Source organism: Vicia villosa, unplaced genomic scaffold (assembly GCF_029867415.1).
Source record: "Vicia villosa cultivar HV-30 ecotype Madison, WI unplaced genomic scaffold, Vvil1.0 ctg.001420F_1_1, whole genome shotgun sequence".
Lineage (NCBI taxonomy): Eukaryota > Viridiplantae > Streptophyta > Magnoliopsida > Fabales > Fabaceae > Vicia > Vicia villosa.
The window spans coordinates 231,875-303,963 of NW_026705612.1; the positions used below are offsets into that span (position 1 = coordinate 231,875).

A 72,089-nucleotide genomic window follows, 5' to 3' on the forward strand; every position below is an offset into this window, starting at 1 on the left:
CTGAAGCATGGTTAGTTCGAAAGCATACCGTTACCAAAAGGTATCCCGACTCCTTAAGGTCTACTATAACTCTTGAGTTGATATCACTTTCTTACAAAAAAAACTTTGTTTTACTCAAAAATGTTTTTAAACTTTCAAGACAGACGTATGCATTCGCATCTTATGAATTTCATTATAAAGCGCATTTGTCTACATAGATTCAAATGTTTTAACATCAGGGAGAAGTTGCCTGGGGCATGGCTAATGGCTAAAAATCCCACCGACGGGCGAAGTAGCTTTAGAAGCACGTCAAAAAAGAAGAAACATCTCTTACGCCTGACTTGGCTGGCTAAAAGTTAATGGGTACATGAGGCATAACCCACTTATCTGGGGCCATCTAATCAAGATCCATGGAATCTCTCAAAGATGCTGAATAGCCCATGGGGCAAGTCCGTTACCGGGGGCACATTGCAAAGGTCACTCAGTATTAGATGATGTCAATACCACTCTCACATCCTTTCCAGGAACCTTTATAGGACATCTCTTAATCTGCCCATGTGGTCTTCTTTAAGACATGTTCAAATATCTATTATCCTTTCTAGGAACCTTTTTAAGATAGTCTTCTTTAAGACACGTCTTTTAGTCCTTTCTACGAGCCTTTCCAGGTGTCTCTCGTCATTTTCAGAAATCTTTCCAGATAGTCTTCTATAAGACGTGCCCCTTTTCTAAAAACCTCTTTAGGTAGCCTTATTTAAGACGCTCCTCGCCCTTTCTAAAAACCTCTTCAGGTAATTTGCTCTTAAATATCCCTCATCCTTTCCAGGAACCTTTCTAGGTAATCTTCTTTAAGACACCCGTCAATCTTTTCAGACATGTTCAAATTTCTCTTATAAACCTTGTCAAACTTTGTTTAAGTACAGTCTTCTTCAGGGCATTATCCCATCCTTTCTAGGGTAGTCTTCTTCGAAATGTCTTTTCCTGAGTTTTGTTTAAAACACTACATTCCTTAAAAGAGTCTTTGTCCTCTATGGGAATCTGTTGACCTTTTTTACAAACGTGCCTCCCCGAGCTTTGTTTAAAGCACAGTCTTGTTTAAGACTATCTCCTATCCTTTCCAAGAACCTCTTCAGGTAATCTTCTAGAAGACATCATCTCATTCTGAGTATTCAGCGAATTTTTGTCCATCGGATACGACCAAAACGCATGACTAATTCTGAAAAGCATCTGCTTCACATTCGAATCAATACTTAGCATCAGGGAGATTGGGTTAATCAAAGGCGATCATTGCTAATAAAGATCCCTGAACCGGGGGAACCACATCTAGGGGGTTCTCCTAAACAGGGGCAAAATTTCGAGGATCACAGGGGCATACAATCAATGATCCTATTGACTGGGGCATATCTTTCAAGAATTCAAATACTGGGGCAGTGCATGTCAGGCTCTTGGCATGACATGGTAATATTCGAGTTCCCTCTAAGGATATTTCCTTCAGGGTAAATGGTGCGTCTCTCAGAATTTCTGATATCGGGGAAATCACGCTAGTATCACACAAGGGGCATTGCTGCGTAATTGGCCCTCCCACGCCTGTATTATTCACAACCTACAATGTGGGATCGTCGTACATACATAATTCTCATTTATTTTGAGAATCTCATTACATGACACATGCATCATAACATTGCATGAAATCAACATTTGCCTTTTTAGGTCACCCCAGAGCCAAAAGGATATTATCATCCAAATACGGTGCAAATACGATCGTTTCAACGATTTAATCTTAACAATTTCGATGCTTCATTCCGAGCCTTTCTTCAAAGGCAATTCAGAAACAATCAAAGAATTTCTTACCTTTCAAGGTAGTCTTGTCCAAGACGCTTATCAACTTTTCTAGGTAGTGTTCGCTAAGACCTTTCTTGTTTAAGACATTATCTAGGTTAACCTTGTAGTCTTGTTTAAGACATTTCGTATCCTTTCTAGGAACCTCTCTAGGTTAGTTTTGTTTAAGACATTTCATATCATTTCAAGGAACCTCTCTAGGTTAGTCTTATTTAAGACATGTCATCTCCCGTCTAAGAGCCTTTCCAAGTCAGTCTTGTTTAAGACGTTTCATATCTTTTTTAGGAGCCTTTATAGGTAATCTTGTTTAAGACGTTTCATATCTTTTTTAGGAGCCTTTCTAGGTAATCTTGTTTAAGACGTTTCATATCTTTTTTAGGAGCCTTTCTAGGTAATCTTGTTTAAGACGTTTCATATCTTTTTAGGAGCCTCTCTAGGTAATCTTGCTTAAAGCACTTCATATCCCTTTTAGGAGCCTTTCTAGGTAATCTTGTTTAGAACATATCTCAACTTCTTTAGGTAAGATTCTTCCAATCTTTTCTAAAAGACATATCTTGCACTTTCAAAGAGTTTCCTCAGTCAAGTCTTCTCTAAGACAATTCTTCCCGAGCTTTGTTTGAAGCCTAATCTCCGTCACATCTGTCAATGATCCACCTAGTTCAGGAAACCTCTTCAGGTAGTCTTATGTAAGACATTACTTCATCTCTCCTCAAATGCAATCCGAACTAGGGGCGTTAAAAAATTAGGAGCCATAGGGTTTAATATACCTATTATTAAACTCGATCTCTTATAGAACGCCCTTATAAATTGGTTGAAATAAAATGGAGGGGTAAAAAGCAAATATTTGAGAACCAATTTGTTTTGGGCCCACTTGTTTCTCATCTTTTAACCATTTTGTTACCATGTTTTTACCAAATATTATTATTATTTATTATTAGAATTATTTAAATGTTACTAACTAGAATTAATAGTAGAATTGTAAATTAATAATTTATTATTGTTAATATCATTTTAATAAAAATTTTCTCAACAGGTTATTAGGATTAATAATAGCAGAATTAGGGGTGATTAATGTTTTTATATTAGTATTATTTGGTTAAGGGTTAAGTGAGTTAATTGGCTAAGTAGGTAATGGTGATTAGTGAAGCAAAGTGGGCCAGGTTATGCATTCGTTATTGGATCAGAGCAGACTTGGGCCTCGGATCTAACTATGGGCCAAACGAACCAGGGTATGGACCGGGTCAGTTTGACCCGGATCCTGTTCATCATCCCTCTCACGAGCCCTTCCTTCCTCGGCGCCGCTGTAACCACCAAGGGAAACCCTAATCCCCAATCTTTGCCCAGCCCCACGAATTGAATTGCACAAAATCTTCAATCAATCATATAACAAAAACTCAATCAAATTTTAACATAAAAATAAAATCAAAACAAGATTGAATCGAAATCAAATCTGGAGAACATATGAACAAAATTAAATCCGATTTCATTAATAGATTGAATCAATTACAAACGAATCTGAACTGAATCAAATCTCTAATTGAATCCTAAAACTCTAATCTAATCTTTCCTAAGCTAAGTCTAAACCCTAACTATTTAATCCTAAGACTAATTCAGAGAGAGGGGGGACGGAAAAATTAGAAAAAAAGGTCTGAGAGCTACTCTTCAATTGCTGCGAATCCTAGATCTTCAAGCTGGGCCGCCACACCTGCAAGGAGAGAAAAGAGGACGGATCAGAGAAGGCGATTCAAATATTGGAAGGGGATTAAAGCGCACAGAGGTAAATCGAGATCCCTTAGCTTAGGTTTCTTCGATTGATTCGTGATTGAATGTTGTTGTTGGTTTAATTTCTGGAAATGTTAGGGTCATGTTCATGAGATTAGGGTTCTCAAATTAGGGATTAGGATTTTTTTTTTGGGTTTCTGGGTTCGATTTGGTTGAATATTTGAAGTTTCCGGATGAATATCAACCGGAAAACTGGAGAAGACGGTGGTTGTTGCGGCGGAGAAGGGTGTGGTTTCTGGGTTGCTTGAAGGGAACACAACGAGAGAGGATAAGAGAATGGAGAGAGAGAGAGAGAGACAGATGAAAAATAGGGGAATGGATCGTAACCACCCCTTCATTATTTTATTAAATGGTGAGTTATTAAAAGAAATAATCGCATGCATACTCGTTACCATGTGCCATAATTATTTCTTCTATCTAAATCAATCTGAGTCGTGCATCTCCGTTGATCCACCGTAACGCCGTGAACGCATGCACACTGGATCCAACGGATCCAAAATACAATGGGGCCTAACTCTTTACTATTCACACCTTCCCAAATTGCTATCCCTTAACAAATTACACCCCCTGCGCAAAAGAAAAAAAACTCAATAAAAACTAATTAATTTTTATTTGATAGTTTTAATAATTGTTAGTTGTTCTTTTTATGATTTTAATATAATTTCTCCCCGAACCGACTATACCTATTGGTCGTATTAGGCGAGAAATAATTTTTGATCAATTTAATCTATTAATAATCCGACTAATTCCGGTTTAATTCTCTCCTCAACCCGACTAAATCTATTAGTCGCATTAGACGAGAGGTAAAAAAAAATATAAAACTTAAAATACATTTAATTTGCTGCCCGCGACCATCGAATCTATCGATCTGAGTAACCAGCAATGCCCCATTAATCCGTTAGCTATACTAATCAAATCTATTGATCATCGCATCTAACAGTGACATATTAAATCAGGGTTGTACGCCCAAACATTTAAAACGCACTAAACCATGACACTACGGATTTTCATCCTTTCCAAACGGGCAACTCAAAATGCCTTTCAAATCAATTTCAAAACTACGACAGGCCATTCAAAAAGTCTTCAAACCATGTCCAATCAATTCAAAGGCGTACAATCCTGTGCCCGAACTACGTTGACTCTGATTCTCCATAAGGAGATATATAGGTACTTGGATAACCAAGGCGAGTCCCCTTCCCCAAAATCTCATTTTTTCCCCTATTCACTTCCTTAGCTATTAAACCTGAATATTCTAGCCATAAACTTTAACCTTAGATTCAAAGCCATAGGAAAGGGTTGAGGGTGCCTAACACCTTCCCTCGACCTGATTATAATAACTTAACCCGAATCTCTTAACTGCGTAGGGTTTCCTATTCGCCCTTCAGAATAGGTGGCGACTCTAAAACTTTAATTTTTAGGGCAGGTTGCTACAATATGGAGTATCTGAGTTCTATAGGTTATGAGGAGTGTTTTGACGTAAGAACTTGTGATTTCATGGAGGTTTCGGTAGGTTAGGGTTTACAAGATCGTGTTCAGTTAGGGAGTTAGAGTGAATGTCAATGAAAATTAATCGCAGATTCAGATTCAGCGGCGAAAACTGAGTCAGGCGATGGTCACGTCTTAATTTTCTAGGCATTTTTGTTTGCTCCGGTGAGGTGCGCAACCGGAAGAGACGACTGGAGCTCAGCTCCGGCATCTGCGTTGTATTTTCTGATTCCTCCCTCCGATTAGCTGACGTGGAACGCATGTGTTGGCTCACTCTCCTATTTTCCTTTAGTTTTGTCTTCATGCATATGATTGGGCTATGAGGTGTTGAATTCTGATTGGCCCTGGCTATTTGTTTTGTCCTTTTGCAACTTAAATGAATATTGCCCCATTGATGCAGGTTCATGTCACATAGTATTTTTATAATAACCATAGTCTGATATTAATTACATGCTGAAATAGTGAAAATGGAATAATGAAATAAAGTGGAATATAAAAAGATGGTTGTGATAACATTGGGCCACGCTCTTGTGCCTGTCACGTTTCAGAATTACACCCCAGCTTGCTTGCACACTCTCTTGTAATGTGGGATGGGCCTGATCGCTTTACTCCTCACACCCCTGATTACAGGCCCAGTTTGCTTCAAGACATAGATTTAGTTCATTTCACTTTTACTAATACACCTTCTGGCTAGTAGTTAATAAAAAGACAAATAAAAATAGTTCTTCTTTATTCCATTGCTTGTTATTTGAATTTTGCCTACATATAAAATGATAAAAATAGTTTTTTTGACTAATTAGAATTTTTAGAAATAATTGTTTTCAATAGAATTTTAATTGTTGATTTCCTTAAGTTTTGATTGGTTCACTAATAAAAATACATAGTTTTCTGGTCTTAATTCTTTTAAATAGCTTTTAGGTTAAATAAAAATATGATTCGCTTTTGAATATTTTCCTCTTTAGTTTAGATTTTAATTCTTTCTTTTTGTGAATATTTTCATATTTTGAGAAATGTCTAAAATACCCCTAGTTGTTAAAGTTGACTTTAGTCAACTTAAACAACTTTCTTCTTAGTTAATTCCCTTTAGAATTAGAATTAGAATAACACTTAGATTAGGATATTAGATTTAGTTCCCCTATTTCATTCTTTTTCTTTTCAACATTAAAACACTAACAAATAAGAGATGCGAATCACACCTTACTAAAAGTGAGAGAGAAATGAGTGGGATTTATTCCCTAATCTGTTTCTCAATCACTTAGTGGGAGATAAATGAGTGGGATTCATTCCCTAATCTGTTTCTCGATCACTATATAATGGGAGAGAAATGAGTGGGATTCATTCCCTAATCTGTTTCTCGATCATTATACAATTTTATGTGATTCAAATCGCAAAGTAATTCCCTTAAAAAATACCCAACCAAAAACATTCAAAACACCTAATAAAGGCTCGAATTAAAACAAAGTGATGAAGTGGTGCGAAACCTTGTATTGGGTTTTGTTCATCATGTAGTTACATAAAAAATACAAACCCAAGTTCATTATGTTGCTAAGAATAAGTTAAGTCCAGTCCAGAATTAGGCGTATAAGTCTCCAAAGGCCGAGCATCGTGGATTGCGACCTTAACCTCTGTTCAACTAAAAAACACAAAACAAATGGAAACTATTGAGCCGAACTACGGTAGCTCTGATTCCTTGTAAGGGATACGTAGGCATTGGGTCGCGGGGCCTAAGCGAGCACAATTGTAAATAATTCCTTCTTTTCCCCGTATTTCTTTTGCATTCATTCGCATTTAGTTTAGACATAGATACACCCTTTAGATAGAAACAAACATAGGTGGATACCATCGAGTACGATGGGCGTGAGGGGTGCTAGCACCTTCCCCTTGCGTAACCGACTCCCGTACCCTGTTCTCTGGTCGCAAGACCTTGTTTCTTATTCGAGTTAGGTTTCCTGGTATTCCTTTCCCTCGATGGGATAAATATATTAGTGGCGACTCTGATCCATTTTTCGCGGTAGCGACAGTTCCCCATACAAATCTTGATTCCATGAATGTCTCCTTTGTCAACTGATCTTCTGATAAGGGTTGTAAGACCTTCGACAATGAGAATGAAGAGATAAGGAGAAAGTGGATCTCCTTGTCTCAATCCCCTTCCTGGCTGAATGGGTCCGACACAATCTTAATTAACCAAAACAAAATAATGAATTGAAGTAACACACATCATCATCATCCACTGAACCCACCTTTCTGCAAAACTCAATCTAATTAACACCCCTCTCAATAAACTCCAATCAATACAGTCGTATGCTTTACTAATATCAATATTAAGAGCTAACTCCGCATTGTTACCTCTTGTCTTGCATTTTAGATTATGAATTATCGGCACAATATCAAGAATAGATCTCCCCTCCACAAACGTCAATTACTCTTCTGACACACACTTAGAGAGACAATCCTTCAACCTGTTTGAAAAATTTCCTAACATCAATTCAAATCACAAAGCATCTTAAAACATGGACAATATTGAACAATCAAGAAATACATCATGACATAAAATATAACAAAGATCAGGATCACCCACTTATACTACATTTAGCGGGTCAAGCTTTTTTTCAAATAGGATATTATGGTGGCAACGATTTTGGAGTACAAGACATTAATCCAGTATCTTCTCAGGCTGAATTATCATAGCTTCATAGTAGATATGATATATCTTCCACCATAACATTCACTCGTTTGATATTACGCTAACATCTATTAGCATTTCATTGTCGAAATTAGCTGAAGTCTAGCAACTTTCTTTATTTTTTTTATTGTATCGATTTAAAAAATTTCATCACATTATGTATTATTTTACTATTTTTTTTATGTTTTATTATAAAGAAATTAAAGGTGGACTTTACAACTATATTAAGAGATTAGGGTTATCACTTTCTTCTACTCAGTGGAGAAAATGTTTGGTTTATAAGAGAGGTGACTCATACCTTATTACTTTAAGAGTGTGTTTGGATGAAACATTTTAATGAGGTAGTGTAACGTTTTGAGGGAATTTAAAATGATTTGCACAAAATTTATAGTTTAGATACAAAAATGAAGAAAATTTATGGAGTATTTTATCTAAGTTAAATTTAATCATTTTAAAATAACACAAAAAAACTAAATAATTTGAAATTTCGTTCATACTCCACAAAATATATTTGTTACTATTATTTTTCAAATTTTACAAATTGGTTCTCATATTTTTCAAAATTACAAAATTAATCTAAAAAATTTTCAAAAAATTACAAATTGGTCCTTAATAATTTTTAAAATTTATAATTTGGTCCTTTAAATTTTTAAAATTGCAAATTGGTCCATACTATTCAATTTTTAATTTGGTCCAAAAAAATTAAATTTGAAACAAAAGATAACCCCAAAAATCTAACAATGAATTATCTTAATACTCCATACAAGCAAAATAATTTTAAAAATAAATGAATTTCAATTGAATCATTTGAATTTAAAATTTCTAATTACATCATTCAAACACATTCTAAAGTTTTGGGTGAGTATATGATGTGTCTCTCACAAAGTGTAATGCTCCTAGAAAAAATGCCCCAAATATAAATGCTTGTATTGACCTTCCGAATTGTCCCATCATGTTTATGGCCAATTTTTTTAATTAAATCTTTTACTATTAAAATGAACTTTATTAAATATTCAACAACCAATAACAAGTGGAAACGCACGAGGCCGTGCGGATGTTAAAATGACGAATCAAACATTTTTATTTATAACTATACATGTAACATTGAATCAACTACTTACCTAAGATTAGATGCTTAAGAACTCCCTAATTTTCCCTTCCCTTCATTTTCAATTTACACTACAAAGTATCCTTAATGATAATAGACTAATTCATTTTCAATAGACCAATCAAGTATTCCCTTTGTACAAGTGGAAACAAAATTTCAAATGTTAGAGTCCCCATTTTTTATTCAAGCCTTTAACCGTGTAATCCTCTTCTCTATAACTTAGTTACCTACCTTTCTTTCACCATTCATCACTTATTCTCCCTTCTAACTGCTCTCCATATCTTTATTCTATCAAGATTATTGTCTTCTCATTAAAATTTTATGGATCCTGAAGGTACGCTTCCGCTTTATACTTTATCTTAAATTGAGTATGATTAACAAAGTTTTGATTAATTAGAAAATTTTCCCAACACTAATCAGTTAAATAAGAGGACCAAATGAAAATAATCCCAAAATTAAAATGCATACACAGTTCAAGAAATTGTGAACATTTTCAATAACATTGTCGATGTTAGGGTTTGAATAGGGTAAAATACGCATAGATCTAAAAGGTTAATAAGCTTAATCATCAGACAAAAGGACTTAGAAATTTTTTTTTTCTCTTGTCATCGTCCAACTTAAATAATGCATTTAAAATGCAATTGAATTTGTGCTCTTTCAGTGAAAATGTGAGAAAGAAAGTGGAATGATCTTAAATTGAGATTGTGGCATTTTTGCAGAAGGGTACACTAAACAGATAAATAAATGGTTCAAAAGAACGAGAAACAAGGCGATATAGTTCTATATTTTTTATTATTTTTAATTATTTATTTTTCTTAAGTATGTTATTTAATTGTATGACTTAATTTTTTTAATTAACTAAAAAATTAAATTGAAAGACTAAAAATTACTTATTTCAATAATATATGAAGAATAAATTTAAGAGATTATAAAAAGTTATATTGAAAATTTACATAATATGTATTATATATGTGCTTCACATGATATGATATTTATTTTGCATTTTTATTATAATTTAAAATATTAGTTTCGACAATCAATAACATAAATATTTATTGTATTAAATTTAAACATAGTTTTTTTTTCAAATTAAATATTTGAAAATAAATTTTATTCAAAAATAAATGAAATATATTTTTCAAATTACTTTAATAAAAAATTAATTAATTTATATCTTTAAAAAATTCTAGTAATTAAATTTAAAGATTTTATCATGACATTCTACTCATGGTACAATGTAAAATCATACAAGGAGGTGTGTCTCATTGTTCTTTATATAGTTGCGTTCATTTTTATTGACACCTTTTGTGTTATTTCTTCTTATCATTTGTTTGCAAGTTTTTCTATTTAATGTATATTTAAAAAAAAGAAGATGAGGTAAATTTAATGTTAAAATAAAATATTTTATATAAATTAAATAAATTTGTTTTTGCAAATAATATTTGGGACTTTTTTTTAATATCACTGATTAACTATAAGTATTAAATAATTTAAAATGATTTGTTTATATTTTTGAATAAATTAAATAAATAAAATACTAATATAATATGTATTGGAAAAAAACATGATTGAAATTTAATTTAATTTGTTTTTATTTATCTTCATGTTTAGGCATAGATTACTTATTTATCTTAAAACAAAATAATAATACACTTGAATGTTTAAGGCTATGTTTTCGAAAGTTGATATATATTTTTTAAATATAGAAAAAAATTAAAATATTTTTTGAAAAAAAAATTATTTAAAATGATAAAATAATGTTTATCATAAACATTTTGTTTAAGCCCTCAAAAATCCTCCTTTAATATAAATTTTGAGTTTCCCAAATTAGAGGGTTTTTGATGTTATGAAGAAAATCAAATCCTCCAAAATCCTCCAAATTAAAATCTTTCTATTATTTTTTCTCAATGCTTCCTATTTTTCAAAACGCTCCCCTACCTTTTTCTCCAAACTTCCGAATATAACATAACAGAATAAAAATGTCTCATGAAAAAAAGACGAGGTTATTCTATTTTAGACTAGTGTGAATGAAGAATCATAAATTAAAATTAATTCACTCCAACAGAAAATCAACTAAAACTAAAGAAAAAATAGAGAGAAATGAGAATATCAATTTTTCTTGTAAAATACTTAATATCTAACTACACTTTCTATTTCTAACCTACAAACAAATATAATAAAATAATAATAAAAGAGAATTTAAATAGAAAGTAAGATGTTTATAGAGTTATTTTGTAAAATAAAAGTTAACAAAGAAAGTCTATTATAAAATATTAAATATAACAAAATATTTAAATAGTACAAATTGCTCAGTCATATTCTACTAGTATGCAATACTTCATAATTTTATATATTTTTTACACAACCTCATAACAAATATATGTGATCAGTTCACGCATGAATTTTGTAATGCTATTTGAAATGACATTTTCATTTTCAAGTGGTTATATCACAAAGTTTTAAAGTTAATTCTTGTCATAATCAATTTATGTAAAATAAAATAAAGCACAATACATTAAAGTATAAGTTAAATACGAAGAAGTTTAAACGCTATGTGAATCCAACCACTAAAAAACATAATCGAAAAAAAAAAATATACTAAGGATTTTCCATAAAAAATTATGATGGACTTAAATTCAATATTAAAAAAAAACATTATATTTATAATTAAAATGAGTGTGTTCATGTCATCATTAAAGATCACAAAAGATATTCACTTTAAAATTTATTTTAAACTTATTATATCTACCATATAAGGAAATTTATATGTCTGGAAAACACTTTTGTAACCCTTGTCCTTCTTGCAACACCTCACCAAAATGAGAGTATTTTGTGTCAAAAAAAACTTTTTCCAACTATTGATGTCATATAATTCTATTTCAATTGCATGATTGGAGCTTTTTGCCTTTGATAATTAAGTTGGAATGGGTTGATGATGTCACTTGGCCCAAATTCAATTTCTTTTCAAACTTTCTCTTCTTTCAATGTTACTTTAATTTGAATTTCATCTGTCTTTCTCTTTCTTCCGTATCTTCTCTTTCTTCCTCTTTATTCTTTTTCTCTTTGTCTCTCATCTTCTTTCTCTCTCTTTATTCTGTTTCTTCATATGCTCTTCCGTCTTCCTCATGTCTCCCGTCCTCTAACTCTCTCTTCCTCTTCTTTCTTCTTTCTTCCGTATCTTCCTCTTCCTTATTCTCTCTATAGTTGAAGGAACATATGCAATACTGTGTTGATGATCCCGCTGCCGGTGTTGATTTCAGATTTTAGGGTTTTCGTGTTAGTTACAGGTTATTTAATGGTTTCAACCAGTTTTCACAAATGGTGAATAATAGAGAGTATATATATATTAGGGATTTTGAGTCTATTATTGTTGTGTTAATTTTTTAACCTATTTACCTAGATGTTGTTTTCATTTGCTTACAAAATGTTTTTCAGGTGAGATTTATCAAACTTGATTTGATGGTAAGAATTTGATTTTTAAAGAATAAAAAAAATGGTGTTTTGTAGGTGAAGGTTGGACGGTTTGTCCTCTGTACCATCGAACCGGTTTGCCCTCTTTTTATGTCACTTTTGTATGTGTAGGTCTGGGGGTACTATTCTTTGGGTTTGAGAAAACAATTGAAAAAGAGAAAACTAGAAAAGCAAAAGAAAGAGGCGAGTAATGGAGCACGCGGAGAAAGATAACACATTAAAGTTGGCTTTTGTTTCTGTTTTGAGTTAGGTTAAATATTTTAGGTTATGATTCCATGTATTAAGTATTAATCGTTCTATTTTTGTTTTGTTTTTGTTCAGGTGACAGGGTGTATAGTGTGAGTATAGGCACCATGAGAATGCGAGGTTTAACAATAGGGATTGTTTGTACTGCTTATCGGGGAAAATTCACGGGATTGCGAGTCTTAACCTATAGGTATTTCAAAACATATTAGTTTTAGATGATTTTGGTGTTGTCTATATGATTTTGGTGAATTGATTAAGCCATACGAATGTTTGTAGAATGATTTGATGCAATGGTTATGTTAGCATCTGCTCCCGACGTTGAATCTGGTGCAGGTGAATGTTTTGGAAAAATGATACTTTTCTGCATACTTTCAGGTGCATCATTATTATTATGTAGTTTTTAATGCACATCATGAGGCAGCATTTTCCTGTGAAGAGGTGTCGAACTATTGCAGCACTGGTGATAACTCAACGAAAGTTTGTACCGGTACTACTATAAAAAAATTATAGGTTTCTTACGGTGTCAATGCAGCTCCTGCATTGAAAAAAAGCTGATATTGGAATTGCTGTAGCTGATGCCACTGATGTTGCAAGAGGCGTTTCTGGTATAGTCTTGACGGAACCTGGTTTGAGTGTTATTAGCAGTGTAGTCTTGACAAGTAGATCTATTTTCCAAATAATGAAGAACTACACGGGTTTGTTATATTGCATGATCTTTTTACCACTCACCATGTTGAATTAATTTTGTTATCATTTGAAACCATTTTCTTTGTATTTCAGATCTATGCATATTAGAATTGGTTATTGGCATGGTAAGCATATTAGCATTGGTTATTGTTCAACACCATCAATTCAATATCCGTTATTTTTTTGTTATGCATATTAGCATCCGTCTGGCTACTTCGTCGATTTACTTGACTATCGCGACGCTAATTTCGAAAATTTCAGGACCAGTTTCTTCTGGGTTTCTTCGATTTGCTTTGACGGATATTAGGTTTAATCTTATTGTTAGGTTTAATTACTTTAGCAATGCACTTGATGTTGAGAGATGTGTTAATGGGACTTGAAAATTGGGGGATGTTCTATTATTAACTATCTGTTTCTGTGCATATCTATGGGATTGTTACAATTTCAGAATGTGGTGAAGCATACGACCATTGCGGTAAGTTCACTATTGTTAATTCTCAAAGTAGGATTTATTGTGAAAGTTTGTTCACTAATTTTACTGCTATTTTATGTGATGGAAACTTTGATATATTAGATAAATAGCTACAGAAGCGAGTGGTGAAATAGTATATGGATTAGGCAGGCAGCTAGCTGTTTTGCGCATTCAGCCAAAGTTTGAGCAGGTAGCCACATTAAATAGTCTTACTTTTTTACATTTCTGGAATATTGATTGATACAATATCGACTTCGAATCATATTGATACTCCAAGGCTATTGCATCCGTATTTATTGTTAATGAGTTTAAAACGGGAAGAATAAAATATGGTTGAGATGTCAACGATGTACAACAGTTGTGGATGATCAAGGTAAGCATAAAGTGTAATTAAGGTAAGCAAAGGATGAATGCCTTAGAATTTGACAACCAGCAGCTCCATCAAAAATATTCAGATTTGACAGGGTTTATACACCAAAAGATGATCAAGGTAAGCACAAAGTATAATAGAACAACTGTATTTATTTGACCACTCAATCACTGGTGTCATAATTAGTTCACAATTCATATTATTATTAATTACACAATTGGAAGCTTTGTTTAACAATTGATGTTTTTGCTGATGCATCTTCGATGGTAATCTCTGTATTGGACTCCTATAATGTTTGCATCTTTGCTTACGGACAAACAGGAACAGGAAAAAGTTCACTATGGAAGGAATAAAGGATTCAGGAATCTTGAGAATTTGTTTAGAATTAGCAAGGAAAGGAGCGAATCATTTTTCGTACGACATATGTGTTAGTGTCAAATGAGGCAGATGTTGCTATTGATATTGCTCTTAATAAGCTAAGAGAGAATGAAGTCTCTTCTTTAATATAGAATGATTTCTTTAATATGTTATGAATGTCTCAGACAATTGTTTCTGTTTCTGTTACGACGCTGACTGCGATTGTCGCTGTTGGGTTGAGTGTTTGCTAATGGATTTGATGTTATATTTTCTTGGTTGTATTAATGTTATGGGTGAAGGGAATTTGCTAATGCTAAGACTTTTGTTGCAGCAGATAAGTAACATGAAATGAAAGCTGATTGTAAAATGATTGAATTACAGGTGAATTTGCATGAAATATAATATAATGTTTATGTCGAAATCTATTTTTTTACGCATTTGTTATGACATCTCTCTTAAGGCAGCAATTGCAATTGCACAGAGACTTAGTACCACGAGCGTTTTCTTGCAAGTATCCTTACCAAGTAAGTCTATATTCATATATCATTCAATTCAAATTAATATTTATAGCTCTAGCTTCTGATGAAAAACTAATATATTTTAATGTGATGTGTTCATGTTTTATTTGATATGGTAGAAAAGTACTGAGAGGATTATAATGGTTTTAGAGAGAATGCATTATTTCAAGACTATGCATTTATCTTTCTTCAAGCCGTGGATAGATTCAAGTGTTCAGAGGTAGCCTGCTTTTGTTTCGTCTCAGTATTGGACCAAAGCTGAAAGAATATAGTATTATGTTTCTAGGGTTGATATTTTTTGCTTGTCTGTACAAATGAATGGACCATTATTTCATGCAATACATTGTGTTAAGAAAATTTTCAATTGATTTACACCTAAACATGCTATGATTTTCTTTGGTATAGTTAATAATGTTGTTCTTTAAATTATTTTATCATGGGAAGCACTAAAATCTTAACTTCTTCCAAGCTACAACTAACAACATATTGTATTACTTTGTTTTAGTATATGAAGTGTGATATAGTTAATCGCAGTGAATGAAGTGTGCAATTTATTTAGTAAATATATTAAGTATAATATATTATATGCAGATAAGAGTTTAATTTTGAATTCTTGATTATAGAAAAATTCAGTTGAGTTTTTTTTTTTGGTAAAAAAGAGGGCCAGAAGCCCAAGAAACAAAAAAAAACTACACAGACACGAGTCTGGCGGTCGAAAGACCCTTACTGTCGCCATCTAACTGACTCAATAAGTTATCTGGAGCCGAAGAGAAAAAGGTAAAGAAAGGTCTGATACTACAACCCATATTTGCAAGCAAGTGTGCACATCTGTTCGCCTCCCTGTAGGAGTGGCATAGACTGACATCCTCAAAGTCTTGCATTAAAATTCGTATTTGACTAATGATCGTCAAACTTTCTCGAAAATTGGAACTCCCTCTCTCAATAGCCTGAACCACCAGCATGGAATCCACATGAATTTCTACTTTTCGAAAATCCAAACGACGGAGAAGCTTGATACCTTCAAAAAGACCCCAAAGTTCTGCCATAAAACAATTACACTCTCCAAGGAATTTGGCAAAACCACCAAGCCATTCGCTGTTCGCATTTCTAATTACTCCACCACAACCTGCTATGTTGTTACGTTTACTAGCTCCATCAACATTTAACTTAACCCAATCTCTCTTAGGAGGAGCCCAAGCGATCAAGTTAATATCTTTTTCTCTTCCCATCACACTATGATGCATACTGATAGCTTCAACATACTCCTGCACCTTTCGACACACGCAAGCTCCCGGATCAAACGGTCGCTTAAAAGAATCTACATGCTCTTCCTTATTTCTCCACGACCAAAGGAAATAACACCCCATAGCCCAAATACTCTTCCAATCATAGACATCTCTACTTCTCTTATTAATATTGTAAGAAACCCACGCATCGAAATCTAACTGATAGAAAACACTATGAGTTTTAAATAAATTAATTTGTCTAACCAACATCCTGTTCAACAAAAATTATCACAATTAATTATAACTAATAGAGGTTGATATTTCATATCTACAGTATGATTATTTAAAGAAAAACAGACATTAAAGCAAAGCATCCCAGACCATACCATACGAATGCACGGGTAGTACATCAGTACTATATAAACACACGTGTAACCAAGTCAAAATTAGTGTGAATCCACGGGTAACACATCAGTACCGTGTGAACACACGGATAATCAGACTAAAATTTGTGTGAACACACGGGTAACACACCAGTACTGTGTGAGCACACGAGTAACCATACTAAAATCTGCGCAAACGCACGGGTTATTACATTTTTTTACAATTAAATCAAATAAAAGTAAAAATAAAGTTTTAATCCAAACACGATATAAATGTTTTATTTTTACTACAACTCTATTGAGAATAACATTTCATTTTTAACTATTTTGCACAATTATTATTTTTTAAATAGTTGTTTAATATTTTTTTAACAATGATTGATTTAATTAATTTATATATTTATTTTTAAATATTTTATTTTTTTCCTATTTTATTAATAAATTAAAATATAAAAAAATATTTTTGATTTTTTTACTTAATACTATATGTATCTGAAAAACTCGGTCCAACCCACATCAGAACCCGTGCGGACGCACGAGTTTCCCACTAGTTTAGAATTGAGCATAACGTGTTGCGTACGTCTTAAATCAACTTTGGTCTAATATTTTTTTTTATAGTTTTTATTAATTTTTATTAATAAATATGATGGTATCATACTATTTTAAATTTGAATTTGTTAATATTGATGTAAGTAATTCAAATCTTAAGATGAATAATGTATTACAAACGCATAAAAAGAAGTTTAAAAACTCGATTGAGGACTGTTAAATTAAGATTAAAAAAACATAATATAGATGTAATGAAGCTATATATAGTAGCTCTTTTTTTATAAAAAAAAGTTGAAAATGCAATAGGCAAAAGGGTATTATAGTGATAGAGACGTGTGAAAGTAGTGAGTTTCAATGATAAAACTTACATAAGAAATGTATTATGGTGATAGTGACCTGTAAAAATAGTGAGTTTCAGTGATAAAATTCACATAAGAAAATATTGTGGTGATAGTGTCCCGTGAAAATAGTGAATTTATGCTAATTATAAATATTTATAATATTTTGTTGATTAAAATAAAAAAGGTATTGTAGTGATAGTTTTTTTTAATAGGCAATGGAATTAATAAAGGAGTATAAGCGGTACTCCAACCTATTAGTGCGAGGGAAACATCCTACATCTCAAAACAAGAGAGGGGTAGAATATTCCAAGTGTGGAATTTACAATTATCCCTTAACGTATAACAAGAGAGAAGCCACGACCAAGAACTAAAAACAACCTCCGACATACATTCTATGAATGAATAGTTTTCAATTTTAATTGGTATAACTAAAATTTATAGAACTCAAATCTTCTAATTCCATAGGTATATATATTAGATCATTAGAAAATTTAAACATTAGTTAGTTAAAATTGTTGAACTCAACAAGATAATTGTTAATAGTTTTTAATGTAATAAAAAAGTTAAACATAGGAAAGAAAGAAATAAGTGAAATGATGTCTGTACGGTTATTGAATATTATCCATTTTACTAAAATAAATTCTTAATTTTATTAAAACTAAACAATAGATTAATTCTTATTTTTAGTAATAATAGATAAACAAAAGTGATTAAATATATACTGTTGAGTTTTTTCCTAACAAACCCACCATCAAGCAAGGGACAAATCACATTAAGGGAGGGTTGATTCAAGCTAGTATTTACTTTTTTCGTATCAGTTTCCTTTACTTGGCTATGCTTGTTGTTATGTGTTTTTATATAAGAATCTTCATTGCTGTTGTTGCTGGTCATACTTTGGGTTTCCTTTTTGTCAAGTCACATGCTATTTCTGCTGCCAACAAAGAACAAAAGCATGAATCCACCGTGAGTATTGATGAAATCTAGTCATCATGATAAGAGATTTGAATTTTACTCAGTCGAAAAAACATGCAGTTATCGAAGTTAAGAAATTATTATTTGATGTTGAGTTTGTATTTTGAGTTTGACTTACTGAAATAAAAAATAAAATGTATTGTGAATCATATGATCTTGATCTAGTGGTGTCGATTTATATGTGGTGGCAAATTTGAGCTTTTAATTGAATAAAATTTTCTTTTCTATTGTATATGGTGGATGATAAGTGTTTGCTTCTGTAATAGTTAAGGCATTGCATAAATTAAAGTTTCAAATTTTCTACTATGATTTGAGCGTGTTTAGACTAAAATTCTCTACATCAATCCTTTGTATTCCTATTATGCATACAACTCTCTTTTATTAAATATACTGTTACAAGTGTTTAAGATTATAATATAAAACAGAAAACAAATATTTCTGGTAACATGCCTGTTACAAGTAGGGGCGTGCATGGATCAATAACCAAACCAAATTGAACCATACATATAGTTTGGTTTGGATCTTAAGACTATTGTACTAAAACCGATTTATTTTTAAAAAATTGGTTTACATATGGATCGACTTGGTTCTAAACCGGTTTTTCACAAAAACCTGTTTAAAAAAACCGGTTTTAAACCGGTTCTCTCAAAACCAGTTTGTATTAAAAAAAACCAATTTTAAAACCAATAATATTCATACATGATCTATTCATACTACATTTACAAATAACAGAAAACATGCTATTGATTGAGGCCAAAATATCTATTCATACTGCATTTACAAATAACACCATTTCTTTGGCTGAACATATGTGTATATATGGTGATATAATAATAAGCATATACTGTAACACCCTTCTAAACCCCGCGGAAAATTTAACAATAATCAGAGTAAAACATGAAAAGGGCATTACAATTCCAACAAAATAAACAAATATTCATGTCATGCCATAAAAAGGAACGCTAAACTAAAATTATCCAGATAACATGTTAACACAGCGGAATATTCTTAACATCTGAATAATTAAACATCTGGAGTCGGAGACTCGTAATACAACCATAAAACACACAACCAAAAGTAAGAGTTTATCAAGTAACTCTAAATAACGTCCCCAGTGTTACACGACCAGAGCATGACACAGACCCAACTGACTCAAACGGATTACTCGACGAGCTAATCCTCACCAAGCACAAAAGCTATTCCTCAATCTGAAAAATAACAACAGTAAGGGGGAGTCTCATTCACATTTAACCAATGTTATAAGAAATAAATAATAAAATATCAATCACATATTATTCACCTAATTACAGTTACGATCAGATTCACAACAACACAATTAGTCACAACAAATACACAATCAATACGTATTATAACATTGGACAATCTTCCATTCATGTTATAATAACACAAGTAGCCTAATGCAACGCAACTATATGCATGTGGTACCAAACATGGGATAACCCATCTCACCGATCCACCACCATAAATATTCAGCTACTTCTCTCACTAATTCCACACAATGGGAATTAGCTACTGCTGTCCCACCATCATAAGGGATACAGCCCACAACATGATTATGAAATGCATGCATCACATATAGCATGCTAATCATCAACATTAATCAACCGGATGTCATAATCATCAACCAACACAACAATCAATAGCCACACACAGTTTATGCTATCCTCAACCATAACAAACACATATTTTACATCAACAATATATGTATATCAACCACCAGTTACAACCACGACATCATAACTGATAAAACATTCACCATTGTACCTATACGTATAAACTATCACCACCAATTAAAATTGAGAGTTTTAAAATAAATTCGAGTCACGACCCAAAACACCATTTTATTGTATAAATCATTTAATTAGCTTCGCTATGCTCAAAACGGCACCAAAATCTAGTCTACGGTTTAAAAGATACGGATTTTAGAAAATAATTAAATTTTCAAAATTCATCAGTGGTAACCGGTTACCACAATTCAAGTAACCGGTTACTACCTGACGGAGTAACCAAGAAGTCTATTCGTAGCAGCGGTAACCGGTTACTTCAAAACCAGTAACCGGTTACTGCCTCCCAGCAGAACCAAAGAACACAGTTTTTAACAGTGGTAACCGGTTACCACAAACCAAGTAACCAGTTACTTCACAACGAATAGGCCATTTTCAATGATGTAACCTCAAGTAATCGGTTACCACCCCTAGGTAACCGGTTACTTCGTACCTGAAAACCCAAAACTCCATTTTTACAGCACTGTATCAATCCGAGTCCATACCAGTTCGCACCAGAACGCATTATAACATCAAACAGCAACAACAAACACAAATTGGCACATTTATAACACATTTCAAACGTTCAATTACCACCATACATGATCAATACAAACAATGTTAACCAATTTCCCAAAACCTAACATTCTACAACCTAAAACATAACTCAATTGATACAAACAACATGTTCAATCCATTCTACTATCTATCATCCCATAATAGAAGATAAATGGAAGAGTCCCCCCTTACCTGAAGGTTGATTCTTCGCTTTTCCTCTCTTTGCACTTCCTCGTTTCTCTGCTCTTCCACGTTCATACTTCTATTCCTCTTTTTTGGTTCTATTTCTCTTTTTCTCACAATTCCTTTATTTTGTGAAAAATAAAACAATTCGAATTAGTAATAGGGCCTACCAACACACCCCCTTCCTTACTAATCACAGCTTAAGCCCATTTCTTTAATTCTCACAATTTTCAATAAATCCAAATAATTCCCATAATTCAATTCAATTCAATTAAATTATGAAAAATACGGGGTGTTACATATACAAGCATTATGAAAATTACAATCCAAATCTTTGGCTGAACATATGTGATTGTGTACAGTAGTAATACTAAATAGATGCCATTGAGCAAAACAATTGTACTAATGATAAATACATGACATCTAAATTCATGAAAAGACTATAGGTACAGGAATGACTCATAGACACTAATACCTCTAGCATCCATTAGAGGAATGCTTTAAGTACTCAAATTAACTTGTTCCCAGATTATAGAACATTACAGAAAATCTATGACAAGTGAATAACTTGTCTCTAAAACAGATAACAGTTGAATCATCAATCATGACCCTTATTAGATTATTGCTCTAAATTAATAAATATAAGAGATATTATCCAAACAAACATCATGCTCATAAAAGAAACACAAAACAACAAAAGATAACTCATAAATATAACAGATCACACACAATTTGCAACATTTGTTCAAAACAAACCTGAAAATTCAATTTCAAAAAGGCAATAAGCAACAACGATATTAGAACCGAGAATAGATCGTGCTTATGATTGGAAATGATGTTGAGTTTTCTAGATTAAAAAATGATATTAGAAAAGTTAGTCTTGATATATTCACATGGTTTTGAGATATTTTGGTTGTGATATAATCACATGTAAATTGGGTTTAATACCATGATGGCTGTGGCATAGCCACATGGAGATTATTGAGACTAGTCACGTATTTGGAATTAACCCCTACTCGTGCCCGTCCCAATTGCGACACTTACGTAAAGTAGAATTGGGATATATGCACTATTGATTCACATCCTCATAAGTGGGTTAGACTCCCATAGAGGAAAGATTCCTCATAAGTGGGTTAAAATCCCATACTCAAAGTGGGTTAGAGTCTCATACTCGAAAAGATACTAAAAGTGGGTTAGAGTCCTATAGGAGTGACGATTCTTAAAGTGTGTTCGTGTCCCATGGAGAATCCATTTTCAAACATCTATGACCCATATCCATATTCCTATAGTAGGATCGGAGGGGAAAGATTCTTTGTTGTATGTCTGAATAGTGACTTATTGAGTTATGTTAACTTGTGTTGTGTGTTTTCCATGTGAAACTAAAACCCTAGAGCCCTTAAGTCCTTGTTACGTTGTGTGAGTGATACATAAGTAACATGAGATAAAAGGCTTACCTTAAGAATCAATAAGAAATACCTTTAGAGCCGAATAGATTCATACGTTAGGGGAACTCATTGAGATTATAATATCACTCCACTATTATTGTTGTTTTTCATGTGGTTCTTTGCATGTTAAAGGCAAGGATAAGCTTGTCTCATGATGTATTGGAATTTTGTAGACAGACAAAAGATAAGTAGTGTGTTTATTAAAAAACATAGAATCTCCATGAAGACAACTATGTGTATCCATTAAAGCCGCAAAATACATAAATCTACTATGTTTACTTGGAAAGTAAATCAATAAAGATATCAAATATAAGTTACATTCACTAAATAATATGGATTTAATAGATGCAAAAAAACAGTGATTTTGATAAATATACAAAAATACGTTAAAGATTAATAAAGATGTTTCTCTTACCACATTGACATGTTTTCAATTGAAAGTATCCACTTCAAAACCATTTGGACATTAATTGATCTTTGAAATCGTAAATAAAATTGAAGTAAGCATGCCTCCATGTTTGTTTGAATAAAAGGGTACAAAGAACTATCCAGAAGCCAAATGAAAATCCGAACCATGAAAGAAGATAGTTGGCATATTGTAGAGGAATATCGCCATTAAATTCATTTGATCTCAATTGCAAAACTTTAACATCTTGTCCAATCCATTTTGGTATATTTCCAAAAAAAATATTTCCACAAATATTCATAATAACAAGATTTTGACAATTTTTCAACTGTGCATATATCTTTCCATGCAACTTATTATTATTAAGATTCAACGACATAAGATTGGATAAGGAACCCAATGAGTGTGGAATCCTACATGTTAGCTTATTTCCACCTATACTAACATGAATAAATGATTTTCAGTTTTCCTAACATTCAGCCACCCCTCTTGATAGAAGGTTATCAGAGACATCCAAATACTTCAAATTGCTTTTCCCTATCATATTTTGGCATAAGAGAGAAGAAAAAGATCTAGACAAATTGTTATCACTTATCAGAAAAACACTCACATTTGAACCTAATCGAGGAAGGTCACCTCTCAAACAATTTCTAATCAACACATTTGGCATGTCCCATGACATGTTAATGTTGAATAAAGAAATAAAGTCTTAAGTGTGTTGCCAAATTCCAGAACAATTTTTGAGATTCATATCTAAACTTGGAGTTGCTAATTATTAGAGAAGTTAGACATTTTTGTGCAAACACCCATGGAAGAAGTTTAAGATCGGCATATTCCAAAAGTAGGTATGTAAGTTTAAAAGGAGGAATCCAATCGGGATCAAATTCAAAGACAAAGGACGGTGAGCCAAACCTTAATTCTCGTAACTTTGAGAGCTTGGAAAATTTATCTTAGATATAACTTCAGATATAGAGTTTTGTTTAAAACCAGGGCCTCCAAATTTGATAGTTTCTCCAAAGATTCAGGAAAGCCACCAATTAAGTTATTTAAAGAAACATCGAGGAATATTAACGATGAAAGATTTCCCAAGTACTGGGAATAAAACTGGCAAATGAATTAAGAGAAAGATCTAGATTTTCTTTATCTTCAAGTTGGCCAAAACAATTGGGAATTGTTCCATTCAACTTGTTGTCTCCCAAAATCAATGATCTAAAGTTTCGAAATTTCAGAATTTTTTAGGTATTTTGCCGGGGAAACGATTTGTTTCAAGATCCAAATGAGAAAGGCCACTTATATTGAACAACCAAATATGATATTCAGAGGATAAATCATTGTCGGAGAGGCCAATATATTCAAGTGAAGTGAAATTGGCATATAAAATAGATGGGTTAATGCTTTTAAGTAGACAACAACTCAAATGTAACTCGGAAAGATAAGGAAATATAGTAAATATTTTAAGCCAGTAAGTTTCTTTGTGGAGATCAATCAAATTTAGATTTATAATTTATAAGGATGATGATAGACGAAGAAGCCATCTCAAATTATTAACTACTAGATTTTCATTTTTCGAAAAGTTAAGATGAACAAGATTGGAAATGTTTCCACTTCTATGAGAAGTGTTAACTAAGGACAAGTTGAGACAATCCAAGGGTATGTGTAAAACTGGGAATTCATTATTTCTCAAATACAAGTAGTTCAAAAATTCAAGTGCAAATAAAGAAAGATGCAAATCACCTAACCAACAATGTGCTTTGTTCTTTTTGCTCTTTGTTCTTTTTGCTGCCAATAATAAAGACAACTTCTTCATGATCGTATCCCAACTAGAGTTAACTTAATTAAGAGGGATGTTCATATGACATTGTCATACCCTAATTTTGACCCCCCTGAGATGTCACATCTCCAAACATTTCATCAAGTTAAAGACAGGTACTTGGAGCAGTCACTTATCCATCTGGTACTTAATCAAGGATGTTCAAGGACAAAAGAGTTCAGGCAAAGGATCAATCAATAAAAGGATTAGTCTCCAATATAATCATAAGACTCAAATGATTTATTCATTCACCTATGACTGATTAGACACCAGTCATTAAGACTCAGGTTTGCTCAGATCACCACACTAGGGTTTTGAGCCCATCAAGGACTGAAATCAGGGACCACATTTGGGAAACCCTAAAAAGCTCCAGGACATCACTCAAAGGATTCAACCATCTTCAAATGACCCATATAACAACATCCATTTAGCATTGTACCTCAATTCAAGATATATAGTCATCAATTTCATCTGGTCGACAATTAGGGTTTTTAACCTAATTCACCTGGGCAGTTGACTTTTAATCAGGACATGGATCCAAAACTCAAAACATGACTCAAGGACTTCTATGGCCTCAATATAATCCATTCATGCCACTCATTTGAGAAGGAGAACTTGATTCAGTACCAAAGTCCAAGATTTCACTTCATCAGGAAAAAGTCAATTGTACAAGATCACCTTTGACTTTTAAGATTATTGGTCAAACCATGACTTTTAAGGATCAATATCATCAACATATGATTATTGAAATCATTTTAACAAAGAAAATCAAGAAAATTCATCAAGGATCAAAAAGTCAACAAAAAAGTCATGGATATTCTCAAAACAGCACATGAAGGCACGTCTAAGGTAAAGATGTCGAGACTTCAAATACTTACCACCAAGTTTGAAAATCTCAAGATGAAAGAGGATGAAACCATTTATGATTTTTATATGAATGTCCGCGGGATTTCAAATAACTCAACAGCCTTAGGAGAAAAATGACTGAAGAAAAACTGGTAAGGAAGATCCTCAGATCACTGCCTAAGCGATTTGAGTCAAGCATCTGTGAGCCTGTTGAAAAGAAGAACAAAAGCATCGCGTTTGTCACCAACATAGGTGATAATTCAAAAGAAAACAATGGTGGAAGTGATGAGAATTTATCAGACGCCATAGGCATGCTTGGAAAACAATTCAACACACTTATTAAAAGAGTTGATCAGAAGTCCAGACCCAATGTCAAGAACACTTCCTATGACATCAGTTAGACATGACTCAAGAAAAAGGTTCAAAGCTGAGGAGAAGCCCTATCTAGGGAAAGGGGTTAAGTGTCATGGATATGAAGGATTCAGACACATTAGAGCTGAATGTCCTACCTACCACAAGGAGTAAAAGAAAGGATTGACTGTTACTTGGTCTGACGAAGACTCAGATTCCGAAAAAGAAACTGCAAAACATGTTAGAGTTTCAACAAGAATCTATGAATCTGATGATGATTTCAGTGATGATGAGCTAACCTTTGATGAACTAGCTGCCTTGTACAAGAAGTTGTGTAGGGAGAATGTTGAAGTCTGCAAACAAGTGGAGAAGCAAGAGATAATCATAAGAGAGCTAGAAACTGAGAAGAATAAACATCTTGCAACCATAGACTCCCTCAGTAGTGAAGTAAGCATGTTGAAACACAAACTTGATCAAATGACCAAGTCATTCAAAATGCTGAACAACGGATCTGATATTCTAGAAGAAACTCTGGAATCTGGACAAAGAACAGGAGACATGTCTGGAGTGGGATTTATGGCTAAAGAGGAACTCATCTCTGGATTCAGGAGAGCAAAGTCTGAGACCTGTGTGACCAACCAGATGTCAGCACCAATGTCACAACTTCAAGACAACAGAAGAATGAGGCATTCAAAGAAGAAATTCCAAAAATGGAAGTGTCATCATTGTGGGAGATTTGGTCACATAAAACTGTTCTGCTTCAGAATAGTTGGATATCCAGACCACCCTCATCGAGCCAAACCCGAGTTTAACACCTACAACAGAAAGCAACGATGGGCAGCTAAGAATGTTGCTCTGGTAGCACACACTTCTCTAAGGATGCTAGCAAAAGAAGATTGGTACCTTGAAAGTGGTTGTTCAAATCATATGACCGGGAGGAAGAGCTCTCTAGTAGATCTCAAACTAGAAGGAAACAACTATGTAACTCTGAGTGATGGAGAAATAAGAGAAGTCAAAGGCGTTGGAAAGACAGACGGGGTGGGTATACCTATTCTAAACAATGTTCTACTTGTACAAGGACTGGCTGCAAACCTTATAAGCATCAGTCAGTTGGGTGATGAAGGATTTAATGTCAGATTCACCAAAGAAGAGTGCATCATCACTAATGAAGCAAATGAGGAAGTCATGATGGGATTTAGGTCTAAGGATAACTGCTATCTATGGAAGCCTGACACACCTGTTCACCCCTCTGACTACTCCATGATTAAAGAAGAATTAAAAGTTTACCGTCACGAATCTGATGAATCTGATGAAGAATCCTAGGACGGGGAACTCACCATAAGTGAACTGTCTACTGGTTTTTCTGAGACCTGTTTAATGAATGAGAAACTGTGTTCAAAAGTAAGGGAGTACAGAAGTATCAATAGATTTCTGCTAGAAGAAAGAGTAAGCCTTGTGATGGACATTACAGATTGGGAAAGAAAACTGGAAAAGTCAAATGTGAGCAATGATCCTAAAAGACTATCTGAAAGCAATGTCATAGAGAATGTTGCAACAACATCTAAAGACATTATGACAGAAAAGTGTATGTTGGGTATCTACTACCAAAACATATTATAGCAATTAACCCACGTGAGGGAATACTATTTGGGATTTGTAAAAATCCATGGTTTGAAATTTCCCTCACTCAGTGTGCATATAAAGCTCCCTCGATCCCCTAGTATTCTAAAAACGACAAAACTTTTCTAGTAGTTCTGCTAGCTACTCCCTGGGGTTGAACTACTTCAATTGTTCTCACAGGCGTGAAACAAGTTCTGGTTCTCAAAGATTCAGAATGTCTCAGCAATCGAATGATGAATCTCCCGTTTCGAACTTAGCAACACTGGAAGAGTCCTCTAACCCTAATAGGATTCTTAAGGTTGCCCCTTTAAGGACGATTAGCAGTGACGAAGTAAAGGCCACAAAGCCTAAAACGACTCATGCAAAACGACCGAAGGAGGGTATCCACAACAAGGGTACCAAATCCTGTGCATCTGCTACCATGGAGGAACTTACTAAAAAAGGATCCAAATATGTCGATAGCGCAATTACCAGGATTGTTACTCGTATTCTGAAGGAGAATCATCAAGTGCCTGGAATATCTATTCCTCTTCAAACCATAATGGTTAATCCCCTCAATAACACCAGTAAGGCTGAGACTGTTCACACCGTTGATAGTGACCTAGAAATCAACAAGGATGAACAAGGGATTCCTAAGAATATCAATGTTACTGAGGATGTCAATGACATCGACAATAATGAGCACCCTAAGGCCAATACTGAAATTGATACTAATGTGGTAGACTTAGATGAGTACTCTGCCGATGAATTACTTACCTCCTTGAATCTTAGTGTAGCCAACAGGCTAATGACAAGAAGAAAAGGCAAAGCTGTTGTACAAGGATCTCCTAAAAGGAGCACTCAAGTAAACAACCCTGCCAAAGACGCTGTCAGGAAGAAGAGTACTTCTGCAGGTCCTGTCAAGAGCAAAGCTGTAACCAAGAGTAAAGGGGTTGGTCCATCAAAATCTTGGAGTAGGGTCATTCCAAAGAAAAGAAAGGAGCGGGAAATTGTTGAACCTGAATCTGATGTTGAAGTGAATGTCCCTGACATTCCATCGAGGAAGAAGCCTACAACCAGTAAGCTTGTTGCTAGTATTCCTGAAGTTCCCATTGATAATGTGTCTTTCCACTATGCCTCTAGTGCCAGCAGATGGAAGTATGTTCTCCAAAAGAGATTGGCTGTTGAAAGGGAATTGGCTCCAAATGCTCTTGAAAACAAGGAGGTCTTAGAGCTGATTCAAGAAGCTGGGCTGCTAAAAACTGTTTGCAATCTTCCCAAATGTTATGAGAAGCTGGTCAAAGAATTTGTGGTGAACCTATCTGAATATTGTGGCAACAGCAGGAGTGCAGACTACAGAAAGGTGTTTGTAAGAGGTAAGTGTGTATCGTTCTCTCCTTCTGTGATTAATAAATTCTTGGAAAGAACAGATGAAGCTCAAACTGAGCTGGAAGTAACAGACAACCAAGTTTGTCAAGTGATCACAGCCAAACAAGTAAAAAGCTGGCCCATGAAAGAGAAGCTAACTGCAAGAAGTTGAGCATCAAGTATGCAATGCTTCATAAGATAGGAGCAGCTAATTGGGTTCCAACAAATCACAAGTCTACAAATCGCAAGTTTTTCTCTGGTATGGTGTGACAGGTTGTTTTAGCCAAAAATTTGCCAAAGGGGGAGGTTGAAGGTGTTTTCATGTTGGCTGCATTATTGGTAAAACATACCTGGTTGATATTGTTTTATGCAGGTTGCATATGTGTGAAGCTAATGCAGTTTTTGTAGTGAATGTCATGATCGATGTCATGACATCCGTGTGTGACAGCATGAGTTGTTATTGTTTATTAATTGTGTTTCCTGATTTATCCCTTTTATCAGTTTAGGAAAATTTTTATTGAGTGCTGCATATTTCGTCCAGAAGATCCTGCTGACAGAACATTGTGTATGTGTTTCTTGATTGAAGCTTTTAAGCAGATCAAGGTGTGTTTTTTAAAGTGTCTTCTATCTGTAATTGTTTATGTGTTTATGTGTAATCACTGCTGTGATTGAGGGGGAGTGGAATGGAAATATTCCATATCTAGGTAGAACCTAGGTAGAAGGGTCATTGGGTAGTGATTAAGTGAGAAGTTGTAAACGGGGGAGTTTAGCTTTGAATTGATACTATTGATAGTGGACTTCATCCCTGGCTTGGAAGCCCCCAGAGTAGGTTGTTTGAACCGAACTGGGTAAACAATTCTATGTGTTATTTACTGTTTTTTTATGCTGGTTTGTTATTACTGTCTGTGCTGCGTAATTGTGGATGTCATAACATCCAGTTTGACATCGAGCGTGTGTTGCTAGAATTTTCAAATTGGACTCACTACTCACACTTGTTATTCTAAACAAATACGATTTAATTGTGGTTAATTTCATAAATCATCGTTTTACCACGATGCAACCATAACTAATATTTATTATCATGTACTAAATTACCATAGTTAGATTACAATTTGAATTTGTTTGAATATTTGCAATGTTACCTTTTTTTAGATATCAGTAAAAACTGCCATTATTTAAGATGCTTTTGAGGTTTCTATTTATTTATTTGGGAATCGTACTTTCAACAAATCTTTGTCCAAATCATAAGAATTTAATTTTCAAGCGTTAAGAAATTGAGCCATCTGCAGTTCCTTGGGATTATCATATCTTATAGCTTTAATAACCTTGCCAAATTGAGTTTTTACCAGGGTAAAGAATTATTTTATCTTGATATTAGCCTCTGATTTGTTAGCTATCAAGTAAATCCATGTAAACCGACTAAAATCATCAATAATTATTAGAAAGTATGACTTTCCACCATAAGTAATTTTTCCAAAAGGACCCCATAAATCACAGTGATAAAGATCAAAACAATTGGGAGAAAAATTATTAGCAAATTTGAAAGGAAGCCTTTTTAATTTGGCAAGGGGAGAAATGACACATTTATTGGAATCAAAGTCAATGGGCTTAATGATTTGTATTTTACTACTAGCAGTCCTTAACATAGAATCAAAAAGATGTCCTAACCTATTATGCCATAGTTTGGCATTGTTATTGTGTGAAACTGAATTACAATAGCTAAGAGTATTACAAGACCTATGTGAACTATCAAGAGGCTTAGAATTGTTGGTTCTGAGAATGTATAATCTAGAGATGAGGTCACCATTGCCAATCATCTTGGATTGTTTGGTGTCCTGAATGAAAAAATGATGACCATCAAAAATCAATTTTAGATTGGCTACCAAAAAACAACTTAGCAACTGAAATTAGATTAACATGAAATGTGGGAATATGGAGGACATTATGAAGAACCAACTCATTATTGATAATGACTTTTCCAATAGTCTTTACAGGAATTTGGACTCCATTAGGAAGAGTGACAACCTTAGCTATCAAGGGTTTATAGGACTCAAAAAGGAAATGTTGCAGCAAATATGGGAATTAGCACCTGAATTTATGATCCAAGTACTAGAGGATTGTGATTTATGTGAGTTAATAGTGGAGAAACATATACCTATGATTGAGTTGACAGATAAATTGGGTTCAGAAAATCCAGACTTGGACATTTAAGCTTGCATGTAGTCAATAATCTACTAGAAATTTTGTGAAGACATAGTTGCCTTATCAGATCCTGTTGCATTGCTTGAAATGTTCTGGTCATTACCATTGTTGCTTGGTTCCAATGGCTTAGAACCTTGAGCAGTTTTCCTATATCCTAGAAGATAGCCATGAATCTTGAAACCCTCTTTAAATGACATATACCAACGCTTTTAAAAGAATGTTTTGTGTATATGATTTATAAAACCACTTTTATAATAAAACCGTTGTCTAATGTTTAGATTAGACAATGCATATTAAATGAAAATGTTGTTTAAAAATATATAGCATCGTTTTAAGTAAAAAGAATTGTCTAAATGTTGCTTACAACAATGCTTTTTACATGATAAATAAGTGTTATCTTTGTTTACAACAACACCAAAATAGATATCACTTTAAAGAACTTTCTAATGTCCATAAAACCTTTGTCTAAAGCTTTATCTAAAGTTTTTTTCAGAAGTTTCCGTCACTGCACTATTAGAATTTAGAACCTCTACTTTCAATCACTAGTGTTTTTTTTAAGCAAGGAATATATTGAAATTAGAACCAAAGTTCTCCAAACTTGATAAAAAAACGAAGATAAGTTAGATAGAAAAATTACACACTAAACGATATCTATGATAAGTAAAACAAATGATTTTAGTTAAACTCGTAAAAGTCACAATTGGGATAGTTAATTTTTTCGATAAACGCTCATTTCCAGACCAAAGCTTTAACGTCCCAAACAATATCCGAAATATTCCACGAGTCGCTTCTAAAAACTATTCTGTTTCTCACTGTCCAAAGAGTCCAACACAAAGCCAACCAAACTACTCCCTCCTTTTCTTTCTTGGTCTTTCTGAACTTGCAGAACAAAGACCATTTCAAGAAACTTTCCTTAAAACCAACCGGTTTATAGTCGACCAATTCAATCCAACAAGTCACTTCTTTGCAAACCAAAAGAGAATTGCAGCATAGAAGAAGAGAATGAATGGATGTTTCTTCTTTCAATCACTAATTGTTAAAATTATTAATAAATAATAATAAATTTATAAGATATTCTTTAATGGGAAGGGATCATTAGACACCGGTGTCAAACACTAACTCTTGACATCAAATTTTATCCGTTTAGTATTATTAATCTAAAGGTTAGGATATATTCACTTAAAAACTAACATGAGTTTTTTAAGGAAATTTATCTTACCCATTGAATCAATAATAATAAATGGATAGGATTTGGTGTCAAAAGTTAATGTTTGATACCGGTGTCAAATGATCCTCTCCCATTAATTAAATACTTATTATTTTTCATATTTTTACAGCAACTTTAATTATGTAATTATGTTTTCTTTATAAACCATTTTTATGCGTTATTTTTTGCCGAGTCATTTATAATGAAACAGTATAAAAAGAGTGGTTGAATTCAAAAAATAGGTTAAAACTCAAAATAAAAACAATTTTATTTTTTAAATTTCAGAATAGAAACCAAAAACCTCAACTGACACAAACTTACACTTTATAAATTTACACAAAGCTTACATTACATAATTTTGTAGACAATAAAAATAAAACTAAGGTTTATTAGACACCACAATTAAAAGACAGTCCAAATACAAGGCGTGGCATGTCGAATAAAGTCGCGAAAATACAATAACTCCCTGATGTTTTTACCTGTTAAATAGAACAATAAAGATTCATTAGTTACATTAATTAACAAAATATTATGAGTCAAATTAAATAATCATAATAAAGGTAGCATAGTGGGCGTACACAGGCATTGCAATTTTACACCAACTAATCATTTTAATAAACGCTACAAATCTGGAGACATGAATATTTCAGACGTTTCAATATAGTCATAGTTATATTCGTAGGCATATGTAATTTACCGTTTTATGCTATTAACATGGATGATGTGAGTTTGTTTGCAGATTTATCCTTTTTGTTTTTGGCGATTCTTAATTTGTATTGCAACAATGTACTCTATCGATTGGAATGAATGAATATTTTATTTAGTCAAAAAAAAGTTGAAAGTAAAATTTGTGTAAAAAAAATGGAAAATAAAATTTAATAAAAAGAATAGTAAAAAATTTTAGAAATTATTATTTAACAAATCAGTCACCAAAATTTGTAGTTAATTTTTCTCATGAGTTACGAGAAAAAATATTGAGGTAAAAGTTAGTACACTTGACAGTGTAAAATAATGTTACACTATCATTCAATTTTGATTCATCAATCAGCTATGTCACATAATTTTTTTAAAAAAATAACAGTGTGAATTGACATCTAACATAGTCGTGATAGGTTGACAGAAAAAATATATCTTAAAAATTTATAATTTATTTGATGGAAAACATTTTCTGCAAATAGTTTTCTAAAATTATAATTGCTTACATAGATTAATTTTAAATGTGTATTTCAAAAGGGATAAAAACGTTGATTTTGATTACTATAAAGAAATACTTTTAGATTAAACTTTTCTTCTTACCTCACAGATAAGTTTTCAAGCGAAAAAGTCTATTTTAGAACCACCTTGAAATGAACCAATCTTTGACATCATAGAGAAAATTGAAGTAAGCATGCCTTCATGTCCACATGAATAAAAGGGTATCAAATACTATCCAAAAGCGTGTTGCAAATCTAACTCTCATGCCCATGTAGAACCATTGCATTACCTCAGATTCTTCCTCATCATTTTCCATCAATTTTGTTTCACCATCACCTAGGGCTTCAATGTTGCATTTTTCAATGAGTGGAGTTCCACAAAGTTGAGGATTTCCCATATAACTAAGATTTAAAAAGCCTTGAAGTTGAGTTCCTAACGGAATTTGACCTTGAAAATTGTTGAACGAGAGATTCAACACCTCAAGAAAAGACAGAGAAGTCATGGTTTGAGGAATTTCTCCTGATAGTGTGTTATTTGAGAAATCAAGTGAATCTAATGCTTTCATGTTTCCTATTTCTTGCGGTATGTTTCCTACTAATTGATTTTGTGTAAAGTTTAAGGACTGTAGTGCAATGAGACTGAATACTTCTGGAGGGATTCTACCTGACAAATGGTTGTTAGAAAAGTCAATACCACACATATACTTATAATAGTTTAAGTAGCTAATCTTTGGTAGCAATGGAACATGGATTCTATACAAGATAATCATACTATCATAGTTGATACCAATTGTGAATTCATCACTTTCTAAAGTATTATTGGATATCTTTTGGTGTAATACTCCTTTGGAAGCATAGTATACGGGCATAGATAACTCAACTCCATTGTCACTTCTAATAGTTTTAACTATTGAATTAAATTGTGTCTCCACCATACTAACAAAATCTTTAATTTTCTGAAACACTTCAGATTTTGCCTTTATCATTACCACCCAAACATGTCTACTATAATCATCAAGGATAGTTAAGAAATATCTGTATCCATGTATAGAGACTGTACGAAAAGGTCCCCAAATGTATAAATGCCCAAGATCAAAAGCTTTATTTGCATTGTTATTGCTAATAGGAAAAAGCAAGATTTTATGTCTGGCTTGCTGACATACATCACATGCAGCATTGATTCCATTTGGAATATAGCTATACATTTTGTTCATACAATTTATTCTATCATATGACAAATGCCCCAGCCTAAGGTGCCATAATACACCAGGTGGTATAGTATCCTTATTTACAAAAACACTATAAACAAGTCCTATGTTATTGCTCCTTTTTGCTTCCAGATGATAGAGGCTATTGTGCTCTTTAGCCAAACCAATCCTCTTCAAATCCTTATTTGCCTGTATCCATGTTTCTTATAACATCCATCAATGATGTGTCCAGTTTTTTCACAGTATGTGCATACCTTTACATTTCCTCTTCCTCTTACTTGATCATGGTTTCCATTTCCTCTTCCCCTTCCATATTGCCTCTGTCCATCTACAGCATTAGCCAACCTTGCAGTTTCTTCATTCACATTTGTGCTGAAAGAACTAGTTCCATACTGCAATTTCCTCTCTTGCTGCATAACCAAAGAGAAGACTCGATTTATAGGAGGCATATGATCCATGAGCAGCACTTGAGATACTACACCCTGATATTCTTCACTCAAGCCAATCAGAAATTGGATTATCCTATCCTCAACTTTGAAACTCTTAACATTTCTCATAGCCAAACATGTGCATGGAACTCGAAAAGTGCAATTAGGGACTGGTCTATATTGATCCAGTTCTTCCCACAATCCTCTCAATTCAGTGAAATGGTCAGAAATTTTCTAGTTACCTTGTTTGAGATTCGAGATTTCATAGTGCAGCTGTGCAACCCTAATTCGATCTCCTCTCATGAATCGATACTTAAGATCATTCCACATATAAATCACATTATCAATAAACACCATACTCTGAGCTATTGATGGTGTAGTAGAGTTGATGATCCATGTATGAACCAAGTTGTTACATCTCTGCGATGCTGCATAATTCAGATCACATTCACTTGGAACTTGTATGGATCCGTCAACGAATTTGAACTTGTTCTTCATCGCCGATGCTCTTCTCATCTTCATTGACCATGCGTGGTAATTGTCACCAGATAAAGTTGGTGTGACACAAACTGTAGATGAATTTCCAGAGAGATGAACATAGTAAGGATCGAGTTGATCCACTTGATTTTGTGCATTATTGTTATTGTTTCTCGCCATAGCTGTGAGTAAAACCTTCTATCCACAAAGGATCAGAAAAAGAAAAACTAAAAAAATTCAAGAAACACAGTAATCCTCAAGAAACTTCAATCACCATGAACAATCGATCGAAGGAAACAAAAATTGATATCGCAGCGAAAGCAGAGAAAGACGAACCTTCTCTGATACCATCAAAGTAAACTCAAGACTCTATTGAAGAGGAAAACTGTTGAAGAAGAATGAAAGAGATGAAGTTTTCTCATTGATCAAAACTGCTTAATCAAAAATAGTTACAATGTAGCTTATATATGAAGATAGCTAAGAGCTAGTTAGATTACGCCATGTCATCATCTGTAACTAACCCTATAACTAACTATAATGCAGTTACAAGCCATGCATACGTAGAAAGCTCCATGAGTACAAGTATTGAGATAGATATGTATTATCTATATTATATGTTAACAGTGCTTATAAAAGAGACCATAAAACCAGTGTTTAAAGTTGTAAATCCATATAATGAAACATCTTTCATAATCAGGGCGGTGATATTATATAGGCAATGTGGCATTGTTCCCGTTAATTTATTATTGGCTTAAATGTACTTTTCGTTCCTGTAAGTTAGCGAACTTTTTATTTTTGTCTCTGTAAGTTTTTTTTTTTGTTTGAGTCCCTATATTTCACTTTTGCGTTCGTTTTAGTCCCTAAAATCAAAATTCGCAGGTAAGCTGCAGAATTTCCTGCGGATTTTGACTTTAAAGACTAAACCTCAAGCAAAAAGTAAGATATAGGAACTCAAACAAAAAAAAACTTACAAGAACGAAAATCAAAAACTCGCTAACTGACAGACACCAAAAGTGCATTTAAGCTTTTATTATTTGCAAGATCCAAAGTTCAAAAGTAGTTCAAGTAATTCAAAAGTTTAAGTTCTACGAGGAGTGTTAACTAATGACAAGTTTTGACAATCCAAGAGTAAATGTGTAGCTTTGAAGTCATTATAGCTCAAATCCAAGTAGTTCAAAAGTTCAAGTTCCAATAAAGAAAGATGGAATTCACCTGCCAAGCAATGTGCTTTGCTATTTTGCTTTTCAAAAATGATATTGTCATCACTGGAGCAGTGGAAGTTAAGATCTGTGACTTTACCATTGATGTCTTTTGAATCATTGTAATGCACTGTTTTTTTAACTGAGTAGTTTATAATGAAACTAAATAAAAAGAGCGGTTGAATTCAAAAACTATGTTAAAAATCAAAATTAAAACAAAATTTTAATTTGAAATTTCAAAATAGAAACCAAAATCCACCTTTGACATGATTCACACAAAAACTTAAATTACATAATTTTGTAGACAACGAAAATAAAACTAGAGTTTATTAGACACCACAATCAAAAGACACTCCAAATGCAAGGCATGGTTAGTCCATTAAAGTCGCGAGTCCATGATGTTTTTACCTGACAAATAGAACAGTAAAGATATCATGAGTTACATTAATTCACGAAATATTATGAATCTAATTATATTATGAAAACTTTACACCAATTAATCGTTTTTAAGTGGAAAGTAAAATTTAATAAATAAAAGTAGTAAGAGTAATAGTGATTAGTCATAAAATTTTAAGAAATTATTATGTAACAAATCATGTTAGTCACCAAAATTTGTACTTAACTTTCGTCATTACGAGAAAAAACTAAAAAGTATGCCTTGAAGTTGCATTGAATATAATTTTTATGACGTTTTTTCTGAATAGTTTTCTAAAAATATAAGTGCTTACTAAAATTAATTTTAAATGTGTAATTGAAAGGGAATAAAAATAGTGAATTTGATAAGTATACAAAATACATTTATATTAATAAATTATTTTTCTTACCTCAATGATAAATTTTCAGGCAAAGAAGTTGATTTCAGAACCATCTTGACATAAACCAATCTTTGACATCATAGAGAAAATTGAAGTAAGCATGCCTCCATGTCCGTTTGAATAGGGTACCAAATACAATCCAAAAGCTTGTTGCAAATCCAACTCCCATACCCATATAGAACCATTGCATTACCTCAAATTCTTCCTCATCATTTTCCATCAATTTTGTGTCACCACCACCTGGGGCTTCATTGTTGTTGCATTTCTCAATGAGTGGAGTTCCACAAAGTTGAGGATTTCCAATATAACTAAGATTTGAAAAGCCTTGAAGTTGAGTTCCTAATGGGATTTGACCTTGAAAGTTGTTGAAGGAGAGATTCAACACCCCAAGAAAAGACAAAACAGACATGGTTTGAGGAATTTCTCCTGATAGTGTGTTATTTGAGAAATCAAGTGACTCTAATGCTTTCATGTTTCCTATTTCTTCTGGTATGGTTCCTATTAATTGGTTTTGTGACAAGTTTAATGATTGTAAGGCAGTGAGGCTGAATACTTCTAAAGGGGTTCTACCTGACAAATGGTTGTTAGAAAAGTCAATAACACGCATATACTTGTAATAGTTTAAGTCGAAGCCCTTTGCTAGCAATGGAACTTCTATACTATACAAGAAACCAATACTTGGAAGGTTGATAATGATTTTAAATTCATCCCTTTCTAAAGTATTATTGGAAATCATGGCGGTGATATTATGTAGGCAGTGAGGTATTGTCCCTGTTAATCTATTGCTTGCAAGATCCAAGACCATGAGAGATGATAGTTGACATATTTGTAGAGGAATATCACCACTAAATTCATTTGATCTTAATTGAAGAACTTTGATATCATGTCCAATCCAATTTGATATATTTCCCGAAATTTTATTTCTACCAAGATTAACAATCACAAGTTTTGGTAAACTTTTTAATGACACAGGTATCTCTCCATGCAACTTATTATTATAAATATGCAGTGACAAAAGGTTGGATAATGTACCCATTGAGGGTGGAATCATGCCAGTTAAATTATTTCTTCTCAAATCAACATGAACAAGTGATTTCCAGTTTTTCCAACATTCAGTGAGCTCTCCGGATAAATAGTTATTAGATACATCCAAGTACTTCAAATTGCTTTTCTCTTTCATATTTTGGCACAAGAGAGAAGAAAGAGATCCAGACAAATTGTTACCACTTATCCGAAAAACCCTCACATTTGCCGTTAATTTAGGAAGATCACCACTTAAACCATTTCCATCCAGCACTACATTATTAGAGTTCAACAACACATTGGAGATGTCCCAAGTCATGTTATTGTTGGTTAGATAGAGATATGCACAATTATTTGCCAAACTCCAAAACATGTCTTGAGATACATTTTTAAAGAAGGAGTATTCAATTTTTAAAGTAGTTAGAGATTCTTGAGTATACAGCCATGGAAGAAGTTTAACATCTGCGTACTGCAAGTCGAGTCTTTGAAGTTTAAAAGGAGGCATCCAGTGGGATTCAAAATCAAAGACAATGGAGGGTGAACCCAACCCAAGTTCTCGTAACTTTGAATGCTTGGCAAAATTTCGATCAGATACAACTCCAGTCAAATTGTTCGAAGAAAGATCTAGTGATAGTAAGGATGATAGATTCCACAGAGTAGTGGGAATAACACTAGTAAGTAAATTCATGGAGAGGTCAAGGTTGCTTAGGCCTGCAAGTCGGCCTAATCCATTTGGAATTGTTCCATTCAACTTGTTGCCTCCTAAATACAATCCATACATGTTTCGAAGATTCGATAAAGTTTCAGGTATTTGGCCATAGAAACGATTGTTCCCAAGATCCAAATAAGAAAGGCGGCTTAGATTGAACAACCAAATAGGCATTTCTGAGGAAAAATCATTGTAAGAGAGATCAATATTTTCAAGTGAAGTGAAATTGGCACGTAGAACAGATGGACTCGCATTTTCAAGTAGGCAATTACTCATATATAACTCGGAAAGAGAAGGAAGCATAGTTAATATTTGAAACCATTGAGTTTGTTTGTGGAGATTAAGGGAATTCAGGTTGAGATATTCTAAGGATGATGATAGACGAAGAAGCCATCTTAAATCATCAACAACAAGATTCTCATTATAGGACAAGTCAAGATAAACAACATTAGAAAAGTTTCCACTTCTATGAAGAGTGTTAACTAATGACATGTTTTGACAATCCAAGGGTGAGTGTATGGCTTTGAAGTCATGATTGCTTAAATCCAAGTAGTTCAAAAATTCAAGTTCAAATATAGAAAGATGGAATTCACCTGATAAACAATGCGTTTTGTTGTCTCCATAAGTGATACAACGGAGACTGAGATTGATGACTCTACCATTGATGTCACAAAGAACTCCTCTCCATTCACAACAATCTTCTTTATCAGACCATGATGACAATATGTGTGATGGATCAGTGAGTCCATTCTTAAAACATAGAAGTATTTGTTTGTCTTTTTGGTTGCAAGAACCCTTTGTTTCACATCTGACTAAATTGCATATGATTATGAATGACAATAATAGAGATAGCAGTTTGGTTTGGGAAGGGAATATCATTCTCACCATGAAATCTCAGTAGAAATGAAGATTTAAAATATTGTATTGGCTTGAGGTTGGTTCTCAAGTTTACCTTGGATGCATTATTTATAGGTTGCAAATATGGAGTATCAATTGGTTTAAAGACCATAATAGTCTTCTTTTTTACATTGGATGCGTTGTAGTTGATTAATCACATGCAAAGATGTTTAATTCAATAGAATGAATGATTGATTCAATTCACTATAAATTGGGATAAATTCAACTATATAAATTAACACATAAAAAATTATGAACTTTTTTTAAAGATTTAGTATAGGGATCTACACATTAAAAAATGATAAAAAAAATCTAACACATAAAAATGAAAATTTTGGAGATATACCTCCACATAAAATATTGCTATTCTACATTGCATAAAAATTTGCAAAGACTTTTTCAGTTAACAACAACGTTGTTCACTTGTTCACCTAGACTATGTTTGAGAGTTTGAAAGTGAGGAAAGTAGAAGGCTTTCGAAAATAAAATTTAAAAAAAATACAGAAAAATATTTGATATTTTTTGAAAAAATAATTTTATTTAGAAGGATAAAAGAGTCATTATCATTACTATATGTTTAATTTTTAAAATACTATTACAACCTAAAACATATTTGAAAAATTTATGTTAGCCCTCCAAAACTCTCCTTCAATACAATTTTTTAATTTCTCTATTTTATGGTGAATAAAATCAAACCCTCCAAAACACTCCTACTCAAAATCTTTTTAATATTTTCAACAAATTCTTTCAATTTTTTAAAACACTCCCTCATTTCCCCTCCAAACTCACAAACATATTCTCTAGCAAATAGTTGTGATAAACATTTTTGCGAGGTGCTTGTTCTCGTCAAAAGTGATTGTTCTCGTCACAAAATTTGTTAATAACATTTTACTATGTTATGAGGAGAAAATCTCTTCGCAATTTAAAGTTTTATTTTTAGTGTAAACGGCAGGAATAATAATTTACGTGAAACATTTTGATTAATTATAAGATGCTTAATTTTATAATACTATGTTAAAGAGTTCAAATTTCATAATAGAAGTTTGTGAATTGATTATAAGTATTATTGGGATTAAATTATTTTTCTCGTGTTTTAAAAAACTTATATTTTGTTACAATTTTAAATGAAAACTTTCTGATGTATTTTATTGGGTTATGCTCCCTTTAATCAGAAAAAAAAAGATAATATGATATTATTGATAGAATTAATTTAAATATTCTTTAGAAAATAATATAAATTTTCAGTTTCTTAAAAAGTTAAATATATCATACAAAGTGTACCTCACTTATTCATGATTTAAAAGCAGCACATGTGGAATGTGAATTGGTTTACCAGACCTTGACTCATGAAGTCTACCCTCTTTTATTACTTTTGTTATTCCCTCTGCCTAAGTTTTATTACATGAGTTTGTACATGTTTTTTTTTTCTTCTATATTATCATCATGATGGTTTGATATATTGATAACTCGTTACATTATTTCAACTTAATAATTCATACTTACGACTTTTGAACCATAACTTTAAATTTGTTACACGTTTGCCTAATTTCCCATACCATTTTTTTCACATAATGTTTTTCTCATTGTTTAGCTTGTCTCGCTAGTTTCGTTCATCTTATTATTGTACAGTGTACTCTATTGATAATGATGATTCATGCGAAGTTGTTAAAATCAACTATTCTAAGAATACAGTCAATGTCAGTTGACGCATTAATTGATGTTTTCTTCAAAGAGAATTTGGTTAGAACTCTCTTCATCAAAATATGCATGTGAGCTTACCTTTTGGAAAATTGAGAAATTTTTTTAAGATATCACATGAATCACCTTTATCAACAGAGTACAATAATCATGAGATAGACAAAACACTAAAAAAAAAAAAACTCATTAATGACGTGAAAATCACGCCACAAAGTGCAAAAACACATCACAAACCAAAATTTACGACGTGAAAAGTTACGCCGCAGGAGATAAGGTGACAACTCAGTAGTGACGTGATTTTCACTTCACTAAATAGTGAACTGAAAATCACGTCACTAAATTTGGACCAAACTTGTAAATAACAGAATATTTTTTTGAATTGTAAAAACTTGAGCATAATAACATATTGCTTTTCATTTATTAGATAACTTTTCTATTTTAAAAAAAAATCATCATTCACTTTAATAATTTTTAATTTTGACTTATAAATATATAGCATGCTATTTTAATTATTATTCTCTTATGTATTTTATTTAAAATAACTAAATATCTAAAGACAAATACATTAATATTGGGTATGAGTTAAACCCATTTTAATACAAAAAGTACATAAAATGAGAAAAAAAATATGGTAACTAAAATTTGAAAAAAATTGTTTCAATACTCACTACAAAACAATATTAATTAAAATTCAAGCATGTTTCTTGTACATTTCTAGATTCATTATCAAGTAATTTATTCAGCCTTATGAAGTATAGTTGCTGCACTTGAGAAAGAACTAGTTTTTTTACATAACCCAAATTATTATTATTATTATTATTATTATTATTATTATTATTATTATTATTATTATTATTATTATTATTATTATTAATATTAATTGAGTGAAGATTTTGTTGATGATGATGCAAATATTACATTTGTTATTATCGTTAAGTGCAATCAAACCTTAATATTATTGTATCATAACTTCTTTATAGAGTTTGTTAAAATTTTATTAGAGATATTTGAAGTATCACATCAGGATGTTGTTGTTAAACTAACCTATGTGATATAAATATAAAGACCATTTGGAGTGGTGGGCCCAGTAGCAAATTTTTTTTATTAAATTAAATTAACATACAAGTATTGTGTTACTTTATACGAACATTGATGTATCAATTAAAATTAGATAATTTCTTTATCCACCTCCCTATCTTTTTGGTGACCCTCAACAAAATTCCGTAATTCTCCCTTTATTTCAGAAATGCATTTCTGAATTTCACGTTTTTGCTGTTTAAATAAAACAGCCTCCCCCCAAAATCATTTACCCTAAATCATTCAAAAATACAAAAATTCGTCTGAACCAGTTGCATAACCACAAAAGGCAAATTCAAAGACCATCAAAGGCTCTTAAACTACTTCTAAAGCACCTCCAACAACATCTCAAATCCGTAAGTTTTCTAAACTTTCAATTTAGGATTGAAATTGATATTAGGGGTGTTATAGTGTAGTTCATTTAAGTTATTACATGTCACTGGTGTTGTTTAGATAGGAAAATTGAGGTTTTGATGCACTTAGGGCAAACTTTTGGGTTTTCTGCAAAAATGGTGTCGCGGGTATTTTCGGAAATGCATTTCCGAAAACACCTCCCTGACCAGTTTCGGAAATGCACTTCCGAAGTTTACCCAAATGTTTTTTTTTAATTTTGTTGATTGTTTAGCCTTCTAACATGTTCGCTTATGGATTTCAATTGTTTCAGGAAAATGGCAGACAACCCAGCTAGAATTAGACAGGGGAGAGAGACATGGATAGCGTCACGCGAGCGGGCGGCGCAGCTGGCATCGACGCTGGGACGGGGTAGAGTACGAGCACTTGTCCAGACAGATGAGCCTGGTTCCTTGTCTGGATTGAGGAGTCGGCTGGCTCGGGTAATTTCTTCCCGCTAGGAGGAGGAGGAGGTGAGATACCAGGACGCGGAGGAGGAGATACCTGATGCTGATCCTCCACACGGTGAGGAGGAGGAGGAGGAGGAGGGCTACCCGGGAGGGCCTAGGGACACGTCCGTGCTGATTTCCTACCACGAGCACGTCGCTCGACGTGTATGGGAGGGAGAGGTATTTTTTATAATTTATCCGACTTTATTATTTAACGGTTTTTTATTTAGCTTTTTATTCTATATTTTCTTAACGGTCTAATTAACAATGTTTTATGTTTTTGTTGTAACACGAAAGGCCGACTTTTAAAATGGTGATCCACGCGCGGAAGCTTTTTGGTCTCTTTAAACCAGAGGCACAGTGGTTTAATGATGCGGTGACTGCTTCCGGGCTAGGTGGGTTATGCATGACTGGGTATACCACCATCAGCCACGACATGCAGGGGGATTTTGTGGAGCAGTGGCATAGGGAGACGTCTTCTTTCCACTTACCGGTTGGGAAGATGACAATCACCTTGCACGATATGCATTGTCTTCTCCACTTGCCGATTAGGGGGATGGTGCTGAACCATTCTCGGATCCAGAGGGTCGATGCGATCGAGTGGATGGAGATCTATCTGGGTATGGACCCTTATATGGCTGATTATGAGTGTCGGACGACAAATGGGCCTCATATCTGGTTCTCCACATTGAGCGATCAGTATGAGCACCACTTGGTGGCGGCGGCCGATTCCGAGGAGGCGGATAACGACCTATTTATGGAGTATCACCGTGCATGCGCTCTCAGGTGCTGGTTCATGTTTTTGGTAGGCACTGCACTCTTTGTGGACAAGAGTGCATGATACGTCGACGTGACCTGCCTCCGCTACTTCATGGACGTAACTACCATTCACCAGTGTAACTGGGGGTCAGCTATTCTGGTATACATATACCAGAAGCTGAATGAAGCCTCCAACTGGAGGACACCGGATCCTCCATACTCCTGACGGTACGTTTCATTTTAATTGTTTCACATTTATTTGTGGTTCGTATTTATTTTTAATACATTATCGTATTTGTGTTTCAGGGATGGATCATCTCCTACTTCCCCCGCATCCACGGCTTCGCCATTGATCCTGCGTACGATGACGCCATGCCCAGGGCCGCCTGATACGTTCTCCAAAGGGGGAACAATCCAGTGGGACCATATCGCGGGTACCTCGACCGCACAGCTCACGATGACATTCGTTGGAGGCCATTTAGTGACTACACTATTGTTTCCCCCTTTGACCGCATCGCGTTATACTCTGACTGGTTGGCATGCGGGACCAACACCATGGTGAGGTATCTCCCTCAGCGGTGCATGCGGCAGTTTGGACATGTGCAGATGATACCGAGGTCACCGTTTGAGGCTGCCCCCGACACAGTTACGCGAGTGGAGCTCACTGCCATATTTGAGGCTGGGAGCATCATTTGGTCCTGGAGGAGTATCGTCGCATGCAGGCCACCCAGGAGTGGCATTATGTAGAGGGGTACGTCACACGGTTCTATCGGTTGTCACATCCTCTGATGACAGCCGACGCTCCCAGCGCTCCTAGGCCAGCATACGAGGAGATCCTAGAGAACCAGCTCGCCGAGGATGACCATGCCATTGATCTCCTGCCGATATGCCAGCGGATAGAGATGCTTGGGCGGGACGCGTTGGAGCGAGGTATCATTGATCAGGGCGGTCCAGAAGCAGTCACCGTGGTGGAGAGGATGGTCGGTGATGCGGGTGGTGCGACGGCATATAGGAGGCAGAGGAGGTCCCAGGGAGTTAGAGTTAGGCATACACGGTAGGGGTTCCGAATTATTTTTCTTGGATTTTATTTTATTCGGGTTGTATTTCTTGACATTCACGTACATTTTCGCACACTATTACTATTTTATTCGGCTTGTATATATTTTTCGGCTTGTATTTATTATATTAGTATTTTATGTTGATATGTCGTTTATTTTATTCAGCGTTTTCGTTTAATTAAAAATACGGGACTGTTAAGAAAAACAAAAAAAACACAATTTCTGCATAATTCGGAAGTGCGCTTCCGAAAACTCTCAAAAATGTGAAAAAGATGTTTTCGGAAGTGCATCTCCGAAAAAACCCCCCATTTGGCGTTTTCGGAAGTGTATTTCCGAAGTCTGGAAAAATCTAAAAAGAAATACTTCGGAGATACATCTCCGAAGCAAGGGCAACTTGGAAATTTCGCTGGAGGTCACTCCCATAGGGGGCCAATAAAAAAATTCTCTAAAATTATAATATTTGAGACCTTTTACTTCTTTAAGGCCGTGTGCTGTTGCACGGTTTGCACAACCGCAGGGCCGACCTTGTACTAATTAATACATAAAAATGATAAATGTGAGGATACACACTCTCCACATAAAATGTTGTTACAAACAAATTATAAAACTGTAACAATAATTACTTATTAACATGAAATATTTGCTTAAGTGTAAAAAGTTTTTCTCATTTTTTTAAATATTTTGCTAAAATTTTAAATTAAAATCTTTTAATATATTTAATTGGGTTATGCTCTCCTAAATCAAAAAGAAAAAAATTTTAAATATAATTTTACAAAAGAGTAATTAATTTTTTTTATCAAGATATATTAATAAAGAAGAACCAAAAGTTTTAGAACAAGATTACAAAAGGACGAGACAAAATTCGAACAGAAGAAAAATTACTTTCCAAATACAGTCTAAGATAAATAATACAAAGGGAATTTGCTAAATTCATAAAAGTTATAATTGGAATGAGTAATTTTCCCTATGAACGACCAACGCCAAACAAGCACCTTAATGCTCCAAACGACATCGAAGACATAATCAATTAATAAATAATTATATGATTTATTAAACACTAAATTATAATGACAAATTTGAATTTGTTAAATATTATGTGTATACAGTGTAACTCTTTAAAAAGAGATAATTTACCTCAGTTTTCTTCTTATACCGACGGTTAAACATATTTTACTTCATTTTTCTTCATACACTTAACACCTCGTGATTTAAAAATCGAGGGGTAAAGTTATATGCACATGATTTCGAATCCCAGAAGCAAAACTTTTATTATTTTCAAAATTAGTGTATCTAAGATCTCAGTTTATTTAGAAAATCGAGGGGTAAGATTATTATTTTTTTTTTGAAAAATTGTTACTTTGTTTACTTAGAATATTACATTGTTTATACAGAATATTAAAATTAAAATTAAAATCAGATTTCTTAGACATCTAGATAAAAATTAAATTTCCTGAAGATCTAGATTTTAGATCTTTGAATTATTGAATTTTAGGAAAGATCAAATGTTGGGTGCAAGATTATTCTATATAGATCTTGCATGCATTTATTTTTGATAAAAAATGTAAGATAATTAAAATCAATATTCAAATATATGATTTTGGGCTCAATTCAATATTTAAGAAAACAGACCTTGAACCAAGATAATTTCTGCTCTTGCAATCCATATTTTTCCAAGCGTCTTTAGATTTCAAGCTCTTCATGTTTCATTTAGGTTAGAAATTTTAATATTCATCATGCTTTTATAATGAATGTCGCTTAGGTTTCACGTGGATCACTATTGGAAGAATCTTGAGCATTGATACTCATGAAGTGGACGACACACATTTGTTTGAGGATGGTGATCATTATTCTCAATTATCACGCCAAAATTATTTCCTCTATTTTTTACAAAAACTGAGGTAAAAGGTGTATAAGTTTTTTTATAACATAGAATATTTAATTACATTATTACAACAAATACAATGTTATCATTGTAGGCGTTGTTCTTGGAGAACACATCTTTGCTCCAATCCAGATTCTGTTGCAAAAATATGTGCATTCCTTTTGTGTAAATTCTTTTCAAGTTTAATAGTTTGACTGTATAAATTTTTTAATAAGTTATTCAAAGGTTGATATCCCTTCTTTATTTAACTTAAAGCAAGAATGATTTTCTGCACTTGCAATCCATCATTAAGAACTTTTTTAAATATTTTTAAGTTCCAAAATTTCATTATCTTGAACAAATGTTATTAAGATGCTTTCACAAGAAAGATATATAGTGGTGGATGTAGATAATTTGTTGTGAATTGATTTCTTGATAAAATCTTGAGTGTTGTTCCTTTAAGAATGTAGGATAGAGATTTGTTGTTGTAGCTGTGTAACATACTCCCTTGGTTTTTAAAAAATAAACCGAGGAGGGGAAACATATTTTCTATTTTAAATAGAAAAATAAAATAAGATGAGTAAGCCCCTCGGTTTTAGAATAAAATCAGGGTGAATGATATCTATTTTTTTTAAACATTGCATTATTCACACAAAATATTAAAAAATCCAGATTCATCACTGCAATTACAAATTTTGATGCTTATATCTTTTTAAAGGTTAAGCTCACTTGTTTGTCTAACTTATCAAAGGTTGAGCAGCTACATTCTTTGTTTAAGTTGAAGGTTGAGCTCCCTTCTTTAACTGAGGATTGTTCCAAAAATACAACAACAATATCAACAGCATAACGTGAGATAGATTGCAAGAGCAGAAAAATATTTTGTTCAAGAATAGAAGAGCATTGAAGATTTTGACTGTCTTGCAATCCATCCAAAAGAATGATGCGTACTAGTTTGGACGGCAACATAAAAGTTAGGTTAGGGTAAAATCTATTTAACGAGTACTTTTATAGTAAAATCTGTTTATGTTATTCCTCGATTTTTAAGGAATCCGAAGGGATAGATCATTTAATATTCACTTATAAACAAATAAAAACATAAACTTCAATAGTTGGGATTCAAAGTGTGTCTTGATTTATTTTTCCCTTCAATTTTATTAAAAATCGAGGGAATATGATGTTCTTATTTTTATAAAAAACTAAAACATCACGCGCCTTGGCATAATACCTCGGTTTTTTCTGTCTGAGGGAAAACTTCGTCATAAAAAGTGTTATTTGTTGTAGTGAAAATCTATCTTACTCCTCAGTTTATTGAAAAACCGAGAGGTGATATGCGTTAGTTTTGAAAATAATTGAAATGTAGATGTTGGGGTTCGAACTCATGTGCAAATAACTTAAGCCCTCAGTTTTATATTAACCGAGGGGTAAAGTGTAAGTTTTGCACGTAGAAAATGGTGTGCTTTCTAATTGTTGTAAAAATGATGTGCTTTCTAGTTTATGTGAGAATCATCATAGTGGTTGATCATTTTAAAAAAGGTTCTTTGAATTGGGTTTATTCAAAATCCACCATACGTTTGATGTTTATGTTAGAAGATTGTAAGAGAGGTCTTGTTGTGAAGCTTGTACAAAAATTTGACATAGTGGAAAATCCATGTACCCTTAAGTTGGAAAGTAAAACTAGAATAAATCTCTTGTATTCATTTACTTTCTTGCATTTTATTTTTCTGCATTTTCATTCAAAGTTCATAAACTTCACTTCAGAAAAAATTAGAAAAGAACATCTACAAAATAACGAGAAAAATCCATAAAACTTAATTCACTCGGATTTTAGGTTAAACTCAATACTTACAATTGACATCAAAGAAGGTTAAGGTCATTTGCTCCTAGATTTAGTATAAAATGACTTCCGCAAAATATTTTTTTTTATAAAAAAGTATCAAACATTAATAGACCACCAAGATTTATTAGTGATTCATACGTTATTTGGAAAATTAGATTGAGATGCTGTAAAAATGGCTCTTTCATTCTTAATATAATTATTAATGGTGCATGGCAAAAAGAATGGAATAAAGAAGAAGAAAAATTTTCTACATGCCAAAAAGACTAATAATTTCATTTCATTCACTTTAAAGATGGACGATTTCTCTCGGGTGTTTAATTGCAAAAATCAAAAGAAATATGAGAAACTTTGGAATTCAACAACAAAAAGGATAAAAAAATCAAAAAGAACATATTGTTTGAGAAGACAATGATGTGAGTACAAATTCTAAAAATGCAGAACAAACACATCTATCTTTCATGGTTTCACATCACTCAAGTGATGATGATGATGTCAGTGATATTGACTTTAGTAATAAACCTTCTTATGATGAATTACATTAGGCTTGGCGTGAGGCTTGTACCAAGATTTCACATAATGGAAAATTCTTTAGAGAGTGTTTGGATGAGGCATTTTAATGAGAGAAAGTAATTTTTTGAGGAAATTAAAAATGATTTGACCAAAATCCATTGTTTGGATGAAAAATATGAACTAGAATTGTTAAAATGATGTAAATTTATGAAGTATTTTAATCAAGTTAAATTTAAAGAATTTCAAATAACACAAAAAAGTAAAGAATTTGAAATTGCTCCATAACTTGAGTGTTAAATTGTTTATTATTAATTTTTTTAAATTTGCAAAATGGTCCAATATTTTATTAAAATTATAAATTTATCCCAAAAAATTTCATAAAATTGCAAATAAGTCCCTAATAATTTTCCAAATTTACAAAATGGTCCCTTAAAATTTTCAAAAATTGCAAATTAGTCCCTATTTTTTATATTTCAAATTTGACCCGAAACTTTAAAAATTGATGAAAATAACCAAAAAAATTTAAATGAATCATTTTAATACTTCATCCAAACAAAAGAATTTAAAATTGAATGGATTTCAATTGAATCATTTGAATTGCTTAGAATTTTAAATTCCTTAAAAATTCTTAATTGCCTCATCCAAACACATTCTTAAGGTGTGAAGAGACTAGATGTACCCTTAAGTTAAAAAGTGGAACAAGGATAAATCTCTTGTGTTCATTTACTTTCTTGCACTTTACTTTTTCTACACTTTTATTTAAAGTTGGTACACTTAATTCCAAAAAAATAAAAAAAATAAATAAAAAGAAAAGAATTGTAAAATAAAAAAAATCCAAAAAATTTAATTCATCTCTCTTATTTACCGTCAATATTTACATTAATTTAAATATTTTTTAGAATATAATATAAATTTTCAATATCTTATAAATTAAAAATATCATACAATGTGTACATCACTTATTCATGATTTAAAAGCTGCACATTTGAAATGTGAATTGGTTTACCAAGTCTACCCTCATTTATTACGGTTGTTATATTGTTATTCCCCATTCAAGTTTTATTCCATGAGTTTGTAAATGTTTTTATTTCTATGTTTCATCATGATGGTTTATCATCTCATGATATACTGATAACTCGTTCCATTATTTCAACATAATAATTCATATTGACGACCTTTGAACCGTTAATGTTATCTTTATTTGACCTTTAAATTTGTTACACGTTTACGTAATTTCCCATACCATTTATGTTACCAATTCGTTTGTGGCGTCGAATTCATCATTTTGGTTCCTCTTTGTATTTTCATGGTAAGTCTCATTCCCACGTCTTATTACTAATGATGGTTCATGTGATATTGTTGAAATCAATTACACATTAATTGATGTTTTCTTCAAAACACAAATTTGATTAGAAATTTCTTCATATATCGGGTTACCTTTACAGACACGTAACAAATTGTTTAGGATTTTTTATTTAATTTTTGACACAGAAAATCTCTATCATACATTATTTGTTTAAGGCTTAAATGTACCTTTAATCACAATAAGTTAGCGAGTTTTTTATTTGGTGAATTCTTATTTACCCAACTCAAAAAGTTGGGTAAAGTTACCTCCTTTGTAAAATACTTTGAAAACAATAAATATTTGTAGTATTTTAATAAAGAATTAAATGTGTTAAATGAAATGGAATCATGTGATTGATTGGAGGTACACTACCCAACTTTTTGTGATGGGTAGAGAAGTTGTCCCCTTTTTATTTTCGTCCCTGTAAGTTTTTTCTTTTTTTGATTTGAGTATCTATATATTTTACTTTTTTATTGAGGTTTAGTCCCTAAAGCTAAAATTCGCAGGAAAATCTGCCGGTATCCTGCAGATTTTCTTGCGGATTTTCCTGCGGATTTTAATTTTAGGGAATAAAACGAACACGAAAGTGAAACATAGGGACTCAGACCCAAAAAATACTTACATGGACGGAAATCAAAAACATACTAATTAACTTACAAGGACCAAAAGTGCATTTAAACCTTTGTTTAACTATATTTGATTATCTCTTGTAAAGTCGCGATATTTTGTGCTACCACCCCACTCATATTTTGGCACCCCATCATTTTTATAACGAACAAAATGTCGTTGTCGTTATTTACTTACTCTAAAATTACAATTGTTCAAAAAAAAATATTATGAAAAAATCGTAAATTTAAAATATCCGATAGTTGTATCAAAAAATCTCTGTACATAAATTGCAAAATTTGGTTAAAATTTTGTATTTTCACTTAATTTTTAAAAAATTGGTATGACTTTTATATTTGGTTTTTTCTAAAATTCGATATTTTTTTGTGTAAATCGTTAGTTTTTTTATGAAATTGCCATTTTTCAAGAAAATTGATCTATTTTTCAATATTTTTGAAAATTTTGGGAAGCAGCAAAATTTTCAGGATTTTTAAAAATTCTAGTATATAAGATTTTTAGCCCAGTATGAAAAATTAGTAGTTCAATTCACAATGCTTTATTTGTGCGCTCTAGATTCAAGTTGTTCCTCTACAAATTTTACGTCATTACTCACCATTAACGTTGTACGTTTTATTTTTAAATTGTGCAAAATTTAATAGGTTTTGAGTATCTTTGTCATAGATAATTCATTATTTATATATTGTAAATGACAGACATTTCCCTCTCGGGTTGGCGTGTTAGTACACACATAGTCCGTTGGTAAATAACATGTATAAATGTTGTTACTAGTTATTCTAACATCGCAAATGAGTTCAAATGAAGGAAATATAAATTGATTATGGGTTGTGAGAGATGATAAAACTACAAGAAAAAGAATTCCTCTCAACGAACTCTTAGTAGGAAAGTTAAATGTCCATTAATGCTGAGATTCATGTCAAGTGGTAGCAGTTGGAAGGTGGTAGTTAGGTGTGAATTTCACAATCATGAACTAGCTACGGATTTAGATGGCCATGACAAATTAGGCCGTTTAAAACATGGTGAAAGATAGATTGTGAGTGACATGATACAATACAATATGGCTTCCAGATACATAGTTGCTACTTTGAAATATAGAGATCTAGAAAGCCTGGCAAGTGTTACGTAGGTTTACAAGGCAAGATCTACACACAGAACGAGTAAGAAAGATCCATTGTCTGAAATGTAACATCTCTTGAGTCTAATTCACAATGAGAAATACATGTACCGGTTTAGAAACAGGGCCAAATCAAATGTTATTGTTGATATCTTCTGGACATATTCAGATTTAGTGATGTTGTTGAACATATTTTATTTGGTATTGATTTTTTTAATGTACATACAAAACAAACAGGTATTTCATTCCCCCATAAATGTAAATTTTCCTTTGCTTGATCATGGGAAGCTATTGATTAAAATTTATATTGTTTTGATTATTGATTTTACATACAAAATAAATAAGTACCGGCTCCCACTACTTGAGATTGTTGGTATTACATGAATGAAGTTGACATTCTCGGTTAGATTTTCCTATTTGGAACATGAAAGGGAGGAAAAATTCACATGGGCACTAGAGAAGATGAAAGATTTGTTTGAATTCGAGAAGTTGCTACTGATGGTTGTGGTGATGAATCGATAACTTGCATTGATGAATGTCATGGAAGTTGTATTCCCGTCCTTAATTCATCTATTGTGTATATTCCATATTTTAAAAAATGTTAGTATGAAGTGTAATGAGTATGTCCAACCTTATACGCAAGAGCGTTATGGATATATGGAACAAAATTGTGTATATAGGGAGTTTAAGTTTGTTGAACACTTGAATTATTTTGACGTAGTATGTGTTGATATTCCTTTATTTGTTCAATATGTGAATGAAACATGGTTGGCACCCTATAAAGAAAACTTTATTGTTACATGGACTAATAGAGTCACTCATTTAGAGAACATGACAATGAACAAGTACATTGTTGTGACTTTGATTGTATTACAATACTAATTATCAAATTATATTTTCTTTTTCTATTTATGATTTTAGGGTTGAGTCTGCTCATTGGAGACTCAAAAACATGTTAACTAATAGCTAGGGAGACTTATGCAAAAGTTGGGATGTTGTGAATAGTATGTTGAAATTACAACTAGGTTTAATTAGAGTATCATTTCAAAACAGTGTATAAAACATGTTGCGAAGGAGATAGAAATGGTAAATTTTGGTTGTTCTGACAAAGATGCATATGGTTGCTTCATTAAAACAACACATGGGTTACCAAATGCGTGTCAACTTGCAAGTATTTAAATACAAGGTGTGCTTGTTCCATTATAATAGATTCATGTGTTTTGAAAGAAATTAAACATTGAAGAGCATGAAGTCACTCGGGAACACAATGTAATACAGTTGGATTTTGAAGAAGACTGTGAAAATTTGAAAAGGTATTTCAGTAAATTGGATATAGTTGGCCAAAGGTTAATGAAGAAAAATTTCAATAACTAACATATTTATCCACAACTTCCATGTATTCACCGCCAGTGAAGTACAAGCTAAAGAAGGGAAATAAGAAGAATAAAAAGTGTTAAGAGAGTGATGTGCATTTTGATCCTTCGCAGTTGAAGTATGCTGAGGGTTAGCAGGGAAATTAGATGACAAAGAGATCATGTACAAAACCAATAGTAAGTAAACCGTATTGCAAATATTCAAGACATCTTTATTTGTCTCAATTTCATGTTTACTTAGATGACTATATTGAGGACATTATTGATGTGATCCTGATGGAAATTATGGTTTACGTGCTATTGCAACTTTACTTGGATGGGGTGAAGAGCCCTGTCATACCCCAAATTTGTCCTACCCTTTAATTTCTAATTGGCTAAGACCTCTCATTTCATGTACATACTCTCCATTAGGTCATTAACATAGATCATGCATTCATTAATCAATAAGAAGCAGGGGATCAAGGATTATTGAAATTAGGGGTTTCTAATCCCTTGTGCTTGAGCTTGACGTTATTTCAACTGGGGATCTCGTGAATTAGGGTTTTTGCCTCCTGACTTTTTCTCCTCAAGAGTTCAATGGTTTGGATTTGAATAAAGCATCCATTGAGTGCATTTCTCATCAATCAAGAGCATGGTTGGAAGCTTAGGTGAACTAAGGTTGACTCAAGGATCACATGGCTTTTCTTTGTTAACTCAAGGGTCGCAAGAGGATGTATAAACTTCTTCTTGGTTTTGTATCAAGGATTATCCCATTGTGTATGGAAGTTTTATGGAAATCATCTTTCATCAATTCAAAGAAGCAACTTATTGTTTAGTTCACAAATCATATGGCTATGGTCTTCATATTAAGGAGAGTTACTTTGATCTTATTCACAAATTCGGTGCGAGGTTTTGGTTTATGTATGTTGCCAATATTGCAAGAGGTCGTTTGTTCTTGAGAGATTAAACGAGAAAAGGCGGAATAATCCTCAAGTGACATAGTTCAAGGTTCTTAAACACAATTCCTCCGTGACACCAAAAGTCGTTTCAAATATACAATAAAAAAGACTCACTCATGGTGATTGTTTGGAATTCAAGATGCAAACACAAGACTTATTGCAAAGCTAATGTACATTCCTAAAGTCAAAAGTCGTTCATTACAAAAATACTCAAATATCCATTCATTCCAAAATCCCTTATCAAATCTGAAATTCATCCAAAGGTCCATAGTTTCATAGTTTCGTCCAAATATTCATTATAAAATAAATTGAAAAGTCCAAATCCTAAACCATCACACCATACAAAAATCATTACAAAGTTATTTCAATAAGCATCCATGAACCATTCAAACAATCCTCATTCACAGAAAATCATACAAAAATACATTAGGCTCCTACTTTCTAAAACTATTCCACAGCCTTTGACTTAGTCTCCAAATTTCTCCTTGGGCTTTCATTTTGCTTCAAACTTTGATATATACCAAAGCAGCTTTGCATCATCATCAAACCTACACAATAACAAAGGATACATCAGTATAACAAAATCCTACTTCAAAAAGCCACTGCATTGCCCTCATCTTGCGTCAATCAACGGCACGAAACCATACCACTTTATTCAAAACCACCCTGCTGCTACACATACATTTTCAGCTTTGCAAAATCCATCCAATAACCTCCAAACAGTTCAAAACCTGCAGCAAAACCAGAAGAAAATCAACACGTAACATTCAAACAAATCCACAGCTCTGCACCTTACCATGCATCATATTAACTCCATAAATCTACATACATACTTGACCAAAACCACATCAATGTCCATAGAATTCAGACAAAAAAAGAAGCTTGCAGCAATACAAAGAACAGACTTCTAACCATTCAAGCTCATACACAGTCTTCTAACAGATCCTAACTAACCATAACTAACTCTCAAAAAAAACCTGTAACAGAAAACAGAGTTGTAACCAACTTCCCACAAATAACTAACCGAGTTTCAGTTCATAACTAACTTCCTCAAACAGAAACTAACCACAAAAAATCAGTTACATTTCCTAACAGAATTTCTGAATGAAAGAGAAAAGAGGAGGAGATGAACGGATCTTATAACTGAATCTCAACAGAAATCAGAAGTAACTAACCTTCAAAACCGATCTTCTTCATCTCTATATAACAGAGTTGAATCTCCCTTCAACAGCTCTCTCTCGATTCTTCATTCTGATCACACATCACCTCTTCATCAACCATCCTTCACTCTTCATCATTCATCTTCCATCGCTAACTTTCTCTCTTTCTCGATCAATCGTCACCACACAGAAAAACTCTTCAACCTTCATCTTCTCCACACTATCAAAATCTTCCTCAATTCAGATGCAACTTGCTTCACATCAATCTAAATCTTCGTCTTCAACCACTGAACACCAACTTCAAGTCATTATCATCTTCGGTCATCCTCAAATCTCCTACGACAACAGCAACACCACACTAGATTCAGAGAGTAACGAAACGGAAAGAAGAAGAAAAATGGAGTAAGAGATTCACCGGACTTTAGAACTCGACGCGTGATTGCTACCGGAATTTGTTGAAGATACTCGGCGCTTCTTGCTCACTGTTCATCATGGAAGGCACATCGGACCGATGAGATCGAAAGAAGAAGACGAAAGAGAAGCCACAATCTTCATCATTTTCGTAAAACCTTTCACAACGTTCAAACATCATCTTCACCACACAACTCGTGACGCGCCTTTATCTGCAAATAACAGTCGGAGATTCGTCGCCGGGGAAGGTTGAGGCCATTACCGCCGTCGCCGTTGCAAGTGATCAAGAGAGGGGCCGATTGAGAAAAAAACGGTAAGATGAAGTTGGAGAGAATATAACTTAGGGTGTGTGGTGGCCGGAGTTCATGGTGACTGGTGATACTCCGATCCGAGGAGGCTGAAGCCGCGGCGCCGTTCGCGTTCGTGAATAAGGACGAAGAAGCCCAAGCGTCGCAGGTTAACCTAATTCCCCCAATCCAATTTCCCTTTCTATTTTATTTAAATTGACTTTTTATTATTGTTTTTTTTTGTAATAAAAATAAAACATTGATCTGAATCAATCTAGATACACAATGCTACTCATACCCCCACCAATAAGCCCATGCATTTGCTTCTTTCATGTTGCTAACAAAATAAAAACAATCCGAATTTGGGCCATATGAATCACAATTCGCACCCCCACTGTGGCCCATGCTATTTTAGATATTAAAAACATATAAAATCAATACTATTTTGTTAGCTTTTAGATAGTTGTTGACATAAAAGTGGTAATAAAAGACATTAGTTTTAGGCTTAACAATTTAGGTTTCTTAGCATAGTTAGGCTTGAATTACATTTCCCTTATTAACAAAAAAATCAATAAAACTTGTTCGATTTTTTAGGTAATTGTGGACATAGAAAACCATAAAAAATAAGTAGATCTTAGGCTAATTTTGACATTAATCTTTTGACTTCCCCTTCATAAAAAACTCATAAAAATAGTAGTATTTTAGACTAATTTTGGTACTAATACTTGAATTGCTTCTCTTATGCTGTTGCATCATTTTCATGCTATTTGTGTATAATTGTTGTGTAACTTTGTTACTTAGCTTTTGGCCATATTTTTGGCCTATTTTGTTAATACCATTTTAATGCTTCTTTTAGAATCTATCCCATGTTATCATTAAGACTTAGACTTAGAATAGAATGACTTAGATTAGAATTTAGGATTAGTTCCCTATTGCATTCTTTTTCTTTTCAAATCTTTAAAACATTAATAAAAGGAAGATGCGAATCACATTAAGCAAGTGATAGAGAAATGAGTGGGATTCATTCCCTAATCTATTTCTCAATCACTTAGTGACATAGAAGCGAGTGGGATTCATTCCCTAATCTGTTTCTCAGTCACTACTTAATGGGAGAGAAACGAGTGGGATTCATTCCCTAATCTGTTTCTCAAACATTAATCAATGGGAGAGAAATGAGTGAGATTCATTCTCTAATCTGTTTCTCAAACATTACATAATGGGATGGAAGTGAGTGGGATTCATTCCCTAATCTGCTTCTCGATCATTATACATTTTATGTGATTCGAATCGCAAAGTAAATCCCCTTAAAAAATACACAACCAAAAACACTTTAAAACATCTAATAATGGTTCAGACTAAAGCAAAGTAGAGAAAGTGGTGAGTGGCCCGGTATTGGGAACTGTTCATCACTCATCTATCCTAAAAGACACAAACCAATCATTTCTTTTTCTTTTGCCTCGTTGGCACCTAAGGGCAATGTCATTTCCGTTCGTACGCATCGTAGGTCTGTCCCCTTATGCAAGAACGTGAACGTTGACTCCGCCCAATTAAAAAACACAAAAACAAACAGAAAATCGTGAGCCGAGCTACGGTAACTCTGATTCCTGAAAAGGATACGTAGGCAGCGGGGTAGGGCCCGTGCGAGTACAATTCTTTATTTTCCCTACATTTGCATTCATTTCGCATTTAGACATAGACATAGTATACACCCTTTCGATAGAAACAAACATAGGTGGATACCATCGAGTACGATGGGCGTGAGGGGTGCTAATACCTTCCCCTCGCGTAACCGACTCCCGTACCTTGATTCTCTGGTCGCAAGACCCTGTTCCTTCCTTTGTTAGGTTTTCTGGTATTCCTTTCCCTTATGGGATAAATATATTGGTGGCGACTCTGTTCATTTTTCGCGAGCGTGCGACAGCTGGCGACTCTGCTGGGGATGTTGCTAGACCTGTGCTGGTCCATCCTTAGTGAGTCGATCCTAGCCTATCCGTTTGTTTGTTTATTTACTGGGTGTGCTATGTTTTGTCTATACGTGCATTTATTTATTTCATGTATTTATTTTTATGTTTTTGCACATCATGCTTATTTCCTGCTTGCATATCATGTTTATTTTCCGTATGCATCTGGACTGGATTGGGATCCCCTTCGGGACCATATATTTTCACTGTTTGCAGGTTGGGTGGGATGTTCTATGAGGTAAAAGGCCCAATACCCAGGCCAGAGTGACACATAGGATACCTAGGACAGAGTGGATAGTCATGACGCCAACAGAATGTCAGGTTCTGTTGATTGCGATCATGAGACCCACGACCAGTCGAGGTTCAAATGAGATACCATTGTTGGCATGTATTTGCGACAATGATGGTGTTTCAGGAGAACTGATAACGCTGGAAGCCATTGACCTACCTTGACCTAGATTCACATGTGAGTGGGGTGGGATATACATGACAGGTACCGTTGGTGACTACTCTGTTCTGTTGGTGACTATTGGTTTTCCTGGTATTCAAAAAGGTGTCGGACCTTTGATCCTGTGACATTTGACCTGTATCAGTTATTCAGAAGTTTGTATGGTGGTTACTAAGATTATATGGACATTGATCCCATGCCTTTGCATTGCATAACATCATTGCTTTATCCACTTCATTTATGATAGATCCTAAAGTCTATTTCCAAAAAAAAGAAGGAGAAAAAGAAAAAGGAAATAGAAAAGGAAAAAGAAAAGAAAAGATATTCTATACAAAAAAAAAAGAGATAAAAAAAAAAGAAAGAAAGAAAATGAAAGATTGTGAAAAGACTTTAGGATCTCTCATAAATGAAACATGCATTCATATTATCATGCATTTCATAGTTCTATCAGAAGCTTATTGGGGTCCTTTTCAATCCAGATTTCTGCTTCATCAACAAATTTGACTTCCCTACATCCGTATCATACAAGGATTAATCAGAGGATAATCATGGACCGTCTTGAACAAAATCAGGTTGAACTTCGTAAGGATGTGGATACTATGGGGGAAAGGATGACCCAACTCTTGGAGACTCTCCATGTTGTTATTCAGGGGCAAGAGGAACTAAGACAAAGTGTTGCTAAGTTGGCTAATGGTACTCCGACCACTGTTGCTAATGGGGGGTCAAAACCTGTGCCTGTGGAAATTCATAACAAGGAGGATTCACGTCATGAGAACGATTCTGAACTGGAGGCTTTCAAGTTCCCGATCGAGGAAAATGAGAGAAAATTCCATCTCCTGGAAGAAAGATTGAAAGCTTTAGAAGGTCGAAGCTCCTCCGGTTTAAATGCTATTGATTTGTGCCTAGTTCCTGATATCAAGATTCCTGCTAAATTCAAAGTCCCCAGTTTTGAGAAATACAAGGGTACTACTTGTCCGATGAGTCACATCAAGGCATTCTGTAACAAGATGGCTCCGTATGCAGAAAATGACAAGCTTCTAATGCATTTCTTTCAGGATAGCCTAAGTGGGGCATCTCTTGAATGGTATACACGACTCGAACGAACTCATGTCCGCACATGGGATGAACTAGCAGAGGCTTTTCTCAGATATTACAAGTACAACAGTGACATGGATCCTACTAGACTACAACTCCAAAGTTTAACTCAGAAAGTTGATGAGTCTTTTAAAGAGTATGCACAAAGGTGGAGAGAATTAGCTTCCAGAGTCCAACCTCCACTTTTGGAACGAGAGCTTGTAGACATGTTCATGAATACTTTGAAAGATCCTTATCTGAACATGATGGTTGGATGCGCTTCCTCCGAATTCTCAAGTTTGGTTGTCGTAGGAGAACGAATTGAAAATGCCTTAAAGATGGGTAAGATTCAGGATATTGCTTATGTTTCTGAACTCACAGAAGAAGAGAAAAGTGAAATAAATGCAGTTTCTGAGATCGCAGAAGAGGAAATCCCTGCTTATCCTCAGGTTCAGGTTCCTAACTATCAGATGGTACTAGTTTCTCCTGGCCAATATATTCCACAAGCCTTTGCCACCACTATCAATCAACAACCCCAGATGGTCCAACAACGACCAATTCAGTATCTGCCGCAAAAGCAATGTGCTCCACATCAACAAGTTCATCTGAATCAACGCCAACCTAGAAATAATTTGGAACGAAGAAATGCTCCGTTGGACCAGATTCCTATGACATACAGTAAACTTCTGCCATATCTAGTTCAAAGCTTGTTGGTGACTCCCAAATCTCTGAAGCCTCCACCACAGCCGTTTCCACCTGGGTATGACCCTAATGTGCAATGTGGGTATCACGCTGGTTCAGCAGGGCACTCAACTGAGGACTGCAATGCTTTCAAAGCCAAAGTACAACAGTTGATTGATGGGAGGCATATAACCCTTCAAGAAGGAAACATATGGGTGAATGGAATTCCTTTGCTCGAATAAATGCCTAGATTTCAGAAAGTCTCCAGAATCAACAAATTCTTTCCTCACAACATATAGCTTTTCTAAGTTTGACGGCCATGCAAGGTTCCTCCATGTTTGATGGTGATTACCACTCTAGCAACTATGCTTGGGGCTCCCGCACGAGGGATAAGCAAGACGTACCCTTATCTTGAGCAGTGCATCGCTCGCATTGCTCGAATCCCTAAAGTAACACAAAATTTACAACTCTTGGGTGACTTTGTTGGAGTTTTCTTTTGAAGTAATCTGAAGTGTTTGGAAGGAACTGCGGAAGGTATCCAAGATCAATAAGCCCAGACGGAGTCAAGCCTCCTCAACTATGGCAGTCATCAATTCATTTCTGCATTTTCATTTGTAATTTTCCTTGTTTTGTTATTTGTTTCTTCCATGTAAAACCTGTTTGTTTTTAATGAAAATAAAAATACATTGCATATGCTAGTTTCGAATCAATCCATTCGTGTTCACTCACATATTTATGTCTATCGATATCAAACTCTGGTTTAAGCAAAAAAATATCAAAAGGAGAATGATGAAAAAATAATACAAATGCAAAATATTTAATTATGTGCTTTTGAATAAAACCCTGCTGAGGATGTACAGGCATTGTTTCAAATCCCCAAACACTGGAGATATAAGGGAGTGCAACCCTCGTTAACCCCTTTGAGCCATGAAGTAGGAGTTTATTTTCTATACCAAAGAAAAAACCCTCACATTTAACCCAGGGGCAGGGTAGCGTTCAATTAATCTGATCGAGCATTCAAAATTCATCAGGAGTATGCATCTAAGGATACGATAATGGTTATCCTTCAAAAGGTTGAGGAAAGTGAATACCACAATGGTAACCCCTCATCAAACAAAGAATGAGGCAGTCACAATCACCTCCCGCAAATCAAAAATTCAGGATCACACGACTTGTTCAAAAAAAAAAGAAAGAAAGAAAGCCCGCTAAGTCAACAACTTGAAAACAAGTGACTTAGGCAAAAATTAGGGCATCCCGCTGGACTCCAAAATAAAATTCAAAAGAATTTGTCCAGGCAAAAGTTAGGGAAACAAAAAAAAAGCAAAGCAAAAGCGAAAAACAAGGATTATAAAATAAAGATCCTCATCAAAAGAACAAAGTCGTGTGATCAGACACCAAAAACAAAAGAAAGTGAGTGACTGCCATGTCCGAGAAGACTTCATTGATTCCTCAATCATCTCAAACTCCTCGCGAAGGATGGGCGCTCGTATCAGGTTAAGTTGAACTTAGGACTGAAGAACATCACGAAGAAGGGGTGGGTTAGGTTAGACTTTGAGCCTTAAATCCTTTCTTTCTAAAACCGTGAACCAGACCACGTTACAACCCTTAAAAGACCTAATTGAAGCAGGGTTTATTTCGAAAGCATACTACATTCAATTCGCGTAAAACTGACTCCTAGATGTTTGCTTACCATTTATGTTGATATCGATATGACAAATAATTCAAACACTGAATGTCACAACTTTGTTTTAATAACTTTGATTTTGAAGCTAGCATAAGCATTGCATTAGTATTAGCATCTTCAAAACAAATATCTTTTACTTGTGAATAGACACTTGACATCAAGGAAGATCCAACAATGAACAACTGCAAAAAAAGTTGATCGATTCCATGAGCCATTCACTTCAAAGACTGATTACTCCAAGGGGCAAGTCGTGTAAAGACTCTGTCAACTGAGGCATCCATTCACCATCTGTCAATCTGGGGCAATCATGTCGATAAATCTCTTCAAGCTTTGATCAATCTGGGGCAATCAAGTCGAGGAATCTCTCTTGAGTGCAACCAATCTGGGGCAGTTACGTCAAGATTCGACAAATCTCTTCAGGATGGACTATCTTTAACACTTGAACATACTGGGGCAAGTTATCTTGAGTATTTGTGGTGCGAGGATCCTGTGGGGAAAATTCCTTCGTAGGTTATGAAGCTTGAGGCACAATCTTCCGAGTTTTATTGCCTTCTCCCCGATCATGGGAGTTTATTTCTCCTGGAACCATGGTTTCTCCCCAAACACATGAGTTTATTTCTCATGGGAGTTGTCCCATTCCCCCGACCTGGTCTCCTCTTCTGAAGTTCTCATCCTCAACATGGCGAATCGAGGGAATCTCCTCAAGCTCACCATCCCCAAGCAATTCAAGATGTAGGGAAAGTCAGATGAAGTCACTTCCTCCCCAACAAAGCTACATTCCAACCCTCAAGGTAGTTGCCAATAATCTTTGGTACTGTAGGTTTTCCAACACCGATTCATATTGATAGCTCAAGACCACAAGCAACGGACCCCAATAATCATGCTAACGCCTTTATTTGGCACTTTGCATATAGAATCCATTGCATACAACATTGCATCTTCAAAAGCGTAGCATTTCCATTAAGGTGGATCATTACGCCATACAAAATTCAAACATACATCAATGCATAAGCCAGTTTGTGTGTGCCCAAAAGGTACGAAGTAACATATATACCCTCAGAAGAAGTGTCATCTTCTCTCTCCAGTGTGGATCAGACACAATGTCTTTCTTTGTCAGAATCGTTGTCTCCGAGGTTATTTCCAGCGTGCTGCGTGAAGATTAGAGTGCGAATGAGGGTGGGCATTCAACCCATCTCATTTTTCAACCGTTTGAATAACCATACTTGGTGTGTGGCAATTCGAACGATTGCCACTCTTGATGAGTTACACCCCGCCTTTGGCCTGAGGGATTAATGTAACTCTTATGCTCCGCCAGCATCAACTTCTCCGTGATTCTTCACTGTTTACCGATGTCTTTTGATCGAGTCTAGTCGTCACTAGTCTCCGTGGTCCCTTCCCCCGTATGGGAAAACTTTTCAGGTCCAACCCCCGTGTTATGGATCCTTTACCTTCAAACATTCGAACAATTTCAAAACCCAGTTCCCGTCCTGGTAATCATTCTTCAAAGTCCAATTCTCGCCTTGGCAAACTCTTCTCAAAGCCCAATTCTCGCATTGGCAAACTTTCTTCAAAGCTCAATTCTCGCATTGGCAAACTCTCTTCAAAGCCCAATTCTCGCATTGGCAAATTTTCTTCAAAGCCCAATTCCTGCCTTGGCAAACTTTTTCAAAGTCCAGTTCTCGCCCTGGCAAACTTTTTCAAAGTCCAGTTCTCGCCCTGGCAAACTTTTTCAAAGTCCAGTTCTCGCCCTGGCAAACTTTTTCAAAGTCCAGTTCTCGCCCTGGCAAACTTTTTCAAAGTCCAGTTCTCGCCCTGGCAAACTTTTTCAAAGTCCAGTTCTCGCCCTGGCAAACTTTTTCAAAGTCCAGTTCTCGCCCTGGCAAATCAGTTCTTTCATTTTTGATCCTAGGTGAAGTCAGTTCTCGCCTGACAACCACCATTCATCCATAATTCCTTACCGTAAAACCAATTCCCAATCCCCATCAAGTCATTATCCTCTTTCCTCATTCAACCATAACATCCATAAATCATTCCACCAGAAAAAAAACAAAAAAATCTCTTTCCCCAGCAGATATCAAAATACAAAAATAAAGGCAACACTTACACCATCTTCTCTTTAAGACAAATTTCTGGTACTGTGATATTTAATCTTCTTCCACCTCGAAGGTTCGAAAGACTAGCGTCAATCTCACCTTCAGGTTTAAGACGATTAAATAGGGGCAGCTGTCATACCCCAAATTTGTCCTACCCTTTAATTTCTAATTGGCTAAGACCTCTCATTTCATGTACATACTCTCCATTAGGTCATTAACATAGATCATGCATTCATTAATCAATAAGAAGCAGGGGATCAAGGATTATTGAAATTAGGGGTTTCTAATCCCTTGTGCTTGAGCTTGACGTTATTTCAACTGGGGATCTCGTGAATTAGGGTTTTTGCCTCCTGACTTTTTCTCCTCAAGAGTTCAATGGTTTGGATTTGAATAAAGCATCCATTGAGTGCATTTCTCATCAATCAAGAGCATGGTTGGAAGCTTAGGTGAACTAAGGTTGACTCAAGGATCACATGGCTTTTCTTTGTTAACTCAAGGGTCGCAAGAGGATGTATAAACTTCTTCTTGGTTTTGTATCAAGGATTATCCCATTGTGTATGGAAGTTTTATGGAAATCATCTTTCATCAATTCAAAGAAGCAACTTATTGTTTAGTTCACAAATCATATGGCTATGGTCTTCATATTAAGGAGAGTTACTTTGATCTTATTCACAAATTCGGTGCGAGGTTTTGGTTTATGTATGTTGCCAATATTGCAAGAGGTCGTTTGTTCTTGAGAGATTAAACGAGAAAAGGCGGAATAATCCTCAAGTGACATAGTTCAAGGTTCTTAAACACAATTCCTCCGTGACACCAAAAGTCGTTTCAAATATACAATAAAAAAGACTCACTCATGGTGATTGTTTGGAATTCAAGATGCAAACACAAGACTTATTGCAAAGCTAATGTACATTCCTAAAGTCAAAAGTCGTTCATTACAAAAATACTCAAATATCCATTCATTCCAAAATCCCTTATCAAATCTCAAATTCATCCAAAGGTCCATAGTTTCATAGTTTCGTCCAAATATTCATTATAAAATAAATTGAAAAGTCCAAATCCTAAACCATCACACCATACAAAAATCATTACAAAGTTATTTCAATAAGCATCCATGAACCATTCAAACAATCCTCATTCACAGAAAATCATACAAAAATACATTAGGCTCCTACTTTCTAAAACTATTCCACAGCCTTTGACTTAGTCTCCAAATTTCTCCTTGGGCTTTCATTTTGCTTCAAACTTTGATATATACCAAAGCAGCTTTGCATCATCATCAAACCTACACAATAACAAAGGATACATCAGTATAACAAAATCCTACTTCAAAAAGCCACTGCATTGCCCTCATCTTGCGTCAATCAACGGCACGAAACCATACCACTTTATTCAAAACCACCCTGCTGCTACACATACATTTTCAGCTTTGCAAAATCCATCCAATAACCTCCAAACAGTTCAAAACCTGCAGCAAAACCAGAAGAAAATCAACACGTAACATTCAAACAAATCCACAGCTCTGCACCTTACCATGCATCATATTAACTCCATAAATCTACATACATACTTGACCAAAACCACATCAATGTCCATAGAATTCAGACAAAAAAAGAAGCTTGCAGCAATACAAAGAACAGACTTCTAACCATTCAAGCTCATACACAGTCTTCTAACAGATCCTAACTAACCATAACTAACTCTCAAAAAAAACCTGTAACAGAAAACAGAGTTGTAACCAACTTCCCACAAATAACTAACCGAGTTTCAGTTCATAACTAACTTCCTCAAACAGAAACTAACCACAAAAAATCAGTTACATTTCCTAACAGAATTTCTGAATGAAAGAGAAAAGAGGAGGAGATGAACGGATCTTATAACTGAATCTCAACAGAAATCAGAAGTAACTAACCTTCAAAACCGATCTTCTTCATCTCTATATAACAGAGTTGAATCTCCCTTCAACAGCTCTCTCTCGATTCTTCATTCTGATCACACATCACCTCTTCATCAACCATCCTTCACTCTTCATCATTCATCTTCCATCGCTAACTTTCTCTCTTTCTCGATCAATCGTCACCACACAGAAAAACTCTTCAACCTTCATCTTCTCCACACTATCAAAATCTTCCTCAATTCAGATGCAACTTGCTTCACATCAATCTAAATCTTCGTCTTCAACCACTGAACACCAACTTCAAGTCATTATCATCTTCGGTCATCCTCAAATCTCCTACGACAACAGCAACACCACACTAGATTCAGAGAGTAACGAAACGGAAAGAAGAAGAAAAATGGAGTAAGAGATTCACCGGACTTTAGAACTCGACGCGTGATTGCTACCGGAATTTGTTGAAGATACTCGGCGCTTCTTGCTCACTGTTCATCATGGAAGGCACATCGGACCGATGAGATCGAAAGAAGAAGACGAAAGAGAAGCCACAATCTTCATCATTTTCGTAAAACCTTTCACAACGTTCAAACATCATCTTCACCACACAACTCGTGACGCGCCTTTATCTGCAAATAACAGTCGGAGATTCGTCGCCGGGGAAGGTTGAGGCCATTACCGCCGTCGCCGTTGCAAGTGATCAAGAGAGGGGCCGATTGAGAAAAAAACGGTAAGATGAAGTTGGAGAGAATATAACTTAGGGTGTGTGGTGGCCGGAGTTCATGGTGACTGGTGATACTCCGATCCGAGGAGGCTGAAGCCGCGGCGCCGTTCGCGTTCGTGAATAAGGACGAAGAAGCCCAAGCGTCGCAGGTTAACCTAATTCCCCCAATCCAATTTCCCTTTCTATTTTATTTAAATTGACTTTTTATTATTGTTTTTTTTTGTAATAAAAATAAAACATTGATCTGAATCAATCTAGATACACAATGCTACTCATACCCCCACCAATAAGCCCATGCATTTGCTTCTTTCATGTTGCTAACAAAATAAAAACAATCCGAATTTGGGCCATATGAATCACAATTCGCACCCCCACTGTGGCCCATGCTATTTTAGATATTAAAAACATATAAAATCAATACTATTTTGTTAGCTTTTAGATAGTTGTTGACATAAAAGTGGTAATAAAAGACATTAGTTTTAGGCTTAACAATTTAGGTTTCTTAGCATAGTTAGGCTTGAATTACATTTCCCTTATTAACAAAAAAATCAATAAAACTTGTTCGATTTTTTAGGTAATTGTGGACATAGAAAACCATAAAAAATAAGTAGATCTTAGGCTAATTTTGACATTAATCTTTTGACTTCCCCTTCATAAAAAACTCATAAAAATAGTAGTATTTTAGACTAATTTTGGTACTAATACTTGAATTGCTTCTCTTATGCTGTTGCATCATTTTCATGCTATTTGTGTATAATTGTTGTGTAACTTTGTTACTTAGCTTTTGGCCATATTTTTGGCCTATTTTGTTAATACCATTTTAATGCTTCTTTTAGAATCTATCCCATGTTATCATTAAGACTTAGACTTAGAATAGAATGACTTAGATTAGAATTTAGGATTAGTTCCCTATTGCATTCTTTTTCTTTTCAAATCTTTAAAACATTAATAAAAGGAAGATGCGAATCACATTAAGCAAGTGATAGAGAAATGAGTGGGATTCATTCCCTAATCTATTTCTCAATCACTTAGTGACATAGAAGCGAGTGGGATTCATTCCCTAATCTGTTTCTCAGTCACTACTTAATGGGAGAGAAACGAGTGGGATTCATTCCCTAATCTGTTTCTCAAACATTAATCAATGGGAGAGAAATGAGTAAGATTCATTCTCTAATCTGTTTCTCAAACATTACATAATGGGATGGAAGTGAGTGGGATTCATTCCCTAATCTGCTTCTCGATCATTATACATTTTATGTGATTCGAATCGCAAAGTAAATCCCCTTAAAAAATACACAACCAAAAACACTTTAAAACATCTAATAATGGTTCAGACTAAAGCAAAGTAGAGAAAGTGGTGAGTGGCCCGGTATTGGGAACTGTTCATCACTCATCTATCCTAAAAGACACAAACCAATCATTTCTTTTTCTTTTGCCTCGTTGGCACCTAAGGGCAATGTCATTTCCGTTCGTACGCATCGTAGGTCTGTCCCCTTATGCAAGAACGTGAACGTTGACTCCGCCCAATTAAAAAACACAAAAACAAACAGAAAATCGTGAGCCGAGCTACGGTAACTCTGATTCCTGAAAAGGATACGTAGGCAGCGGGGTAGGGCCCGTGCGAGTACAATTTTTTATTTTCCCTACATTTTGCATTCATTTCGCATTTAGACATAGACATAGTATACACCCTTTAGATAGAAACAAACATAGGTGGATACCATCGAGTACGATGGGCGTGAGGGGTGCTAATACCTTCCCCTCGCGTAACCGACTCCCGTACCTTGATTCTCTGGTCGCAAGACCCTGTTCCTTCCTTTGTTAGGTTTTCTGGTATTCCTTTCCCTTATGGGATAAATATATTGGTGGCGACTCTGTTCATTTTTCGCGAGCGTGCGACAAGCCCCGGTCTTTGGTTTGAACACAGTTAGATGGTGAAGTTTATAAAATCCATCAAATGTATCTCGAGGTATTCTATCACACGGTCTCTAAATTGAGTTAGGAGTTCATGCGAGTAGCTCGCTTGGATGTTTTGGATCGTGAAAAATGGACAACAATTCCAAGTATGGGTTATCATATTGCTTCTAGATATAATGTGATATTTGTCGCTTCGTCTTGGAACATTAACATTAATTTCTTCTCACTAGTGGTATTTTCGTTTATGTCTACGAGTATACATAAGCTTATTATAGTTGGTTTGGTTTAAAATAGTCAATGGATTCGAGTGAAATTGAAACTTAATTGTCCCTTTCCTCCATTCGCTAACTGCTGGAGATAGAACTATAGTGTTGGTGCAAGAGCAAGGTAAACATCATATATGGGACATATAAGGCACTAGGAAGAAGTTGGGAAGTCAACATAATTTATTTTGTATTCATATTGTTATTATTGTAGTATTTAGAAACTTGTGTTTCCGCCATGCAAACTCACTTGTGTTTCCGCCATGCAAAACCACTTGTGTTTTAGAAACTCTAATTAAATTTTTTCAAAGTATTTCTCAAAGGAACATTAATTTGGAGACCTATTCACCCTTCTAGACCATTTTCAAAGTGCAAAAAGTAAAGAACACAACGATATGTTTACCCAGTTCGGAACCAACCTTCCTACTCTGGGGGCTACCAAGCCAGAAACAAAACCAATATTCGATAGTATAAATTCAGAGTTAAACTCTCCCATTTACAACTCCTCACTTAATCACTACCCTTCCTATGACTTCTACCTAAGACTCACCTAGGTATGAGACCCTCCTCGAATCCCCTCAATCACAACACCCTGTGACAAAATAACACAAACAATAAAAATAGAAGACCCTCTTCCAAGACACACAATTCTCAATGCTTAAAAGCTTATGAGAACAAAATACTCTCCTTGCTTAACAGCTTCAGAGATCACACAACATTCAACACCTACAGGTTTGTGAATGCACACATATGGAACTTACACCACAAATAAGGATTCCTATAATCCTAAAACACAAAATATCAGTTCCACCTAAAATTAGGCTACAAACCCTTCTATTTATAAGTTTAACATCAACTGGACTAGGCTTCAAAACGCAGCAAAGAGGCTGCCAAATATCTGCTACTTGTTCTCCAAGAAAATAGGTCTTCAATCCAAACTTTCCTATATTGTCTCCAATAATAGAAAGTGTGGAAATCTCTTGAGTAAATCAATCTTGGATAACACATCAGCTAATTGATCATTCCTGAATATTCTGTAGCTGAAACATTGGATTCCTATAGCAATAAAAACGCCTGATTCACTTGACAAATCAGTTTCTGTAGCTAGGATGTCATACCAGACATGTTATGACATCTTGTTTGACATGTTGAAGTTTGAACGCTAGGTCATCTCGCATTTCTTTCAACATGTTCTTGCTCAGTATGTTTTACCAAAATGCATGCCAACCTTAGAGAAACTACAATCCCCCTTTGGCACATTTTGGCTAAAACAACCAAATAAACCTGTCATTAGAAACACAGCAGCGGAAAAACATTTTAATTAGCAGGGGTTAGCACAACATATAGAGTCTTCGGATCAAATCCCCCTCAATACCATCAAAACCAGCAAAGAGAACGGAGAATTCTCCCCTCACTCAACTTCTACCCCCCCTTTTTAGCCATAAAGTGACAAAGATAGTAGAACTAAGCAAGGTACCTATTCAACATTTTTTTCTTCATGCAAGAAAACTGAAGAGAATATCCTGGGAACTTCACCCTTACAAAATCATAAACTAAAATAAACAAAGTCAAAATGCAAAGCAACATAAAATCACATGACCAACAATCATGCACCAGCAACCACAGCAGAAGCTCCATTGTCTTTAGCCCTTCCACTTGTAGATGCCACTCTCGAAGTGATTGTTATAATTATTCATGAACACCTCCCCCAAGATTTTTATTGAGATGAGTATCATTAAGTCCTTTTACAAAATTAATAGCAGGCTTCCTTTCATTATCATCATGCTCCAGAGTCACAGGCCTTATCACCCCAGTATCTCTGTTGAGAGTGCTAGGATCCTTGTAAGTTTTAGAGTTGTCACATGACTATGTCATGACATTTAGAGAAGCATTATCCTTAGTCACCATATGTTGAGTATCACCAGTTTCATCCATGGGCAAGGTGACACAATCATGTTCATTACTGGATCAAGAGATATTATCCTCCAAGAGACAAACTTCCTCAGAAATAACGTTTCTATCAACATTGTTAAGCTGATTTTCAACACAAGATTCTAGCAGATTCTGATAACTACTTGTTCCTTCTTCATCTTTAGAATCTTTGTGGTGATAGGAGATGAAAATTCCTCCATGACTAGTATTTTCTAAACTGAGTCCCCACTCAACATTATTTGCACACTTGCCTTGACAAAGGAGAATTGAGTATTCCATCTGTTCCTCTCTTGCTCCCATAAACTTTTCAACCCTCAATTGTATCTGTTTGACAAGATGTTGGATCATTTCATCTGA

General features: G+C 34.2%; 1 protein-coding gene and 1 pseudogene across 1 annotated transcript; both read right to left on the reverse strand.

Moving 5' to 3' along the window:
* Positions 1-15,683: 15,683 nt before the first annotated feature.
* On the reverse strand, positions 15,684-36,914 carry LOC131635072 (receptor-like protein EIX2; annotated as a pseudogene).
* Positions 36,915-36,939: 25 nt separating this feature from the next.
* LOC131635075 (receptor-like protein EIX2) lies at positions 36,940-40,198 on the reverse strand. Its single transcript, XM_058905673.1, has 2 exons — positions 37,554-40,198; positions 36,940-37,137 (listed from the first exon to the last, which is right to left on the reverse strand). Exon 1 carries the CDS (start codon positions 40,162-40,164, stop codon positions 37,588-37,590), a length of 2,577 nt encoding a protein of 858 aa, XP_058761656.1. The 5' UTR covers positions 40,165-40,198; the 3' UTR covers positions 36,940-37,137; positions 37,554-37,587.
* Between the last annotated feature and the right edge of the window lie 31,891 nt (positions 40,199-72,089).

Excerpts from the sequence above, each read along its gene's own strand:
- LOC131635075 (XM_058905673.1), bottom strand. The coding sequence starts at position 40,164 with ATGGTGAGAATGATATTCCCTTCCCAAACCAAACTGCTATCTCTATTA.